Raw genomic sequence first — 72,089 nt, 5'->3', positions numbered from 1 at the left:
CCCAGCCACCGAGCGTTACTCAGATAGCCAATGCTGATGCAGAGTGATCCAGTGCTGCATCATCGGTGTCAGCGCACAGGACTATCCGCATGTACATGCACAGGACCCTGAGAAGCAGGAAGTGCTGCGATGCACGCTGTGATGTCACAAAGCTGTAACCCCAGGGCAGCTGGGAATGTTTTTAGCCATCAGATGCTGTTGACCCAACCCCAGATATATTTCCCTTAATATCAGGGCAGGGTCAGTTTAGCCAAATACATACCCGAGTGTCAGAAACAATTGTTTACCTGAACCCATAACAGCCCAAACAACATCTAGCAGTATTTGTAGCCCAGGGCAATGGAAAGGGGTGTGTGTGTGTGTGTGTGTGGGGGGGGGGGGACGACTCCAAGGTCTAGATACCGTTCTGCCCGTCCTGCGTATTAACCATTGTACTTTCTCTTTTTATTTTTTTGCAACTTTTTATTTGAATGATTGCAATATATTGTTATTTATGTGATCAGGCATGCCTGCGAATGGGGGGCTGGCAGCACGGTTGTCTAGTGGTTAGCACTAAGGGGGCGAATTCGCCCCCTGGTCCCGATGGTTGGGGTTTGCGCATGCATATGTGCTAACCGCCAGAGCAAACGGATGGGTGGCCAGGTGGTGGGCAGTAACCGGTCGCAGGGGAACGCCCAGCGTTTTATGAGCCTGCTTGGGGCGGGTGGCTGACGTCACATGACATCAGGGCCCGCCCCCTCTTCGGCCATCTCTGTCCAGGATAAAAGTAAGTATAGACTTGGTGGACCATCGGATGATTTTTGCCCGGTACGGCCACATGCGAGTGGATATGTAAACGTGCACATCTGAAGGTCGCTCATCATCGAATGATTTTTCCCATGATCAAGGATAAAAGTCTACACTTTTATGGCTGAAAAAGGGGCGGGCACTGACGTCACCTGAGCCCGTCTGCGTTTTTGTAGGGACGCCCATAAAACGCTGGTGCTATATAAGCTTATATTAAGATAGAGGACAACGAACACACTTTTCTGACACATCCCCTCCAGTAGGGCCGGTCTGATCCTAATGACAAAGCTCCTGAGCCACTCACTTAGCACCTTCTAAGCATACACAACATGTGCCAATGGCTACTTCCAGGGCCCCTGTTACCGCCACAGCAGGGTCCTGGAAACAAGATAAAGATTACATCTAATTAGTCCATGACTCAATATAGAACGCTTGTGCCAGGACTCGCATACCCTCACCCAGCATGGCCAGGGGGTCTATCCGCACTGATAACTGGTAGCTGCCTGCCCACTGGTTCTGCCCATCAATCATAAACGGAATTCATTCATTGACACCATAGGGTTTATCTTATATGTATTCAAGCTATATTATTGCAATTGAAACCACTGGGGAAAACAGGAGCAGAACATTACTACACTGTGGATATGGGTGATAATTACTTGTTTTATGGGCGATTCAACATGTTGTGCTTTGTGCTTAGAATGAGTGTGGAAGCGGGGTAATCTTATGGTGCCCACACACAGGCCCTTATTCAGATCTGAGCTCAGTACAAATTTGTTTGGAAAATGGGCAAGACCATGTGCACTGCAAGTGGGGCAGATGTAACATGTGCAGAGAGAGTTAAATTTGGGTGGGGTGTCTTGAAATCTAAATTGCAGTGTAAGAATGAAGCAGACAGTATTTACCCTGCACAGACACAAAATAACTCACCCAAATCTAACTCTCTATACATGTTACATCTGCCCATACTTGCCGACTTTTCGAGAAGCCTCTCTGGGAAAAGCCCGGAGAGGACAGCCGGATCTTCAGGTCAGGGGGCGGGGACGGGTCTGATGACTGAAAGCCCCGCCCCCAATCCAGGCAAATGCCACGATTCGCGGGTCCGCGAGTATGGAGCGATTTGCATCATTTTAGTCTCGCCTCTTGTCGCGGACCCGTGGAAAAACGGTAATTAGTGTGGTAAGAAAGGGGGGTGCGGGGGCTGCTAGGCAAAAGCGAGAGGATTGCTGACCTTCCTGGGGGGCCAGGAGGGGGACCCGATTTTCGGGAGCCTCCTGTCAATTCCGGGAGGGTAGGAAAGCCTGCATCTGCCCCACCTGCAGTGCACATGGTTTGTCCATTTTCCAAAAAATTAGTACTGAGCTCAGATCTGAATAAGGCCCACAGTGCGACTCTCACTCGCGAGCTGAACTTTTTAGTTCAAAACGCACCCGGTGTAGGGAATCGCATGCGGTATGTACCTTACATATTTATATGGCATATTGTAGTCTAGTCCAAATCTTATGTAGCCAGTGAGTGGCAGTCAGCATGCTGATTGGTGGGTGGCTGAAGCTATCCACCAATCATAGTGCAACACTCTTTCCCTGCCTTCCAGCCTTTAGTCAGACAGTGAATGGCTGTCAGCATGCTGATTGGTGGATCAGAGTGCTGGCAGCCAATCATTTTAGAGAAGGAAGCATATGGAGAGCCGGTGAGGGACATGTTATGATTTTTTTAATTGGTTCCTTTAAAGGTATACAGATAATAGGTTAACAGACAATATTTAAAACCCATATTGTTGACATGCATTAGGTAGACAGATGCAAAATGTTGACATGGTCAATAGATCAATGTGTAAAAAGGTAACTGTGCATAAGGTCAAAAGGTTCAAACAGTTGACATGACAATGGCTGACACACATATGTCTGACACAGGATCTTGTTTAAACTAACTAAACATACTGTACCTTCCACGTGGACTATTAACCTTGCCCGAAGGGCGGCGAGCGAAGCGTGCTATGAGGGTACATGACTCCATTCATTTGGCTTTTACATGATTCAACATGTCACCTGTATTATAATACCTTGTACTGTGTACAGGGCTACAAAAACATGGTGTCCTCAGAGTAACATTTAATATTAATATTATGGTACTTGTGTACTTTCACGGCTCCCATCGCATGCCATCGCATGCCATATGTAGTGGCATGCGATGGGATGCGATTTTCCTGTGTTTTTATGCATTTTTTATAAAATCGCATGCGATCGCATGAGATCGCATGCGATCTGATGCAATGTCATTTTTCACAGAAATAATGGACATGAGTTGACATCCTGTAAAATGCACCCCAAATGTCATTTTTCACACTGTACCACCCCCACTATCAACGCCAACCCGAAGCGAGGCGAGCGCAGCGAGCCCCGCGAGGGGACGCGGATACCTTCACAGGTATCCGTGTCCCCTCGCGGGCTTCACAGGTATCCGTGTCCGCTCGCAACGCTTCGGGCTCGGTGGCTCGCTGCGCTCGCCACACTTTCTATTCTCAACTCAACTCCACGCCGACGTGGATAGTGGGGGTATGAAAAGGTCGTAGGACGCGTACCGCAGCCGCTCGCCACACTTCGGGTTGGCGTTGATAGTGGGGGTGGTACAGTGTGAAAAATGACATTTGGGGTGCATTTTACAGGATGTCAACTCATGTCCATTATTTCTGTGAAAAATGACATTGCATCGCATCAGATCGCATGCGATCTGATGCGATGCGATGCAATTTTTCCCTGTACGATGCACATCGTGGGAGCCGTGAAAGTACACAAGTACCAATATTATGACTATGATTATTATTAATAATAATAATGTCAAACTTTTAACTTGTGTGTATTAAGGGCCCTTACACTTGTGAGATTTTGTGAGATTTGATCCAATTCAGGTGGATTGAGTCAATTTATCTGACAAGGTCTGATGCGCCTGTCTGACAGAATCTGATGTGCCTGATGTGTAGGACACAATCCACAATCCTGTGCCATTGGGTATAACCAAGAGATTAAAAGAGATTGATCCTCCTGCACATAGGATAAATCTCGTGTCAATCAGGTTCAATTTGTTGATCAATAAGTTGAACAAGTGTAAGGGGGCCTTTAGTCTATAGCCATGTACAGGGTTCCCGACGGCGCTGCGGGGCCTGGGTAAAGATAAGGGTACGTGACCAATAGGAGGGGGCGTGGCCAAACCCCTGTTAAAAAAAGGGGGGGGGGGAAGCTTAGCGTGGCGTGGGTGACCAGGCGGCGGGTTGGGACACCAGCTCCTCACTCCTATCCCGGCGCAATTTACTATGCCAGAGCTGCCCCCCCCCCACCCCCTTCCCCAGGACCCAGTGCTGCCTAATCAGCCTATTGCTTAATAAGCTGGGCTTCAGTGTGACTGAGTGCGGCTCAAAGGGTCAACATTAAGGTTGGCACAAGCAAAAGGTCGACATGGAAATGGGTTTTTCACGTCTTTTTGGTGTCATTGTCGACACCTGAGACCATGGACCCCCAGTTTGCGTAGTGTGTACCCTCGCATGGCGCGCTTCAGCACGCTTCAGGCCTGGTACTTTACCATTCCCAACCGGAGTCCACGTCCTCAACATCCGGAGTCAATGTCCACCTAGTGCATGTTGACCTTTTGGTGTCGACCTTTTGACTGTCTGCATAGACTCTGTCGACCATCATCTGAATCCCAATGCGGTGTAACCCTTGTGGGACCCTTTTACTGTCCTACTGTCATTAATTGTGTAGGAATCTTGGCCCTCTTACCGTTCTGTGTCTTACTCCTCATTGGGCATAACTCAGACCCAATCGGAAGGGGCTGAATTCAGACGGAGGGCCGATGCATGCTCTGTCTATCCTGCTTAGATTACATTGTTGTGCATGGCGGGTGTGCAGCAGTGTGTGCTGAGCGATCCATGCAAACTTCGCCCCGTGTGTACGGAGCTTAAAGCACAAAGGCGTATGCTGGCACTACATAAATAAATACTGTTATATTAAAATATGCAAAAATATTATTTATTGCATAAAGGTATTCCTTTATTTCATCTGCTCATACAGGGCCTGATTTTCAGTCTGTGTCGGATGCAGTTAAGGAATTTTTAAGTCGCCGATGCAATTGAGAGACACAGACAGTCACAGACAGGTGACAGGCTGTGGTGTAAAGACGCACGAAGCAGTATATCGGCGTCTCAGACAGCCACAGTGGGCGTCTCTGGCCTTGCACATGTAGGCGCGCTGCTGTACGCCAGGGAGGGGCTTGTAGGAGCATTTGCATAAAACTGTAGGAGAAATACCGGCAAAAGATGCCGCGTCCAACTCAGCCCCAAAGACATACTCCAGCTATTGCCACCAGATCTGCCACATAATCAAAATGGAATCTGCCCGTGATGCGGCCGCGGAACTGGGTATCTCACAAACAAGCGTGAGTGCGGTTCCTTGGCTCTGTCTCGCCTGGTGGAAGAGGCGATCTGTGCCGCGGTACCATTGCTTGTCCTATCCTGTCCTATTCATGCTGTAGGTAGGCCTGACTGCTCCCTGCGGAGCCTGGTGTATCCCCCAGGTGTGTGTCTGAATAGGACGCCTCAGCTGTATTCATAGAGGTATTGACACAGATCCCTGCCACACGGGGAGACTCACAGACCCCTATGTACCTTGTAAAGATACCGAGGGGAAAGTTACCTTCTCTATTCCATAATCGTTATGTAGTCCAAGCTCCCCTTCCTTCCTCCCCTAAGTCTCCCAGAAAACACATTAGTATGTACATCTCATTCCCCGCCATGGTCCGAGCTACACAGGAAGGCAAATACGTTTGCTGGAATGCTTAAGGGTCACAATGGAAAGTAGATTTGTGATTCGCTGGTGGAGTCGCTGCTGTAACCTGCAAACGTCAGGAGTTTCATAACTCTCTGGGGTACTCTGCGGAGGTCCGGCTCCCCCTTTTCTATATAGATTTTGTCATTCTTATTTAGTAAGGGGTTCCGCAAACAGGAAGACATCAGGGGAATCATTGAAACACATTGGACCACATGTTCTCAAACTTGGTCCAAAGGGTCCCACACAGGTCATGTTTTCCACATCATCATTTTTAAAGTGATACACGGTGCATGGGACAGTGACCTGGAAAATGTGACCTATGTGGGGTCCTGAGGACTGAGTTTGAGAACATGTGGTCTAATGTGTATCCAGTTTCAATGATTCCCCTGGTTTCTTCCTGTTTGCGGAACCCCGAATGACAAAATCTATATAGAAAAGGGGGAGCCAGACCTCCGTAGAGTACCCCAGAGAGTTATGCAACTCCTGACGTTTGCATCATGGCTCTTGCTAGCGATACCATCCATCACTCTACATGTACAGATGATGGAGGACATAGCTAACATTTAACAGCCTGCGGGGGTGCACATTGTTAATGATATAGGGCATACACACTAGACGATATGCAAGAAAATATCATCAATTGTCCATATCATTTATTACATGGTCTAATGCAGTGATTTTCAACCTTTTTCAGCTCGCAGCACACCGGGCAAGACTTTAAAATTGCCAAGGCACACCAACCATATTTAATCAAATATAATACATATAATATCAAATGCCGCCCTCCCCCCCGCCCCTTAGATATTCCAAGCACCAGCTCCCCCATAGAAATTCCACGCACAAATGCCCCTCATTAGTCATTCCACGCACAAATGCCCCTCATTAGTCATTCCACGCACCTGTCCCATAGATGGTGCTGACATAACCCCGCCGTCTGTGGGGGCCTTTTGTGCATGTGCCGGGACGTGCCTGCAGAGCGCACAGGCTGATCTGACGTGCCTGGCGCCTGCTACGCACAGGCATGTCCCAACGTCGGCTCCAGACGCACGCACACAAGCCCGAGCCGCCTACCCCCTGCATGTCACTATTTACAGCATGGGTCCTCAAACTGCGGCCCTCCAGATGTTGTGAAACTACAAATCCCAGCATGCCTTGCCACCGTTTTGCTATAAGGGAGTGTTAAAACTGTGGCAAGGCATGCTGGGATTTGTAGTTTCACAACATCTGGAGGGCCGCAGTTTGAGGACCCATGATTTACAGTGACAGGCTCCAGCGCTGCCTGGCGGCACACCTGTGAACTGGCCGCGGCACACCGGTTGAAAAAGACTGGTCTAATGTGTACATGATAACTTCACCGGTAACTTTCCCACGAGCACCTACAAATAAATAATAACCGTATGGAGAGACACTGTTCGTTATATCGACACTATGAAGGTCAACATACATTACGTCGACCACTAGCATCTCAGCAGTGTTTAAACCCTTTTTTTGCCAGTTGGTCTAGCCGCGACTCCCGGAAATACCGGAAGTGCGGCTTGTGCGTTCCACCGGCCGGAAGCAGCTTCGGCTTGCGTTCCAAGGCCCGGAACGAGAGGCGCAATGGCGCCAAAGCATTAGTGCTTTTGGGTATAAATAGCCGGACACGGGGGTCTGTGGTTTGTGGCTTCCCTTCATCTGGGTATTGATCCTGTTGGCTTTGGATATCACCACAGCATTGCTGACCCTTGCTTATTCCTTGACAAAGGTCACTGTTGATGACCGAAACGTCGGAGAAAACGGAACTGTGAAACAGGTTATATTATTTAAAAAGTTTTTTTTCATTTAAAAACAACTAGGAGCATTTTCTGTTGTTTTTGTGGCGAGTGTTCTTTACCACCTATTGGTGGTTTTTTTTGGTTTATGTATGGACATAGGTACGCCTGTGGTCCTTAAAGAACACCCCACTGTCGCCTAGTCTATATCTGTGCGAGTGCAGGCTCTTTGTGGATCTATCTATATATATATATATATATATAGAGACTTTGTGGTGCGGCACTCGTAGCTTAATAATTAGCAATAAATACTCCGTACAACGGGATAAGTGATCAACGTTTCAAATAACGTGTATTTGTCATATTTTATCCTGATGACAAATACACGTTATTTGAAACGTTGATCACTTATCCCGTTGTACGGAGTATTTATTGCTAATTATTAAGCTACGAGTGCCGCACCACAAAGTCTCTATCCATTCCCTTGTGAGGGCACCGGCTGCAGCTACTTCAAGGTTACACAGGAGTGCCAGACATATATATATAGGTACTTGTTTCCTAGCACGGCCACAATCGTAAGTAATCCTGTCCCTTAATTAAGGGACACGATTACCCCGATGGACCCGATTTCTTTTGAAATCAGGTCCATTTTGCCGGCTAGGAAACAAAAATCGGGGGCATCGCGTCGGTCGGGACCATTAACATTGGTCCCGACGCGACCGACGCGATGCCCCCGATATTTCCATTGACTTCAATGTTAAAAAAATTTTTAACATTGAAATCTTGTCGGGAAGTTAAAATATCGGGGGCATCGCGTCGGTCGGGACCATTAACATTGGTCCCGACGCGATGCGACGCGATGCACCCGATTTTTGCATAGGATTCAATGTTAAAAAATGTTTTAACATTGAAATGGTGTAAAAATGTCAAAAAATGTGAAATGGGTCAATATGACCCATTTCACATTATAAATGTCCCCGTCGTCGCCCCACGATAGACGGCAACCCGAAGCGTGGCGAGCGCAGCGAGCCCGCGAGGGGCGGCGGTACGCGTCCTCCGACCTTTTCATGCCCTACTATCCACTAGGGCGTGGAGTGAGAATAGAATAGTGTGGCGAGCGCAGCGAGCCACCGAGCCCGAAGCGTGGCGAGCGCAGCGAGCCCCGCGAGGGGACGCGGATATCTTCACAGTTATACGCGTCCCTTCGCGGGCTTCACAGGTGTCCGTGGCGACGCGGACAGCTGTGAAGCCCGCGAAGGGACGCGTTTACCTGTGAAGGTATCCGCGTCCCCTCGCGGGGCTCGCTGCGCTCGCCACGCTTCGGGCTCGGTGGCTCGCTGCGCTCGCCACACTATTCTATTCTCACTCCACGCCCTAGTGGATAGTAGGGCATGAAAAGGTCGGAGGACGCGTACCACGCTTCGGGTTGCCGTCTATCGTGGGGTGGGGTTTACGCGCTTGAATTTGGGGGGGTTGGGAATTTTTTTCATTCAATCCAATGTAAAATTGGGTCCCAGGGACCCAATTTACATTGGCTTTAATGAAAAAATCGGGTGAAAAATCGGTCGGTCGCGTCGATCGCATCGCATGCGACCAAATCGCATGCGATGCGATCGACCCGATTTTTTTCAGCACGATCACCCCGATCTTAATCGGTGTGGCCGTGCTAGGAAACAAGTACCTATATATATACAAACAAATCTGAATAACCCCCTATATACGTATACGATCCAATCTGAATAACCACCTATATATGTATACGATCCGATCTGAATAACTCCCTATATACCTATGCGATACGATCTGAATAACCCCCTATATATGTATACGATCCGATCTGAATAACTCCCTATATACCTATGCGATACGATCTGAATAACCCCCTAGGTACTTGTGAGTTATCCGGGTGCCCGATGTGGTAATTGAATGTCATTACAATAAGCATACGATGCGACGCGATGCGACGCGATTTGCCATCGCGTCGCATCGCGTCGCATCGTATGCTTATTGTATGGTATACAATGGGATGCGATGCGACGCGACGCGATTTTAACTCTTCCCGCCCATTTTTAAACCCGCCCTCTGCCACATCTGGCAGAAAATCAGTGTGAGGTAGTTTTGAGAGGAGAGAACAGGTGATTTCCAGTGTTGGTGTGTTTCAGACTATTTGTGAAGTGAAATTTTGCCCCTTACACCCTATTTCCCAATATGGCTTTGGTGGACGGTATCTTCAGCCTCCCTAAAACTGAAGAAGATACAGTTCAATTCCTGCAGGACAAAGGGCTGCTTCCATCTACAGCCACATGTCCAAATGGCCACCCTATGCGCCTGTCTATAAAAGAGCGCAAATGGCGCTGCTACATCAAAAGTTGTGGGAAAAAGCAGAGTCTGCGGGCCTCGCTATTCTACCCCGGATGCAGGCTGCCGTTTATGACAATACTGCGCTTCATATACTGTTGGTGTGATGAACTCACTTCTATAGAGTTTTGTACAAAGAATTTGAAAATCTGTAATAAAAGTACAATCTTCTATAATGCATTGATGCGGGAGGCATGTCAATGCGACCTGATGTCCCAGCCTCAACGCCAGATTGGTGGACCAGGGAAAATAGTGGATGTGGATGAGACACTCTTTGCGAAAAGACAAGCCAATGTCGGCAGAGTTCTCCCACAGCAGTGGGTGTTTGGAGGAGTGTGCCGGGAAACAGGGGACTGCTTTATGCTACCAGTTGCCAAGCGAGATGCGACAACTCTGATCAATGCAATTGTGGAGCACATCGCGCCTGGAAGCACAATTGTCAGCGATTGCTGGCGGGCATACAAAACTCCAGAACTGGAGCGGGCTGGTTACAGTCACCTGAGAGTCAACCATCGCTACAATTTTGTGGACCCAGACACTGGTGCACACACCCAGAACATCGAAAGACTGTGGGGTTGTGCAAAATGGCGGAACAAACGCCAGCGGGGCACAGCCCGCCATCACCTGGACTCTTACATGCAGGAGTTTGTGTGGCGAAAGTGCCTGGCGGGAGACAGCGCATTTAACCGCATTTTACATGCGCTCACTTTGCTAGATAAATAATTACGGTGATTAATTATTGTGTGCTATGTTTTGATTGTTATTATAATTTATTTCTGAGATATGTTAATTACACAGTTATTCCCTTAAATTCAGTTGTCCTTAATGTGTCAGATATGAATGATATTGATGAATGATATTGGATGTTCACAACCACTCCACTATCAACGTGAACCCGAAGCGTGGCGAGCGCAGCGAGTCCGTAAGGGGCGGCGGTACGCGTCCTCCGACCTTTTCATGCCCTACTATCCACTAGGGCGTGGAGTGAGAATAGAATAGTGTGGCGAGCGCAGCGAGCCACCGAGCCCGAAGCGTGGCGAGCGCAGCGAGCCCCGCGAGGGGACACGGATACCTGTGAAGCCCATGAAAGTATGCGCTCACCTGTGAAGGTATCCGTGTCCCCTCGCGGGGCTCGCTGCGCTCGCCACGCTTCGGGCTCGGTGGCTCGCTTCGCTCGCCACACTATTCTGTTCTCACTCCACGCCCTAGTGGATAGTAGGGCATGAAAAGGTCGGAGGACGCGTACCGCTGCCGCTCACCACGCTTCGGGTTCACATTGATAGTGGAGTGGCGTTAACAATGGGGATGGGATTGGCATTGTGTCACTTTTTGGGGGTTTTGCCCTGCTAAAATCGGGTGCTGTCGCATCGCATCGCATGCCATGTGGTTAACATGCGATGCAACGTGATCAGATTAGATGGTACCCGATGTAAAATCGGGTTCGGGTGGTGATCTCGTCGCGTCGCATCGCATGCCATTTGGTTAACACACGATGCGACGCGATGCGATGCGTATACGATCAAAAATCGGGCGCCCAGATAACTCACAAGTACCACCCCCTATATACGTATCCGATCTGAATAACTCCCTATATACGTATACAATCCTATCTGAAAAACTCCCTATAGTATGTGTACAATCTGATCTGAATAACCCCCTATATAGGTATACGATCAGATCTGAATAACTGCCTATATACGGATCTGATCCGAATAACTCCCTATATACGTATATGATCTGATCTGAATAACCACCTATATATGTATACGATCCAATCTGAATAACTCCCTATATATGTATACAATCCGATCTGAATAACCACCTATATATGTATACGATCAGACCTAAATAATCCCCTATATACGTATATAATCCAATCTGCATAACCCCCTATCTCTTATATATTTGGCTACATCTGTCACTCAAAGTGTGTCTGGAGCTGTATCGCTGGGTTGTGGACTTCCATCTTAATTTATGATTGTCATCACCTGTTTTAAACAGGGTAATTGATAAGAAAGGTGTTTAAGCACAGGTGATGGTAATCCATAAATTAAGAAGAATGTCCAGAAACAGAGCAATGTGTCCCTCCTGGAGAGGGTCATGTTGGGAGGTATGCACCTCCCTCCCTCCCCCCCCCCCCATTCACGGCATCCCCACGATTAAATGGCACATGCAAAACACTGACATGGCTATGGTCGACAATGAAAAAGATTGACAAGATTTATTTTTCACTTTTTCAATGTTTTCATATTCATTCTCATGTGTCGAAATGGACACCAATGAAGTGCCACACTTATGTCAACATTTACATGTGTTGACCTTTCTGTGTTGATTTTTTCTTGTGGCGATTCGCGGCACCCCCCGCGACCCCCCTCCCGCGATTTGCAGCACACCCCCCGCAATTCGCGGCACCCCCGGTGACTCCAGCGATTCGCGGCCCCACCGTGACACACCCCCCCTCCTGCGATTCGCGGCACCCCGTGACCCCCCCTCCCACAATTCGCGCCAACCCCCCGGGCCCCCCTCCCGCGGTTCACGGTGCCCCCCACGACCCCCCCTACCGCGATTTCCCACCCCTGACCCCCCCCTCCTGTCATTGCGGCAACCCCCCGCCCCCGTGACCCACCCTCCCGCGATTCACTGCAACCCCCCGCGCCCCCCCTCCCACAATTCACGGCACCCACACCCCCCCCTGCGACCCCCCCCCTTCCGCAATTCACGGCATCCACCCATGACCCCTCCTCCCGTGATTCGCGGACACCCATCACCTCCTCCCTCCCCCCCCACCCCCGCGCGCGATTCACAGCAACCCCAGGATTAAATGGCACATGCAAAACACTGGCACAGTTATGGTCGACAATAAAAAAAAGGTTGACATGAGTTTTTGAAGATTTATTTTTCTTTTTTTGAATGTTTACATATTCATTCTCATGTGTCGACATGGACACTTATGTCAACATTTACATGTGTTAAACTTTCTGTGTTGATTTTTCTTGTGGCGATTCGCGGCACCCCCCGCGCCCCCCCCTCCCGCGATTTGCAGCACACCCCCCGCAATTCGCGGCACCCCCGGTGACTCCCGCGATTCGCTGCCCCACCCCGTGACACCCCCCCTCCTGCGATTCGCGGCACCCCGCGACCGCCCTCCCACGATTCGCGCCACCCCCCCTCCCGCGGTTCACGGTGCCCCCCACGACCCCCCTACCGCGATTCCCCACCCCTGACCCCCCCTCCTGTCATTGCGGCCACCACCCGCCCCCGCGACCCACCCTCCCGCGATTCACTGCAACCCCCCGCGCCCCCCCTCCCACAATTCGCGGCACCCACACCCCCCCCGTGACCCCCCCCCTCCCGCAATTCACGGCATCCACCCACGACCCCTCCTCCCGTGATTAGCGGACACCCCTCACCCCCTCCCTCCCCCCCAACCCCGCGCATGGTTCACGCCAACCCCAGGATTAAATGGCACATGAAAAACACTGGCACGGCTATGGTCGACAATGAAAAAGGTTGACATGAGTTTTTGAAGATTTATTTTTCTTTTTTGGAATGTTTTCATATTCATTCTCATGTGTCGACATGGACACCGATGAAGTGCCACACTTATGTCAACATTTACATGTGTTGAACTTTCTGTGTTGATTTTTTCTTGTAGCAATTTTTTTCCAGTGACAACTATGAACTATGTGCACGTCAACCTACACATCATCAACCAATTCTTTGTATAATATATAACACCTGTTCTGTTTTACTGTAGGTGTTTTAAGTCAGACCTTTTACTGCTACTATTACTGTTTATGTAAATGCATTCTGAATGAGAGCAACATCCTACCATCCTTCTACAAGAATATATAACCAACTAGGTGATTCATCACGCCCCGTGCCCCCCCCCCCCTCCCGCAATTCACGGACCCCCCGCGCACCCCCCTCCCGCGATTCGCAACCCCCCCTCGCGCAATTCACGCCCCCTCCCACGCTTTTCGGACCCTCTCCCGCGATTCGCCGACACCTGCGCCCCCCCTCCCTTGATTCACGGCACCCCCGCACCCCTCCCGCAATTCACGGCACCCCTAAGCCCCTCTTTAGTCCCCCATATACTCACACACCCCTATCACTACCCAGCTTCCTGCTCTCCTGAACCGTAACTTCCACCACTGGGGAGTCGCTGACGCTGTTTTGCCCACATGCCCCTATCATGCCTCATAGCCCAGCCTCCTGCTCTCATGCACCCGAACTCCCACCCAGTAGGAGGAGACACTGACTAAGGGCCACCATCCTGTACTCCTGTGCTGCCACGCTGGACCCTCACCCACTGGCAGAAGCTGCACAGTATCTCCCACCCTCCTCTTTAGTCCCCCTTATGCCCACACACCCCTATCACTACCCAGCCTCCTGTTTTCCTGTGTCGTGACCTCCGCCAGTGGGGAGCCGCTGACTCAGAAACACCCTACTGTACTATTGCACACACACACCTAAACAACATGCACACACAGCCCCCCACACCCACACCCACACCCACAAATGTCACTGTACCATCCACACTATCAATGTACATCTTACTCTGTAACCGCTTTTTAATTAAACAAAACAATACACACCCCCTTCCACATCATATGCTCTCTATTTAACACATTTCACCTATAACTCAAGTTGCAATACAGGCCATCTTTCATACAATTCTAACCATCTTTCTCATATGCAAATGTTCACAAATTAAGGGGGCGCAGCCCCTTACGACGGTGTGAAGAGCACCCGTAGGGCGCGATGAATCACCTAGTATATGTATACAATCCGATCTGAATAACCCCCTATATACGTATACGATCAGATCTGAATAACTCCCTATATACGGATCCGATCCGAATAACTCCCTATATACTTATATATTCTAATCTGAATAACCACCTATATATGTATACGATCCGATCCGAATAACTCCCTATATACGTATATGATCTGATCTAAATAATCACCCATATACATATACGATCCGATCTGAATAACCCCCTCTATACGTTTATGATTGTTACTGCAGGATAACGCCACCACTTAGCTGGGTCCTCTCCGGGATGCTCAGCCAGCCCCCTGCGGAGTGCGTCGCTAATCCTATGTATTTACAGACAGACGTGACACAGACCCCGGGAATGGGATTTCACGGCTTTCTCCAGGGTCACTAATAAACAGATTATTACACTGGCTGCCTCTAAATGGATTACGATGGACGTCGAATACACATTCCGGCCTCTTTACGACCAAGCAGAACAGCAGTAGTGCAGCGCGGTGGTCAAACCTTCACTTTTGCGCAGTCGCGTCAAGATTTTTCAGCTTCACACGTGGCGGTATCTGCACGAGGCACAAACCTTCGCATGGTCCGTTGGAGGAAATCTATTGGAATGAGTCGCTGGTGGCGGGCGTTCGTCTGCCTAGCGAGCAGGTCTGAATCAGACCCTTATTTTGGGTGTCATATGATATGTCGTCATCGTGAAGGCTGCCACCAAAATGTTGACATGCTCTAAACATTCACATGAACGTTATGTTAACAAGTAACATGGTAACAAGTTGACATGTTCATTATGTCAACATTTAACATGTCTACGGTCAGAATGTTGACTGTTTTTCGAGTATCTAACCCTAACCCTGGATATAACACCACAATGTACTATGGACACCCCGACTGCTGGCATTTTACATGGTGCGTTGTTAAGTGCAACACGCACATCTATACAAGGGCGGCGCTGTCATACCACATCTGCACCTGTAACACTAGCAGGTATTTTATTGTTTCAGTGAAGCATCTTGGGGTCGCGATTCACTAACGAGCCAGTAAATGGCGGCTTTGACCAATTATAAAACAGCACTAGCGATACCTGTCAAAGCCGCACTTGGATCCTTGTTAAGATGTTTTCTAAATGGCCCAAACCATGTTGCCATTTTGGGGGGGGGGGGGGGGCAAATGTGTTTACTGTAATAATATTTTTTCTGTGCAGGATAAATACTGACAGTTTTTTTGCATGTAGCCCATAGATGTAGAGACCCCCATACACTGGGTGATGTACATGCAAGAACATAGGGCCTTATTCTAGTTCACTCTTTCTGACAAAATCCTTCTTCGATGGACAAAACCATGTGCACTGCAGGGGGGCAGATGTAAAATGTGCAGAGAGAATTAGATTTGGGTAAGTTATTTTGTTTCTGTGCAGGGTAAATACGGGCTGCTTTATTTTTACACTGCAATATAGATCTCACTTTGAAGTAAAACCCCACCCAAATCTAATTCTCTCTGCACAAGTAACATCTGCCCCACCTGTAGTGAACATGGTTTTGTCCATCTAAGAAGGAATTTGTCAGAAAGAGTGAACCAAAATAACCCCCATAATTACAGGTGAGTGACAGCGGGTCTGATGCAATGACCAGTCCTGTGTTGCCCCTGCTGCAGAAGAAATCTTCTAGATTGCTTCTGAGCCGGGCAGGCTCGGCTGGGATTGCATGCGATCCTGCTGGGTGGCTCAAGGTAGCGCTAAGTGCGACTTCTCCTCAGGGAGAGAAGTCACCACAGTGTATGGAGGCCTTTAAACAGTGTAAAGCTGTGTACGGGATGCAGTCAAAATCCTGACAGGGTCAAAATCCTGAACGGGTCATAATACCGACAAGGACAAAAACCCGACAAGGACAAAATCCAGACATTTAAAAAACTGTGAAAAAAAACATGTCGACCTCGCAACCTGTCAACGGTAAGTCATGTTGACTGTTTCACCTGTACATTCTATATGTCAGTATTTTGACCCTGTCGGGATTTTAAATGTCGGGATTTTGTCCTTGTCGGTATTATGACCCATTCGGGATTTTGACCGTCGGGATTTCATACCGAATCCTTGTGCACACACGCTTCGATTTTTTGCCTGTTTTCGATTCAATTTTGCTTATAGAAGCAAAATAGAATCCACATCGAATGGTTTTTAGGACACTTTCGATCTGCATTCGATTCGATGCGCGCTCCCGTTTTCTCAAAATCGAAAAGAAAAATAGACCGTGCAGCCAAGGAAATATCGAATTCGATCCAGTAAATTGAATGTGTACAATGTACCATGAATGTAAATCGAAATCGATATCTAATGAAAAAGTACAGATCTAATGCCAAATTGAATGGGAAGATCTAATGTCAGATCTGATAGAAAATCGAATCTAACATAAAATCTAAAGCAAAACGAAGTGTGTGTACATAGCTTTATTTTTACACATCAATTTACATTTCAGTTTGGACACCACACCCAAATCGAACTCTCTCTGCACATGTTACATCTGCCCAGTGCAGTGCAGCATGGTTTTGCCCAGGTGTACAGTTACTGGCTTTATCTTTTCCTGATGTCGCACCGCTCATTCAGCCGGCGGAATCGCCAGCCTCCGCCAGCCCCCGAAAGGGGGCATGCGCGCACCAGACGTGCGCCCCATTCTGACTGGGCTCTTTGCCGCCTCCCAACCGGTCCCATACCCTCCAACATGACCCATTCCATTAGGTACAAAATGCTCTGTTCCTGGACTTCCCTGCCAGTGGCAGTTACAGAGGTTGGACTCCGGCACAGTCCAAAATTTAAGAGGGGTGGGGGGTCTGCCAGTGAGTCCAGGACAGTGATGTTTGGGGTGGCAGTAGGTGTGGCTCCCCTATTTGAATATTGGACAGTGGTGCAGCCCCACCTCTGCAACTGTCACTGGCAGGGAAGTCCAGGAACAGAGCATTTTGTACCTAATGGAAAGGGTCATGTTGGAGAGTATGATACATTATACATTATTTCGTCCACGTTCCAGTCCTCCACCTGTATCTGACATGACCCGACAAGTCAGATGACGCAGGACACGACGCGGGAGGTGCTAAAGGTCCCCCCTGATGTCCGTTTGTCTGCATTGGGAACGTGTCAGGTCCTGTAAAGTGATTTGCAAGGAAAATAAACCCTGTGTCCGACGTTTGCCCAGCATAGATAATGAGGAGCGACAAACATGACACAGATACAATCTATTGTTTCCTGGAGGCTAATCCTAATCACAAGAGATCACGTAATTAGCCGGAGCATCTGCAATATAAACGTACGTTATAGGCCCCCTGTGCAGAGTATACTATCAGGTGCGTCCCGCAGGGGGACCTGTCCAGCTTATAATCAACGGATGACCACAGCTCTTATTGTCCTATACTAAAGGGGCGATTCTAGATCGCTCAGCACACAGCGGCTGACAGGACCAGGGTTCTCCAGTGAGACCATTGGCCCTGACACCGGCGATCTAACTAGATTTTAATCCCCAGACAATAGCACCACGTGGGGGCTGCGCTTCGCTATGGCCCCTACACACGGAGCAATTTAGGGGCATTTTCTAAGCGCTCTAGTCAAGCTAAGTCAGATTGCCTAGAAAATGCCCTGACATTGCACCGTGTGTAGGCCCCATAACCTTCAATTCTAGATTTAACTTACAAAACGTTTTACCTGACTACAAGCAGAACCCCTATGGCAGAACTGCAGCGGGGAACTGATGAACAGGTACCATACGGGGAGGGGACCTAATCTTCTCTGTTGGGGACATGCCAGGTTTCTAATTATGCCACTGGCTCCCACCATCGATGGCTTGGTACCAGTATTAAATTAATGTATATACTATTTCTGGTTCATGCTGCATTCTGATTGTCCAACATCTTGGACAGTGATGTATCAAAAAACTGGACGCCTTCCACCACCCCCCTACCGACTAGTTGTAGCCGGGACCTGCAGATCTACTTGTCTGCGGTCCTGAAGCTCCTCCTGCTACCAAGAATAATGTCCCCGTACTTGTTTCCTTGCACGGCGCCCAGATTTTCTACATACGTAACGTAGTGAAATCTCATCGCATGGTACATTTTTACCGTACGATGTGTGCGATGCGATGCGATTTCACGCCCTCCTGTCAGTCAAAACTCCACAGGCACCAAGACGACATAACCACAGCTACAGGAACCATTTTAGGTGCACAGTGCGGATCGTGTCCCTGTCCCTTATATAAAGTAAGTTACTTTTTTTGCCCCGCGAGGGGTGGCGGAACGCGTCCTCCGACCTTTTCATACCCCCACTATCCACGTCGGTGTGGAGCTGATTTTAGATAGTGTGGCGAGCGCAGCGAGCCCGAAGCGTGGCAAGCAGACGCAGATCACTTTACATGTATGGTCGCCCCTTCACGGCGGCTGCTGGTGACATCATCTCAACTGGAGTGAGCGCATTTTAATGCCCGCCCAGGTGTGATATCAGGCAGACAATTGGTAAGTGTGTATGCACTTACCAAGACGACAGATAAGTTGGCAGATCAGCCAATCGGTCAGCCAGGTGTGCACCCAGCATAACATGAGTTAGCAGCTGATTGGCTGGTACTTTGGGCCCGATTCAGACCTGATTGCACAGCTACGCTGTGCATGGGTACGGTTTGCATTAAGCCTACGCAAGGCTGTCCTGTGATGAAATCCTGCAACTATTTTTGTATGCACTCCGTTCACAAGGTGATTGACAGGAAGCCAGCGTATGGGGGTGGTAACCGGCCATTTAGTGGGAGTGTCCGGTAAAACGCAGGCCTGCCTGAGCCTGTTAGGGGAGGGGGTGTGACCTCAGCTCCAGGCCGGACACGCCTTCATCCATCGCAGCCACCGAGTCTGGCTGCTCTGAGCCTGTGATCACTGGTGCCCAGTGTAATCATCATTAGATGGGGAGCCTGTTGTAATGGGTTTTATACACAATCGCATGGCTGAGAATGGACGTGTAGCAGTGCACATCCATTCACAGAGCGTGCACATTAATTGGCAAGGCAGTCTTAGCTGAACGTCTGTGCGATGAGGTCTGAATCGGGCCCTATATCTCTTTCCAATGCTTAGTACATCTCCCCTTCTGCAACAATGAATATGGACAGACAGTCAGGGGGTAAATAGAACAGCCTGAGAACTGCCAGCATCTGTGGGTTCTAGATGATTCTGCAGTACCAATTATTTCATAGGCAAAAGCAAGTCAAGTCAAGTCAATTTTATTGTCATCAACAGCGGAAGAAGAACTCTCACTGCAGACGAAATTGTGTAGTACATAAATACCAGTACAGTAAAAGCAATATCCGTATAATACATATAAAAAGGGAAGAAAAATACTTAAGGGATACATAAAATCAAACATCACTTCAAACATTCAACATACGCACTGCTGATGGAAGGAAACTGTTGTGCAAGCGGCTAGTACGTGCCCTCATGGTTCTGAACCTTTTTAGCGAAGGTAATTGCTCGAATGAACTAAAAAACGGGTGACTGGAATCGGCTAAAATATTTTTAGTACGCTTTAAAATTCTAGAATTATAGAGCTCCAGTATGGTTGGCAGTTGGACTCCTATAATTTTGCCAGCGGCCTTTACAATGCGTTCTAGTTTTGAGCGCTCCCTAACCGTGCAATTGCCGAACCAGACGATAATGCCGAAGGTCAAAATACTTTCTATCGAGCATCTATAGAAGTTTGTCATGGTGGGCTTGCTCACACCGGCCGCTTTTAAACGCCTCAGAAAAAAGAGACGCTGTTGGGATTTCTTTGTCTGAGTGTGAACATTGCCAGACCATGACAAATTGGCTGAGACCTGAAGTCCCAGAAACTTGACTGACTCCATAATTTCAACATCTGCCTCGTTTATACACACTGGTTTCTTCGGCACCACTAACTTTCTCCTAAAATCAATCACTAATTCTTTAGTTTTTCCCTCATTTAACACTAGGTTGTTTCCCTCACTCCAGGCTACCAGTCTCGCTATTTCTTTTCTGTAGTGGGTTTCATCATCCTCACTAATCAGCCCCACAACTGCTATATCGTCAGCAAATTTCACAATCTTGACAGAGTCAGAGGACGATATGCAGTCGTGGGTAAACAGCGAGTATAGTAGGGGACTGAGGACACATCCCTGCGGCACTCCGGTCTGAATTATGGTCTCCTCAGATACGGTGTTCCCCAATCTGACCACCTGGGGTCTGTTAGTTAGCAAATTCAAGATCCAATTGCAGGTAGATCCGCTCAGGCCCAAGTCAAATAATTTCGACACTAGTGACATTGGGATCACTGTGTTAAATGCGGAACTATAGTCAACCAGAAGAATCCTAACATAGGTTGATTTATGCTCCAAGTGCATTAGGGTGGAGTGCATAACAGAAGCTACAGCATCACCTGACCTGTACGAGCTGTTACTGCCCCCTTCTGGTTACAGGCTCACATTACCCATAATCCCTCCATTTTCAGTGCTGAAATCCCTTTTTCACTGTCAATATTTTAGCCTAACGTATATTAAACTATCACTTTATAGGTATAGTATATCAGACTGGTCATCGCCAGGTCATTAGCTAGTGTGCAGGGATGAATAAAACCATCGTCATCCATAATCGGGATTTTGACACGGTTAATATTCCGGATTCCCTGACCCAATCACCGTTGGATGGGTAATGACTAGGCTCTGCTTAACTTGTATTATCCATGGTCGTTAGGTCAACATGTCCTTAGAACGACACTTGAAAAGGCCAACAGGGTCATTAGGTCAAAAGTCAAAATGTCGACATGGGTTTTTCACATTTTTGAGCCGACTGGCGGTATTTCATGCCCTAGCATCCACTAGTGCAGGGATGGGGAACCTTCGGCCCTCCAGCTGTTGTTGAACTACACATCCTCACATGCCCTTCAACAGCTTTAGAACGGCCAAATAGCAAAACTGTAGCAAGGCATGCTGGGATGTGAAGTTCAACATCTGGAAGGCCAAAGGTTCCCCATCCCTGCACTAGGGTGTGGAGGGAGAATATAATAGAGTGCGGAGCGTAGCGAGGCACCAAGCCTAAAGCATGACGAGCAAAGCGATCAGTGTCCATGTCAACTATGTCAACTGTGTCAACACATTCGGGCCAAACAAAATATGAAAAAAAAAAAAACTTTTGACGGTCGACCTAATGACCCTGTCAACCCTTTCAGGTGTCCACTTAAGCTCATGTTGATAGTCAGTGGTTGACCCAATGACCCATACCCTTATCCCCCCAAACTTCCTTACCTCTATCCCACATTGGGAGAATCCCACACTTTTCTTCTCCCAATGTCCACTCTCAGCTGAAATCATCATATTCGCTCTGACCGCTATAGTTTCCCAGACACAAATTCTGTAGTGTGCAGGCAGCCAGAGAGAAGAGAGGGGGGCCGAAGTCTGCCGCTCACCTGGTGGCTGTGGAGTAGCAGTGTCTTTGCCTGGCAGCATGGGGAGGCAGAGGTTGTCTGGCACTGTGGGCTGGTTATTTGTCACTATGTGAGTTTGTGTGGGCGGAGTCAGAGGCTCTGATAGGCTATTAGCCTATGACTCCACCCAGCGTTAGACACATTCACACATTGAGTGACAGATGTAGCCAAATATATAAGAGATTTTTTTTAGGTCGTTCTTAAGTTTATCCTAAAAAAAATAAACCAGCAGCAGTGTAATAGGACCTTTTCATATGGTTATTGCTCTTAGAAAATAATAGATGTGAATTCAGATTTCATGCTTAACCCTTTGAGTGCAAACATCGATGTGAGAGATGCACAAAGTGTTCGCTTAAAATACCAGCGTCACTCATATTTGTTATATAAATTCAAATAAAAATGTTGCGTAAAAAAGATAAACTTCCTATATAAGGTAACATTATAGGTCATTATGATGAATAAACAGGTTTGCTTGGAAATTTTCAAACCCATTTTGACAAATTCACTTGGCACTCAAAGGGTGAAAGGACGTCATGGCAACTTGGAATAGATTTTTTTTTATTCTGGGTCTCGTGGCACATTTTTATTCAACTCATCAATATTTTAGGAAATAAAGTCGCACATTGTTCCTGTTAGCGGAGTTAGGGGCAAACATAGGAGATAGAAAGGAGAGAATTTGCCGGAAGCAAGTAAGCAGCTTCTACCACTAATAGTGCTAGTTACTGGCAGATGCGCAATTAGTTTAGTGCTCTGCCAGTCCCTCCATTGGTTGCCTGTATTTTACCGTATTCAATATAAAATACTTCTACTCACACACAAGACCATTAACTTGACTACACCGACATATCTCATCGCTTATCTCAGAGTATATCCCCATCCGACCTCTCCTCTCCGCAAAAGATCTGCGTCTCTCATCCACACTCTTTACTAGATCTGGACTTTCTTTGGGCTGCACCCAACCTATGGAATGCCCTTCCATGCACAATAAGACTCTCCTCCATCCTCCAAACTTTAAAGCGTTCCCTGAAAACTCACTACCCACACGTAACCTCCAGTAGCATTCATATCTAATTGCATCCCATCAGAACTGTCTTGTTATCTGGTGGGACTGCCATGCTATGGAATTCTATCCTTATGTAACCACCCATTATCCCTTTGGGGCCTAATTCTCTAACTATTGGATAGGGGGGGGGGGGGGGGGGTCATATGGCGGGGCAGCGTTTCGGTAAGCATTGATATTTGCTGCTTACCGAGAAAACATCTCCATCTGCTGGTAATACCACTGGGCGGCTTTCAGCTCAAAGTCACCCAGTGTGTATGGGCCTCAACTCCCAAGTCTCTGCTAGAACTGGCTGTTTATATGGTCAAGTGTGGTCATCCAAGGTTGGTATACACTGGCTATTAATCAGATCCCGGCCCAATCAAGATGTGATTTGCAGCCTATGCAGTCTGGAAACTCCTTTATTAGAATATATACAGATTTTACTTGTTTGTTGTTGTAGTATTAAGGTTTTCAGAGTCCTCAATTTAAAATGATAAAAAGTTTATTAAAAAAAGAAGATACAGAAAGTGGCTTTGTATTACACCCTGTGTATTGCCCCCTTCTTGCACCGTCCCAGGGTGTAACCCCAAACAGTCCTTATGGTAGCAGCCCTGTAATAGGTCATCTCTTTTTCCCCTTGCTTGGCTTTGGGAAGAGTGCTGGATCCATCTGCTCTCTGGAGAGGCCGCGCACGGAGAATAGCCTGGCCGCGCGTTCCTGCATGGTGCCCCCGCACTTCAGACCCAGGGCCATGAGTTCCAGCTTCAACTTGTCCAGGCCCAGGGCTTCCAGCTCTGCTGCAGACGTGAAGGCGAGGAGGTCAAAGGGAGCAGAGTCCTGCAGACAGAGGAAAGTATCAGTACAAAGCAACGCAAACATCTATAGGAGGGGAAAAAAGTGAAATATAATGAAAATTAATCATTGTGTGACATTAACTCACAGTGTGTGTGGTCTCCTGCTGGGTCTCAGAGGCAACTGCTGATTGCGCCAGCTCTGGGGTAAATGCTGGTTCCTCAGTTGTTGGGGTAGTTACAGGATTATCAGGCTCTGGGGTAACCGCTGGTTCCACAGTTGTTGGGGTAGTAACAGGATTATCAGGCTCTGGGGTAACCGCTGGTTCCTCAGTTGTTGGGGTAGTTACAGGATTATCAGGCTCTGGGGTAACCGCTGGTTCCTCAGTTGTTGGGGTAGTAACAGGATTATCAGGCTCTGGGGTAACCGCTGTTGGGGTAGCGACAGGATTATCAGGCTCTGGGGAAACCGCTAGTTCCTCAGCTGTTGGGGTAGCGACAGGATTATCAGCAGTCTGACCACTATCGTACATTGGCTGCTCCGCACCGGAATTCTCAGTCTCCATCAGTTCCTCACTGGGTTCGGTAACGCAGGAGCCTTGTGCTGCTCCATCAGAGCTGCTCTCGGAGCTGTGAAGCCCCGATACTGTGTTTCCACATGACGCCGATGTACAGGGGTATTCAGAGTCGCTATCGCTGCTGCTTTCAGAACTTGAAGAGTCATCGAAACCTTCCACCCCGGACCTGAAGAAAAAGAACATCCTATTAGTGGCTGCGTGGCAACATAAAAGACGTGGCGGCACACCCATCTGCAGTACTCCTGACCTCCAAACCATGGAGAAGAAGAACATGAAATTTACTTGAGGGTACCGTACTAACCTCTGTTGTACAAGCATGTTCAGGTTCCAGGCGTGCAATAATTTAAACTAGTAAAAACATAACGGCCTACATGATACAGGCATCGACAACTCTCCTTGCTGGTTTAAAGGGGCAATCATTGAAGACAAAACCAGCCTGTGTTTTAAACTATTGCGCCTTTAAACCACCAATGCCTGTACCATGTAGGCTGTTCCCTTTACCCCATAGGCCAGGGCTGGGCAACACCGGCCCTCCAGATGTTGATGAACTACACATCCCAGCATGCCTTGCATCAGTTTCAGCATGGCCACATAGCAAAACTAATGCAAAGCATCCTGGGATGTGTAGTTCACTAACATCTGGAGGGCCAGTGTTGCCCAGCCGCCATAGGCTATACTGATGCATTATGTGACTTTTCCGCTGAATTACATTCATTCCCATAGGCTCTCGCACTCCTGAGCCTATAAACCAAGCTATATGCACTTACAAGTGCCCTTTCTGTCTGGGGGCAGTGAAGGCTAGCAGGCACTCAGGGTGATAACTCATGCCACGTCCGTGCCCAGAGTTGTGCTCCGACAAGCCAGCTCCCTATAGCGTGTGTCTGCTCACAGCATGTTATCGGGTGTCGTGCATAGGGAATGAGAGCACCAGGAAGGGAGGTTGAGGGGACTATGGCGAGTCATTGGCGACATGGGCACATGCTGTGATAACTATGTGGATGGCACAAACCACCATAGCCACTTGAAAGCTTTGCTCAGCACAAATTACTGGTTGTGCGGTTTCCATCAACCTAAATAAATGGAACCAGATTTTCAAGGGTCTCTAAAGAAAGCTACAGGGTCTATGGGTGGGTGGGGCCTTCTAACACCGCCCACTGGGTGAGCGAATGCCCGCCCCTCGCTGCGGTCCGAACATTCCGGACACTTTGCAAATGGATGTTTTGCATAAACATCCCTTTGCAGAGTATCGTACGGGGGCAAAATTATTCGATGCTCGCCGATCATCAAAATGATTTTTTCCCTGTTCGCAAATATAAGTCGGTCTTGAATTACCTATATTCGCGCTGCTCGGGTACGAGAATGGGGTGGTCAGCCGTCACCCCACGAGAATGGGGTGGTCAGCCGTCATCTTGTGACGTCAGTTGCCCAGCCCCGGCAGGCAGCTGCCCACCTGTGTTCACACGGGCACACACAGTTTTTTTGCTGTGCAAGCCGCTGAAGGTATCCGCACAGCAGCCCTGCACCAGCGCAGAGTGCAAACATCAGTCCCCGATGCGAATACGCCGGGGACCAATCAGATTAGAATGAGAGCCTATGTTACGTGGAAGTAAACATAGGCCCTCACTATAGGAATTACTGCTGACTATTGCCAAAATGATCTCTTGTCCAGCGTTGCAAGTAGAGTCACACTGCGCCCTCTTGTGGCCACATGTATTCCACACTGTATGCAACAATCCTATGACAAGCTGTGGTCACAATCTAATTTCAAGGTGATGTTTAACATAATAAAACTCAGTCACTTTCAGCAGTGCTCACCATAAGCATTTCTTTTTGTCATCTTGTCCCTTATTGCTCCCTGGGTCCATCCTGCGTTTACGAGAGTCCCCTGAACCTGCGGAGACCACCCTGCTGGACGCAGCCTGGAGACCTGAGAAGAGAGATGTTTTACAGGTAAAGGTGTGCACCCAACTGTCCCACCAGAGGCCTCGTCATTAGAGGGGCACTCGTTACCAAACTTTTACTGTCCTATGGATGAGACCTATTGATGGATTTTTAGTGACATTGTTCTGATTTACGTCTTCAATTTGGTTTAAACCACATATAGGGACAGATGTACTAAGCTGTGAAAAGTGATAAAGTGGAGAGAGATAAAGTATCAACCGGCTCCTGTCATTTTTCAAACATTCTGTAACATGAGATTTGGGCATGTTCGGCTGGTAATTTACCTCTCTCCAAGGCTTATAAGATCTGCCCCAATGTAAAATGTATCAAAGAAAAAGGATAGAGAAAAAAGGAGAGATACAGTATCAACAAATTCTCTCCAGTCATTTTTCAAACAGCCTGTAACATGGCAGCTAGGATCTGAATGATTCTTACTTTACCTCTCTCCAAAGCTTAGAACAGGACCCACTCATTCATTGCCAGGGATGGTACGAGCCCCCCCCAGTAGTAACCCTCTGACACCCAACAAGAGTTACCTTGAATAACGGCATCCTCCATCCTCTCAGACATATCGCTGCACTGACGGTCGTACTCCGGATCATTGAAGTAGTGTTTCGGCTCGGCCAGTTTACGTTTCAGCCTCTCAATGCGCCTCTGCTCTTTCTCGGCTTCCCGGTCCGCTTGCTTCTTTATCCATTCCGCCATACTGGCAACACCACAACAAAACACATGATCATAAACTACAATCTTACCACATCTAGGATGTCAGCACTCGGGAAACTAAAGTCCCGTACACACGGTGCGATTTTAGCCATTATAGCCAGGTATATGGTTGCTGAGCCACCATATCTCCATGTGTGCAGGGAGACTATCGCCGGGAGTGCGCTCCCACGACCAAAAAGCGATGAAAAAAGGGAAACTGAGCAATATATTGTTCGCCAATATATTGCTCCGTGTGTATGGCGCTTAAGAAATAAAAGTATACAAGTCACAAAAAGATATGCACATTCGGAAAGAGGAAAACAAAAACGGGATTTTTAATTAAACCATTTTTTTCCAGTGACACCAGCGGGGGACACTGGGCCATGATGTATATATCCCCACCATGTAATGTCAGAATGATGGCGGGAAGAACGTGAGGTATATATCCCCACCATGTAATGTCAGAATGATACTAGGAACTCAATTATGTTTATAACCAAGTCCCTGAGGACAGAACCAGACAGGAGCATCAGGGGCAGAAAGAAAATAAAAATATTTTAACAATATTGTAGATGTTCATGCAAACCCAAAAATGTGTGTTTGGTTATAATCTTGCCGCAGGATAAACCAGGCATGTCCAAACTATGGCCCTCCAGCTGTGAACTGCACATCCCAGCATGCATTGCCATAGTTTTAGCATTCTCTAATAGCAAAACTGTGGCAAGGCATGATGAGACATGTAGTTTCACAACAGCTGGAGGGCCATATTTTGGACATGCCTGCCATAAGCAACTAGACGCAGACTAGAGGAAACTGCATGGTGCTGCAAATGCTGTATCAGCCATTTTACTTACTACCACTTATTTATATAGCGCACACAGATTGTGCAGCCCTGCCCAGAGAATATTTGGCAAGTCCCATCAGTCTAAGCTTACAATCTATATTCCCTACCACATGTACACGCACACAGACATTTAAGGGTTAATTTTTTGGGAGCCAATTGAACTACCAGTATATTTTTGAATTGTGGGAGGAAACCGGAGTACCCAGAGGAAAGCCACACAAGCACGGGGAGAATATACAAACTCCACAAAGTTGGGGCCGTGGTGGGAAAGAAACCCATAACCTATCCACTACACCGTCCGTGCCTCATCTTTTGGAGCAGGGTGTCAGTCTCTCTGTGCAAGTCACTGACTCAGAATCCACCATAGATAGTATTTTCCCAAGTAATCTCTTATTTATTTAGCCAAATCTGTCACTCGTCCCCTGTGTGTATAACGCTGGGTGGGGTTACACCCCCCCCACCCCGCCGAGGGCGAGATGAATCGCCTAGTAATCTAGTACACTTTTAATATGTAAAAAACAAATTGAATACTACTATTTGACACTATTTTATTATCTTAATATTATACTATTTTACCGAACTTTATTTCTATGCTAAATGTAGGGCATTATTGAGGCTGCAGGAGGCAATGTTACAATCATTGCGGATATGACTTACCAAAGTTAAAAAATTAAGAAAATAACACTTGTTACGCAGGGATAGTGGTAACATTTCCCATTTCCAATTAGTCCTGATGCATTCTTGTCAACTAAAAATAGAATGATATGGCGATTTATGACCGATGGTCATTATCGAGAGACTATTTTTAATCAGCCTAAAATGGACCTAAGACACTGGCATTGAGGAGACTAAGATAGCCCCTATAGCAACGTACTTCTGTAATAGCATACCCCCCTATACTGGCAACATACTTTGTACCCACAGCAGCAAAACCCCCACCAAATGCAAATCAATGAAATAAACCTGCTCATCATTATTTAGTCAAGAGTTACTTACGCTTTCTCGTGGTTCACGTCCCGGAGCCGCCTCCCACTGAGGTCGCGACAGGCCTCTCTGTTGGTCGTCTTTTCAATTTGAGCCCCAAGTGCCCGGAGCATAGAACCAAACCCTTTAGGGGAAACAGACCGTTATCATTATACTGACAACAGATTATACTGATGAGGGCATTGCGCTAAGCCAAAGCAGAACAAGGGCCTGATTCAGATCTAATCGCTGCTGTACAAATTTGCATTCTGTTCAATTAATGAATGACTGCACACGTGTACGGATTGTAGTGTACCCAAATAGTAAAAGTTACGTAATCAGCATAGAGTCCAAATCAGCGTAGCGTTCCCGCGGCCAGCGTAGTTAGTGTCCCAGTCAGTATCAGCGTCGTGTTCCCGCAGCCAGCGTAGTCAGTACGTTTGCGGCTAGCTGGAGATTACGTAGTTAGCGCAGTTAACGCGTGTCATCATTGTTGTCGTTTCAGATGGACGACAGGACAGGTGTGAATGTGTTCCTGAAACGCCACCACTATCCACACCAGTGCGAAGCGTCGAGAGCGCAGCGAGCCCCGCAGTACGCATCCTCCAGACCTGTTCATACTCCCACTATCCACGTCGGCGTGGAGTTTTTTTTAATAGACTGTGGCGAGTCCAGCGAGCCCCGTGAGGTGAAGCGTATTACTTGACCTGTATTCCGCTGCGCTCATCACTTTATAAAATCAACTCCACGTTGACATGGATAGTGGGAGTATGAACAGGTCGGGAGGACGCATACCCCGTCCCCTCGCAGGGCTCACCACGCTTCAGGCTGAAGTGGATAGTGGGGGTTTTAAATGGAGGCATTTGCCAGTATGTAACATGGAGCACTGGCAAATGCATCCTTTATTGTGCATGAGATGCACGCGCTACCGAACCCCTAACCCTGTCCGTCTCCCTGAAGCGAACATGAGCAGGGTTGGCGTACCCTGCCGCAAGAATTACTGAGACGCACGTGCGTCTCAGGCAGATGTAGCACCTCTCCGCCGGCACCTGCATGATCGCATCTCTGCCAGGGCAGGGGATCTGGCGGTTACTGGCGCTGTTTGAGCTGCTCACTAGGCTTGCCAGGGACAGTGCTGCAGCTCGCGGGGACAGTACGGGGACACTACACTGACTACGCAGGGCCGCTGTGGGGACACTATGCCGACTACGCTAGGCAACCGTTGGGCTACGCTGACCACATAACGTAGCCTGTCACCGTGAAACTACACAAGTACAGAGTATGGTTCTAATCACAATCACCTCGCACTGTTTGCCTGACAGGAAGCCGGCAATTTGGGGGGTGGCAACCGGCCGTTTTCTGAGAGTATCCGGGAAAGCGCAGGCGTGCCCAGGCGTTTTCAGGGAGGGCATGTGACGTCAGCTCCGGCACTGATCCGCCTGATTCTGCAGCACAGCTGTGGAAGGGTCGGAGCTTCTCACATTTGCACAAACTGGAAAAATCATTTGAGAGATCTGGCCCAAAATCTCTTAAGGCCCATACACATTGAGGGATTCTGAGCTGAAAGCAGATCAGTTCTGCCGTTTCAGCTCAGAAGCCACCCAGTGCGAATGGGGCAGCGATGACCGCTGAGGCGCGCTCCCGCATCATTGCCGACCGCTGCCGTTCATCCGCTGGTGTTACAAGCAGATGAGCGTTGGGGGTGGACGTCTTACCATAGCGTCCTGCTATGGAAAGTCATCCACCCGCAGGAAAATAGCTTGGATGGGGGCAACACCGCTCAGTGTGTATGCCGAGAGTCCCGTGATCATGGAGACTGGAGAAACGTACAAGACACTGACTGATCCTAGCACCAATGTATAACTTATTGCCTTGAGCGTGACTACGGGTACAAGTCTGCACCAGGAAATCGCTGTACATTGGCTGCTCACATGACCTGCAGGAAATGCGGCTATGAAAGGTGTAAGGAGGTTCCTTAGTCATATCAGGCAGTATCACATCTATGTAGGCATATGGGAAGACTCACCCCCTTTCCCACCACACAGGCGAGGCTCCACGCTGTATACGGCGCCATGATGCAGCTCCTCTTCTGTTCCAACTCTCCGCCCATTGCACTTCACATAGAAATCACACCACAGCCCTCCCTAAAGACAGATCAGACTGTATGAAGGGACAGGACTGTGCAAAGAACACAGAGGACAGAACTAGAACCAGTTATTCTACCCATGGATGGAGCTGGGCAAGATAATAACTATATTACACCTATGCTGCTCAATGAAGTTCTTTGCAGCTTTGCCAAAGCACCCACCCCAATACCCATCCATATCAAAGCAAAAACATTTACACAGCACATTAGAAAAAGGTCACATTTGAAATAGAGAGATGCAAACGAGATTTATCGGAAACCATTTCCCCTCAGGGAACATAAGGATTCAATCACATGGACTGCCCATTATGGTAGTATAACAAAACCCTTAGAAGCTTGTACCCATCCCAACACCCCTGCCCCATCAAAGCGCCTCTGCCCTGTCCCCCACCTCTTCTCTGACATGCCTCCAAACCATGTATGGCCCCTTATGTATTTGGCACTATTATCATCACCTCTAACCAAACCTGCCCAGTCTCAAAACACGTTCACCTGACCTCGTCCCATCTCCCCTTACCATACCCATCTGCCCTGTTTTGTCGCCTATTCCTCATTATGCTCCCGTCTCATGGCTCCTTACCGCTTTCTCATCTCCTAGACCTGCTCCCATCTCATGGTCCCTTCCCATCAACCCAACTTTCCGTGTCTCATGGCCCCTTACCCATCTGCCCCCATATAATTACCATTACCTTCGCCATCTAATGGGCTCTTACCTAATTACCATATACCCATATCATCACCCTGACCTGCCCCATCTCACGTCCCCTTAGCGATCTGACCCCATCCCGTCCTGCCCCATCTCATAGCCCCTTATCTATCTGACCCCATATCGTCATCCCAACCTTTACGGTCTCATCACCCCAAACTTATCTACCCCATATCAACACCCCATCTGCCCCGTCTCACGGCCCTTCCCCGTCCTGAACTAATAGTATACACCAGGGACGTGCAGTCAGGGGAGGCAGGGGAGGCAGTGCCTCCCCTGTCATTAATGATTAATAAAATAATACAAAGTAAATACTTATGACACATATTATGTCATAAGTATATGCTTTATATTATAATAATCATTTTTCCCCTTTTTTTTGCTTCTAATTGGTTATGGAGGCACCAAGTGCGGTGCCTCCGGGTGTCAATGTTAAAGTTTCTGAACTATGGGGCGGGCACAGGGCGGGCTAAATAGCATGGTGTTAATGCCCATTAGAAAAAGCATTACAGGCGGCACTTATAGCGGTGCCTCAATGAGAGTCAGGGACATGCTTTCTGTTTCTGGCTATATGAAAGCACACCCCTGTCACTGAGGCAGATGTGATTGGGCATAGTGGCGCTGCCTCAGTGACAGGGGCGTGCTTTCATATAGGCAGAAACAGAAAGCGTGTCTCTGACTGTCACTAAGACACTGCAATAGGTGTTGTTGTTATCTGCCCCCCCCCCCCCTCCCTAAAGCCCCAGTCTCGGCTCCAGCGATATAGAGAATGACTTAACAGACCCCCCTCTCCCCCGGCGCTGGCCCCAGCTCCAGCGCTGAATGTAAGACCAGCGGGGGTAATAACTTGTTGCCTAACGCCCAGCGCCGTCCCGAGCGTGACACCAGCGGCTCCCTGTCTCCCCCCGATGCTGGCCCCAGCTCCAGCACTGATCAGCAGCTGAATGTGCTCAGCAGCACTGATCAGCGGCTGAATGTGACACCAGCGGCTCCCCCTCTCCCTCGGTGCGGACCCAGCTCCAGTGGCTTCAGCTGAGACCAGCGGGAGAAGTGTCTTGGTGGCTGCCGCCTGGCCCCAGCCCAGGCTCCATTTCTGACTAAGAGATCAGCGGGACTTGACGGCTCCCCCCTCGCCTGACGCAAGCACTGCTCTGCAGCACAGCCGGAGCTGAGGAACTGCAGTCCCCAGGTCAGTGCTTCCATCCCCCAACCCCTATTCCTAGCCCATTGCTCCCATAACCAGCCACCCCTGTCCCCAGCCTAGTGCCCCCTAACTAACCAGCCATCCCCCTTCCGTAGCCCAGTGCCCCCCTAACCAGCCATCCCGTTCACAGCCCAGTGCCCCCCGATCTAACCAGCCACCCCCCTCCCTAGCCCAGTGCCCCCCTAACTAGCCACCCCTGTCCCCATCCCAGTGCCCCCCTAACTAGCCACCCCTGTCCCCATCCCAGTGCCCCCCTATCTAACCAGCAACCCTCCTTCCGTAGCCCAGTGCCCAGCTAACTAGCCACCCCTGTCCCCAGCCAAGTGCCCCCTATCTAACCAGCCATCCCCCTTCCCTAGCCCAGTGCCCCCCTAAATAGCCAACCCTGTCCCCAGCCCAGTGCCCACCTAACTAGCCACCCTTGTCCCCATCCCAGTGCCCCCCTAACTAGCCACCCCTGTCCCCATCCCAGTGCCCCCCTAACTAGCCACCCCTGTCCCCATCCCAGTGCCCCCCTATCTAACCAGCCACTCTCCTTCCGTAGCCCACTGCCCAGCTAACTAGCCACCCCTGTCCCAAGCCCAGTGCCACCCTATCTAACCAGCCATCCCCCTTCCCTAGCCCAGTGCCCCCCTAAATAGCCACCCCTGTCCCCAGCCCAGTGCCCACCTAACTATCCACCCCTGTCCCCAGCCCAGTGCCCCCTATCTAACCAGCCATCCCCCTTCCCTAGCCCAGTGCCCCCCTAACTAGCCACCCCTGTCCCAAGCCCAGTGCCCCCCTAACTAGCCACCCCTGTCCCCAGCCCAGTGCCCCCTATCTAACCAGCCACCCCCTTCCCTAGCCAAGTGCCCACCTATCTAACCAGCCACCCCCTTCCCTAGCCCAGTGCCCACCTAACCAGCCACCCCCTTCCCTAGCCCAATGCCCACCTAACCAGCCACCTCCAACCCCAGCCCAGTGCCCACCTATCTAAACAGCCACCCCCCTTCCCTAGCCCAGTGCCCACCTAACCAGCCACCCCCTTCCCTAGCCCAATGCCCACCTAACCAGCCATCTCCCGTCCCCAGCCCAGTGCCCCCTAACCAGCCATCTCCCGTCCCCAGCCCAGTGCCCCCCTATCTAACCAGCCACCACCTTCCCTAGCCCAGTGCCCACCTAACCAGCCACCCCCATCCCCAGCCCAGTGACCCCCCTATCTAACCAGCCACCCCCTTCCCCAGCCCAGTGTTCCTCTATCTAACCAGCCATCCCCTTACCTAACCCAGTTCCCACCTATCTAACCAGCCATCCCATTCCCCAGCCCAGTGTCCCTCTATCTAACCAGCCATCCCCTTACCTAACCCAGTTCCCACCTATCTAACCAGCCATCCCATTCCCCAGCCCAGTGTCCCTCTATCTAACCAGCCATCCCCTTACCTAACCCAGTTCCCACCTATCTAACCAGCCATCCCCGTCCCCAGCCCAGTGCCCCCCATTTAACCATCCCCCACCAACAGCCCAGTGCCCCCCATCAGCAGGGGTGGTAGAACAATGGGCAGACTCCGTGACGGCTTTGTGGAGCCAGTACCGACTGGGTCTGTGGGGAGCGCTGGGTCCGGGTAGGAGCTGCTCTGCCAGACTCTGTTGCTTATGCAGGCAGCTGCTCCCGCACTTTCCTGTCAGCACAGAAGCAACGTGGACCCAGCGCTGCCCACAGAGCTTGTCCGCGCTAGCTCCACCAAGCTAGTGCCTCACCATCCCCTAACCTCACCGCACGTCACTGGTATACACATATGTATATATATATATATATATATATATATATATATATATATATATATATATATATATATATATACACACACACACATATACATACATACATACAATGCCTGAGTGACAGCAGTGCACCCGGGCTACAGCGGGGTGTGAGAGAAGGACGGGACCTTACCGAGCAGCTGCCGGGGAGAAGATCCCGCACCAAGGACCCCGGGGGTAGCTGGCACGGAGACAGGCGTCCCGCGGCCGCATCTCTCACCCAGACCAGCTCCGCCATCATTTGCCTCACGTCCCAGTGACGCACGTCGCGCTAGTACACACTGACTCAAAGGCGAGCGCGCATGCGAAGCCGTGGCCGCGTTCTCGTCACTGACCGAGGGCGGGAGGAACAAAAAGCGCGCCATCTTTGATGAGGGAACCGCAGTTGGAGGAGCTCCACCTCCACATGAAATGTAGAGGAAAGTTCTAGAATCACCTCAGGACATGAGGACAACAGAAAACGAGAAAGCCTGACGTTAGAAACAAGGTGCCCTCCCAAGATGTACAGCACTGGTCATGTCTGGATAGCAGACCCAAGAGCATAGAGCAGTGATTTCGACTCACAATCATATGTTATTGTCATTTGCGGTTTTCAGGTGATGACAGATAAACCCAGTGATGTAGGGTTCTGTGTGTATCATGTTGCGTCCTACACTGCAATGCTTTACTAACTGATCGTTATATACCCGACACAAAGATGGCCGCAGGGGTACGGTTGTGGGCGTGGTTCGTTGTGACGTCACTTGTTATGGTTGCTGGCCAACTGGGAGGAGTGGCTGTTAAGTGAGAAAGCACTGGAGGTACTGTAGTACAAAAGGCTTGGTGAAAACTGCAGCACAGAGGAGGTGCAGCAGCAGTGGGCCATATCTCTGCAGGACACTAGCAGGTTACCCCACCATGCAACAGGGGCATTATTGTATTATACACTGTAATAATATATACCAGGGGTAGGCAAGTAATATATATATATATGTATATGTATATATATATGGTACTTGTTTCCTAGAACGGCCACACCGATTTTGATCGGGTCGGAAAACGTAGACATGTATTCGTATATTTATTTATTAAGGGGGCACAAAACTCCATCCCATTCACCTGAGAGACCCCTCCCCATTCCCCTCCCACTGCAAAGCATCCATTTAAAAAAAAAAAAAATACTCCCATCCTATATTAAATCTCTTACTGGGAGTTGGCTGTCACGACCCCCGCTGTTCCCAGCTGCCGCAGCTGCTCCCGACAGGTCCTCATGCCTTCACAGCTCCCGCTGGGCCTTCCTGCCATGCACAGTCTTCTTGTAGAGCTGTGGCACCCATTGTTCTAATCACTATATGTGCACGGGTGCGCGGTGACATCAACCGCGCACCAGCCACAATGCATCACTGGGACCGCTGCAGGCGGATAGAAAAGTGGACCGTCTAAACTCCTGAAACTAGCAGCACCGCACTGCGGTCCGGAGATGATATATACCATGGTCCAGGTCACAAGGGGGAGATGTATTCAAACTTGTACTTGGTATGTACCAGCCGATCAACTCCTGACCATCATTTTTTTAACACAGCCTGTAACATGGTAGCTGGGAGGTGATTGACAGATACTTTATCTTTGTCCACGCTTTGATAAATCTCCCCCAAAGTTAGAGACACCATCATGACAGTTCCTGGTTTTAACTGTAATGTTGCTGCAAATGCACATAAGGGGTCTATGCTGGGGGGCAGCTATGTCAGCCATATCTCCTACACACAGCATGGAGAGGGTGTATGTGCCGATAGTAGGGATGGCACTGCTCTTGTAGGCACATTCTGCTTGCGTTAGACTTCTGACCATTTAGGTCGACAGGTTATTAGGTCGACACAAGCATTAGGTCAACATAGTCTAGGCAAAAGGTCGACATGGGTTTTTTCACTGTTTTTTTACCCGAATGTCGACACAGTCGACATGGACACAGTTTGAAGTGCATCGCATCCCCTCGCAACGCTCGCTGCGCTATTTTATTCTCACACCACGCCCTAGTGAATGGTAGGGCATGAAATACCGCCCGTCGGCTCAAAAAAAAAAAAAACAGTGAAAAACCTCATGTCGACTTTTTGGCTGTCGACCTAGACCACGTCGACCTAATGGTTGTGTCGACCTAAAGTCATGTCGACCTAGAACCGTGTCGACCTTGACCCATGTCGACCTAGAACCATGTCATAGAAACATAGAATTTGACGGCAGATAAGAACCATTTGGCCCATCCAGTCTGCCCCTTTTTTACCCTTCAGGTAATCTCAACCCTTTTTAATCCTTATTTCTTTGTAAGGATATTCATATGCCTATCCCAAGCATGTTTAAATTGTTCTACTGTCTAATGATGGGAGGCTATTCCACTTATCCACTACCCTTTCTGTGAAGTACATTTCTCCTGAACCTACCTCCCTCCAGTTTCAGTGCATGTCCTAGTGTTCTATTACTTCTTTTCCTTTAAAGAAAATTTCCCTCCTGTACTATGTTAAAACCCTTGATAGTACAGATCCCTGGGGTACTCCACTGGTAACATGTCAACCTATATCCATGTCGATCTAATGGTGTCGACCAACATGCTTGTCAACCAACATGCTGTAGACCAAATGACCGTATCCCCACTGGTCCGACATAAAGTCGTACCTGATTTCTTTTGAGCTCCCCCGGCCTCTCCCTGGGAGTCCTTACATCCGATTTGGCATTGAATGTGCCATTTTGACATGCGATTTTGGCCGATTTCACTCGATTTCTCGACTGTCGGAATCGGGCAAAATCGACCAAAATCGCACTAGTGTATGGGAGTTTTTATGCCACGTACGCACAAGCCAACTGAGCATCTGTGCTTAGCATTGCAGTTAAGTACAGATCGCTCAGCACACAGCGATACACCAGCGATGTGTCCTCAGTGATCTGTCACGCCCAGTGTTCTCTGTAGAGAGAACACTGGCGATCACTAGACATATACTGCATCCGATAGCAGTAGCGATGTGCAGTACCATACACGCGAAGCAATCCGTGCTTCATTTCTAAACAAACTAGTCAGATCGCTTAGAAATGGGGCTTTAATCGCCCTTGCTCCACGTGTATGGCCCCGGGTGACAGCAATACGCAGTCTGGACCGTCGCTTTCACCTGCAGGAAAAGACAGTGCTTTTTCCTGCTAGATCGTGGGGTTTTCCTATAAAGAATAGGCAAAACCCTGCTCAGTATACATCGCAAGGGCATCGCTTGTGTTCCGAGCGATCTGTGCTCAGCACGTCGCTCAGCATGCAGGCCAGCGTGTGTACAGGGCTTAATGTTAGTGCCTGTTACTTATTGGAAGCCAGTCTGAATGAACTCTCAGTAAAACCTGTGGTGTGTCATAGATATCCTCCCGGTGCCCAGTAATTATGGAATCCTATGCCCAACGCTGCATTGTGTTCATTGTGTGCAACCAGTCCCGTATCCTGCACAAACCTCATGTCCCATCGGGACCTTTTCCTCCAGGACTTCGCTGGTAAATGTCACCAGCTGCTCTTGCAGTTCCTTTTTATGTGTGCGAGTATTTTCACCTGCGGATCCTCATCCTACACTATGGGCCTGAGACAGACCTTACAGTAACCCGGCGCAGGTGTGTCTGCATTGCCTACACAGAAATACATTTATTTGTCACATGTAAATGTGTCCACATTGGCTCGCTCTCCCTATGTCTGCGGCTAGCTATAAGGCATCAGCCCCTTACATCTGGGCCTTTATAGCTCTGTCACGCGAGAACGCCCCTGTGCAATCCAGCGCCGCCTCTTCAGTTGTAAGCGCAGATATGACGGCTATGCATCGCCTCTAGTTACTCTCATTGCGAAACACATGCAGAGCGAGAACACGCAGATGGGCTCTGCACATGGGCGTACTCTCTGCTCTGCGTCAGCCACACTGCGGCTTACTATTTCTCTCTCCTTGAGTTCATGGCATGATTATGAAGAAGGTATAACACTATAGAGAGGTAGGGTTTGTGTATAAGGAGCATCAGGTGTCACAGGTGCTATTATTATGCTGCTCAATTCCCTCCACAATTACAGATGGTCTCTAAACTACCTGGCAGAATATGAGAATACCCAATGATAACGCAGCCACGCCACCAAGACACAAAGGGGGTTATTCTGGTTGACTCGCAAAGCTGTGAAATTTAAATGCCAGCCGCATGCCACACACACCGTGAATCTCCCCAAACGCATGCGAAGGGATGTTTTGCATAAACACCCATTCGCAGATTGCGTGCGGGGCAGAAATCGTGTGATGGTCGCTGACCATCGAATGACATCTCTAACGCTCGCAGATCTAAGACACCTCTCTGGTGTCTTAGATCTGCGGCACCCTGTACGGGAAGCGGGTGGGCAGCTTATATCCGCTGATGTCAGCTGCCCGCCCCCTGCACCCGCTTCACTGGTGAATTACCATGGGAACACCCAAGAAACGCTGAGCGTTCTAATTACGCTACCACGGCCCGCCGCACCACGCCCCCCACCCGCACTGCTGTGTGCTAGCGGCCGGCAAGTAACCAATTTGCCATGGCCTCTCACACAAAGCGGCTGCATGTGCGAAAGTTTATGCGCACGTGCAGTCGCGAAACATCGCTCCCCTGTGAGATAGCGCGCAGCGGCTAGAATGAGGGCGAGTTTACGGCGTGGCGTCTGAAACAAGCACCGCACGTACAGCTGCAATTAGCTGTTTTCTATTTGATATGATATTAGCACTTACTAATTAATCCCCTAATTTAGAGTAGCATGCAAATGACAACGCTGCTGCAATTTCATGTGTCAACCTATGGACTGCCGACCTATAGTGGTCGACCTAATGACAACTTAAGTTGTGTCGACCGTATGACCCATGCCCTCCCAAATCATTCAAGTGTCTGGAATCTGTGCCCTAGAAGGCGAGGAGGGGGCTCCGGTCAGTAGGGCCCCACATTGACCTTATTGTGGAATTATATTGACCTTGTTATTTAGCATCAATTAACGAGTATGTTTCTTTTGTTTATTGTGACCATAATCTTACCAGAATCGCTGCTTTGATTACAATGTGGTTTTAATTCAATTGTATTCAATACAAGTGCCTATTATGATATGTTTATATTGTTTCATTCCATATGAATAAAATTGAAATAGTTTTAAACCCTAAAGCGCTGTCCTAAATAATATCTATGGTACTTGCGGATTAGGGGTTACAAGCGAATTCATTTGGGAGCTGCTAATCTATACGTTTTTTACATTGTAATAGTGTAGTGTACATTTAGAAAGTAATGCATGTGCCCGATTCATACCATTGTACACTTGTACCGCTATAGGCCACTCAAACTTTGATCATACCCGCATCCTCCGATGCGGATGGTGAAAAATCGTCCCCCATAGTTTACAGCAGCCCTGGCCAACCTGTGTTCCTCCAGCTTTTTTTTTAAACCACAAATCCCAGCATGCATTGCCACTGTTTTTCTAATAGGGAATTCTAAAATTGTGGCAAGGCATGCTGGGTTGTGTAGTTTCACAACAGACAGATAGGGGGTTATTCTAGTTCATTCTTTCTGACAAAATCCTTCTTAGATGGACAAAACCATGTGCACTGCGGGTGGGGCAGATGTAACTTGTGCAGAGAGAATTAGATTTGGGTGGGGTTTTTCTTCAAAGTGAGATCTATATTGCAGTGTAAAATAAAGCAGTCAGTATTTTCCCTGCACAGAAACAAAATAACTCACCCAAATCTAATTCTATCTGCACATGTTACATCTGCCCCCCCTGCAGTGCACATGGTTTTGTCCATCTAAGAAGGATTTTGTCAGAAAGAATGAACTAGAATAAACCCCATAGAGAGCCACAGGTTGGCCCGGCCTGGTGTACAGCATTATACCACCTTGGGCCAGAAGCACCACGCTTTAAAAAGTGATAAAGTGGAGAGTGCTAAACAACCAGCCAATTAGCTCCTAACTGTCATTATTAAAACACCGCCTATAGCTTGGGACGTAGGAGATGATTGGCTGTTTTTTTATTTTTTTATTTTGAGAACATTGTAGGTTCTCCAGTCAGGAATGATTCCCACAGCGGGATACTATTCTCCAGCAAGATCGCCCGTAGCAGGCATTGGGCCCAGCTGTAATAACACATGAAAGGAGTCAAATTATAGTGATAATGCTTGATTTTATTCATTACGTTATTTATATAGCTCACACATATTGCACAGCGTTGTACAGAGAATATTGGTGGCCATTCTCATCAGTCCCTGCCCCAGTGGAGCTTACACCCAATGACCTTACCAGTGTATTTTTGGACTGTGGCAGGAAACCGGAGTACCCGGAGGAAAACCTCCACACAGTTAGTCTGGACCTTGGATGCTTTGGGTAACTTGGAAGCAGGGCCGGCGCCACCACTAGGCAAATCTAGGCATTTGCCTAGGGCGCCGGCGACTGGAGGGCGGCATTTTGCCCCCGTGCCGCGGGGTACCTGTCCTGCAGCGCTGTGTATTTAAAGCTGGCGGCGGAGGCAGCGGGGGGTCCCTGCAGTCAATAAGGAATAACGAGCGCTATCCGCCGGGCTATGCGGAAGCGCTTCTGTTGTGAAAACACTGTCCGCACGCTGATTGGCTGAGATTCAGCTAATCAGCGTGCGCCGTGCGGCCAGTGTTTTCACAACAGAAGCGCTTCCGCATAGCCCGGCGGATAGCGCTCGTTATTCCTTATTGACTGCAGGGACCCCCGCTGCCTCCGCCACCAGCTTTAAATACACAGTGCCGTAGGACAGGTACCCCCCCTCCCCCGGCACCGGGGCGCCCCCACCCCAACTCGCCTGGGGCGCTCCGGTGCCTTGTACCGGCCCTGCTTGGAAGGCGAACATGAAATGATGGAAAAAGAGAACACGGAGACTCGGGGTACCCACAGGATGATTTATAAGTAGTGATGAGCAGTGCGACGTCAGCGGCAAGCCGGATGTGCCTGTCAGGGGAGGGTGTGCGACGTCAGCGGCAGGCCGGATGTTGTCTGTCAGAGGAGGGTGTGCGACGTCAGCGGCAGGCCGGATGTGCCTGTCAGGGGAGGGTGTGCGACGTCAGCGGCAGGCCGGATGTGCCTATCAGGGGAGGGTGTGCGACGTCAGCAGCAGGCCGGATGTGCCTGTCAGTGGAGGGTGTGTGACGTCAGCAGCAGGCCGGATGTGCCTGTCAGGGGAGGGTGTGCGATGTCAGCGGCAGGCCGGATGTGCTGTCAGGGGATGGTGTGCTATGTCAGCGGCAGGCCGGATGTGCCTGTCAGGGGAGGGTGTGCGATGTCAGCAGCAGGCCGGATGTGCCTGTCAGTGGAGGGTGTGTGACGTCAGCAGCAGGCCGGATGTGCCTGTCAGGGGAGGGTGTGCGACGTCAGCAGCAGGCCGGATGTGCCTGTCAGTGGAGGGTGTGTGACGTCAGCAGCAGGCCGGATGTGCCTGTCAGTGGAGGGTGTGTGACGTCAGCAGCAGGCCGGATGTGCCTGTCAGGGGAGGGTGTGCAACGTCAGCGGCAGGCCGGATGTGCCTATCAGGGGAGGGTGTGCGACGTCAGCAGCAGGCCGGATGTGCCTGTCAGGGGAGGGTGTGCAACGTCAGCGGCAGGCCGGATGTGCCTATCAGGGGAGGGTGTGCGACATCAGCAGCAGGCCGGATTTGCCTGTCAGTGGAGGGTGTGTGACGTCAGCAGCAGGCCGGATGTGCCTGTCAGTGGAGGGTGTGCGACGTCAGCCGCAGGCCGGATGTGCCTGTCAGGGGAGGGTGTGCGACGTCAGCAGCAGGCCGGATGTGCCTGTCAGGGGAGGGTGTGTGACGTCAGCAGCAGGCCGGATGTGCCTGTCAGGGGAGGGTGTGCGACGTCAGCAGCAGGCCGGATGTGCCTGTCAGGGGAGGGTGTGCGACGTCAGCCGCAGACCGGATGTGCCTGTCAGGGGAGGGTGTGCGACGTCAGCCGCAGGCCGGATGTGCCTGTCAGGGGAGGGTGTGCGACGTCAGCAGCAGGCCGGATGTGCGACGTCAGCAGCAGGCCGGATGTGTCTGTCAGGGGAGGGTGTGCGACGTCAGCAGCAGGTCTCGCAGCCACTACGTGGACTAGTGGCAACTGCGATCAGATCAATGGGTTGAGGACAGAAACAAATGTGCAGCCGTACACAGCCATTCACACAGCGTACACTTATATTTATACACTTTATACTTAACGTTAGCAATTACTTTACATTTATGTCATTCCCCATATAGTGAATCTGAGAACAGTGGGATAGCAGGGATAAATGTTGGGACTCCCCGTATCACACTAGCAGCGAGGCAGAGGGAAATGTAGAGTCAGCAGCAGGCCGGATGTGCCTGTCAGGGGAGGGTGTGCGACGTCAGCGGCAGGCCGGATGTGCCTGTCAGGGGAGGGTGTGCGACGTCAGCGGCAGGCCGGATGTGCCTGTCAGGGGAGGGTGTGCGACGTCAGCGGCAGGCCGGATGTGCCTGTCAGGGGAGGGTGTGCGACGTCAGCAGCAGGCCGGATGTGCCTGTCAGGGGAGGGTGTGCGATGTCAGCAGCAGGCCAGATGTGCCTGTCAGTGGAGGGTGTGTGACGTCAGCAGCAGGCCGGATGTGCCTGTCAGTGGAGGGTGTGTGACGTCAGCAGCAGGCCGGATGTGCCTGTCAGGGGAGGGTGTGCGATGTCAGCGGCAGGCCGGATGTGCTGTCAGGGGATGGTGTGCTATGTCAGCGGCAGGCCGGATGTGCCTGTCAGGGGAGGGTGTGCGATGTCAGCAGCAGGCCGGATGTGCCTGTCAGTGGAGGGTGTGTGACGTCAGCAGCAGGCCGGATGTGCCTGTCAGGGGAGGGTGTGCGACGTCAGCAGCAGGCCGGATGTGCCTGTCAGTGGAGGGTGTGTGACGTCAGCAGCAGGCCGGATGTGCCTGTCAGTGGAGGGTGTGTGACGTCAGCAGCAGGCCGGATGTGCCTGTCAGGGGAGGGTGTGCAACGTCAGCGGCAGGCCGGATGTGCCTATCAGGGGAGGGTGTGCGACGTCAGCAGCAGGCCGGATGTGCCTGTCAGGGGAGGGTGTGCAACGTCAGCGGCAGGCCGGATGTGCCTATCAGGGGAGGGTGTGCGACGTCAGCAGCAGGCCGGATGTGCCTGTCAGTGGAGGGTGTGTGACGTCAGCAGCAGGCCGGATGTGCCTGTCAGTGGAGGGTGTGCGACGTCAGCCGCAGGCCGGATGTGCCTGTCAGGGGAGGGTGTGCGACGTCAGCAGCAGGCCGGATGTGCCTGTCAGGGGAGGGTGTGTGACGTCAGCAGCAGGCCGGATGTGCCTGTCAGGGGAGGGTGTGCGACGTCAGCAGCAGGCCGGATGTGCCTGTCAGGGGAGGGTGTGCGACGTCAGCCGCAGACCGGATGTGCCTGTCAGGGGAGGGTGTGCGACGTCAGCCGCAGGCCGGATGTGCCTGTCAGGGGAGGGTGTGCGACGTCAGCAGCAGGCCGGATGTGCGACGTCAGCAGCAGGCCGGATGTGTCTGTCAGGGGAGGGTGTGCGACGTCAGCAGCAGGCCTCGCAGCCACTACGTGGACTAGTGGCAACTGCGATCAGATCAATGGGTTGAGGACAGAAACAAATGTGCAGCCGTACACAGCCATTCACACAGCGTACACTTATATTTATACACTTTATACTTAACGTTAGCAATTACTTTACATTTATGTCATTCCCCATATAGTGAATCTGAGAACAGTGGGATAGCAGGGATAAATGTTGGGACTCCCCGTATCACACTAGCAGCGAGGCAGAGGGAAATGTAGAGTAAAACAATACAGATAGTTCCTGTTGAAGGCCATTGCAGGCAGCCAGCTGTTTATCTGTAGTCATACGGATTGTGACACAGCCCAAAAGCCGTCCAGCCAGTAAATGGGCGTTGATCTGTTTGTCCTGGCCACACCCGTACCTCACTGGATCCCTGTGTACTATGAGGTACTGTAATAAGGTGTAGTGGTCGGTGCATGCAGTGCACACAGTCTGTGTCATAGCATAACATATAGATCCAGCATTAGTCATGTAATAACCAATTCAGAACTAATTACCAATGTAGCAGCGTTACCAAGGAGACTGTTAATGTAGAATTTACTTTATTTTAGATAACTTTTTTTTAGTAGTGAGGCTGCTGCTATCTAGTCTCATATAATTATAGATACAGTAGGAGCCACTTCTGGTTCACTGGTGGTGACCCGAAATCATCTCCTACCCCGATTGACGGGGTCTACAATGGCGCATTTGTCCACATGTGCAAACTTCGACTGCGAGATTGCTTTGGCGATTTATATAGTCGCCGGGCTGTTTGCAGCGGGTGGTGTCGCTGGGACATGGGCGTCCCCAAGAAAACGGTGGGCGTCCCCATGCAATATACCCAAGCCCTGCCCCAGCCACCTCCTCTCACAGACATATACCCCAGCCCTGCCCCAGCCACCTCCCCCTCACACACATATACACCAAGTAGGGTTACCACCTAGTCCCTTTAATTCCGGACACATATTAATTACACAGGTTCTGTGGCTGGCTGACTTCAAGACTCTACTTCACCTGATTTTAAACTGCCACAGAACCTGTGTAATTAACATGTGTCCGGAATTAAAGGGACTAGGTGGTAACCCTAACACCAAGCCCTGCCCCAGCCACCTCCCTCTCACACACATATACCCCAGCCCTGCCCCAGCCACCTCCCTCTCACACACATATACCCAGCCCTGCCCAGCCACCTCCCTCTCACACACATATACCCAGCCCTGCCCCAGCCACCGCCCTCTCACACACATATACCCAGCCCTGCTCAAGCCACCTCCCTCTCACACAAATACACCAAGCCCTGCCCCAGCCACCTCCCTCTCACACACATATACCCAGCCCTGCCACAGCTATCTCCCTCTCACACACATATACACCAAGCCCTGCACCAGCCACCTCCCCCTCACACACATATACCCAGCCCTGCCCCAGCCACCTCCCTCTCACACACATATACCCAGCCCTGCCCCAGCCACCTCCCTCTCACACAGTGACACACACACACATATACCCCAGCCACCTCCCCCTCACACACATATACCCCAGCCCTGCCCCACCCACCTCCCTCTCACACACACATATACCCAGTGCTGCCTCAGCCACCTCCCTCTCACACACATATACCCAGTGCTGCCCCAGCCACCTACCCCTCAAACACATATACACCAGCCCTGCCCCAGCCACCTCCCTCTCACACACATATACCCCAGCCCTGCTCCAGCCACCTCCCTCTCACACACATATACCCAGCCCTGCCCTAGCCACCTCCCTCTCACACACATATACCCCAGCCCTGCCCCAGCCACCTCCCACTTACACACATATACACCAAGCCCTGCACCAGCCACTTTCCCCTCATACACATATACCCAGCCCTGCCCCAGCCACCTCCCTCTCACACACATATACCCCAGCCCTGCTCCAGCCACCTCCCCCTCACACACATATACCCAGCCCTGCCCCAGCCACCTCCCTCTCACACACATATACCCCAGCCCTGCCCCAGCCACCTCCCTCTCACACACATATACCCAGCCCTGCACCAGCCACCTCCCTCTCACACACATACACCCCAGCCCTGCCCCAGCTATCTCCCTCTCACACACATATACACCCAGCCCTGCCCCAGCCACCACACTCACAAATACCCAGCTCTGCCCCAGCCACCTCCCTCTCACACACATATACCCCAGCCCTGCCCCAGCCACCTCCCTCTCACACACATATACCCCAGCTCTGCCCCAGCTACCTCCCCCTCACACACATATATACCCCAGCTCTGCCCCAACCACCTCCCTCTCATACACATATACCCCAGCCCTGCCGCAGTCACCACACACACAAATACCCAGCTCTGCCCCAGCCACCTCCCCCTCACACACACATACCCAGCCCTGCCCCAGCCACCTCCCCCCTCACACACATATATACCCCAGCTCTGCCCCAGCTACCTCCCTCTCATACACATACACACAGCCCTGCCCCAGCCACCTCCCTCTCACACACATATACCCAGCCCTGCCCCAGCCACCTCCCTCTCGCACACACATATACCCCAGCCACCTCCCCCTCACACACATATACCCCAGCCCTGCCTCATCCACATCCCTGTCACACACATATACCCAGTGCTGCCCCAGCCACCTCCCTCTTACACACATATACCCATCCCTGCTCCAGCCACCTGCCCCTCAAACACATATACCCAGCCCTGCCCCAGCCACCTCCCACTTACACACATATACAGCAGCCCTGCCCCAGCCACCTCCCACTCACACACATATACCCCAGCCCTGCCCCAGCCACCTCCCTCTCTCACACATATACCCCATCCCTGTCCCATCCACCTCCCTCTCACACACACATATACCCATCCCTGCCCCATCCACCTCCCTTTCTCACACATATACCCCATCCCTGCCCCATCCACCTCCCTCTCTCACTCATATACCCCAGCCCTGCCCCAGCCACCTCCCTCTCACACACATATACCCAGCCCTGCCCAGCCACCTCCCTCTCACACATATATACCCCAGCCCTGCCCCAGCCACCTCCCTCTCACACACATATACCCCAGCCCTGCCCCAGCCACCTCCCTCTCACACACATATACCCAGCCCTGCCCAGCCACCTTCCTCTCACACATATATACCCCAGCCCTGCCCCAGCCACCTCCCTCTCACACACATATACCCCAGCCCTGCCCCAGCCACCTCCCCCTCACACAAATACCAAGCCCTGCCCCAGCCACCTTCCCATCACACACACACATACCCCAACCACCTCCCTCTCACACCCAAATACCCAGCCCTCCCGAGTGACCTCACACAGATATTCCCAGCCCTGCCCCAGCTACCTCCCTCTCACACACATATACCCCAGCCACCTGCCCCTCAAACACATATACCCAGCCCTGCCCCAGCCACCTCCCACTTACACACATATACACCAGCCCTGCCCCAGCCACCTCCCACTTACACACATATACCTCATCCCTGCCCCATCCACCTCCCACTCACACACATATACCCCAGGCCTGCCCCAGCCACCTCCCCCTCTCACACATATACCCCATCCCTGTCCCATCCACCTCCCTCTCTCTCACACACACACACACACACACACACACACACACACACACACACACACACACACACACACACACATACCCCTCCCTGCCCCATCCACCTCCCTTTCTCACACATATACCCCAGCCCTGCCCAGCCACCTCTCTCTCACACACATATACCCAGCCCTGCCCAGCCACCTCCCTCTCACACATATATACCCCAGCCCTGCCCCAGCCACCTCCCTCTCACACACATATACCCCAGCCCTGCCCCAGCCACCTCCCCCTCACACAAATACCAAGCCCTGCCCCAGCCACCTTCCCATCACACACACACATACCCCAACCACCTCCCTCTCACACCCAAATACCCAGCCCTCCCGAGTGACCTCACACTCACACAGATATTCCCAGCCCTGCCCCAGCTACCTCCCTCTCACACACATATACCCCAGCCACCTGCCCCTCAAACACATATACCCAGCCCTGCCCCAGCCACCTCCCACTTACACACATATACACCAGCCCTGCCCCAGCCACCTCCCACTTACACACATATACCTCATCCCTGCCCCATCCACCTCCCACTCACACACATATACCCCAGGCCTGCCCAAGCCACCTCCCCCTCTCACACATATACCCCATCCCTGTCCCATCCACCTCCCTCTCTCTCACACACACACACACACACACACACACACACACACACACACACACACACACACACACATACCCCTCCCTGCCCCATCCACCTCCCTTTCTCACACATATACCCCAGCCCTGCCCAGCCACCTCTCTCTCACACACACATATACCGAGTGCTGCCCCAGCCACCTCCCTCTCACACACATACACTCAGCCATGCCCCAGCCACCTCCCTCTCATACACATATACCCCAGCCACCTGACCCTCAAACACATATACCCAGCCCTGCCCCAGCCACCTCCCACTTACACACATACACACCAGCCCTGCCCCTGCTACCTCCCACTTAAACACATATACCCCAGCCCTGCCCCAGCCACCTCCCTCTCACACACATATACACCAGCCCTGCCCCAGCCACCTCCCTCTCACACACATATACCCAGCCCTGCCCAGCCACCTCCCTCTCACACATATATACCCCAGCCCTGCCCCAGCCACCTCCCTCTCACACACATATACCCCAGCCCTGCCCCAGCCACCTCCCCCTCACACAAATACCCAGCCCTGCCCCAGCCACCTTCCCATCACACACACACATACCCCAACCACCTCCCTCTCACACCCAAATACCCAGCCCTCCCGAGTGACCTCACACTCACACAGATATTCCCAGCCCTGCTCCAGCTACCTCCCTCTCACACACATATACCCCAGCCACCTGCCCCTCAAACACATATACCCAGCACTGCCCCAGCCACCTCCCACTTACACACATATACACCAGCCCTGCCCCAGCCACCTCCCACTTACACACATATACCTCATCCCTGCGCCATCCACCTCCCACTCACACACATATACCCCAGCCCTGCCCCAGCCACCTCCCTCTCACACACATATACAAAGCCCTGCCCAGCCACCTCCCTCTCACACATATATACCCCAGCCCTGCCCCAGCCACCTCCCTCTCACACACATATACCCCAGCCCTGCCCCAGCCACCTCCCCCTAACACAAATACCCAGCCCTGCCCCAGCCACCTTCCCATCACACACACACACATACCCCAACCACCTCCCTCTCACACCCAAATATCCAGCCCTCCCGAGTGACCTCACAATTTACACAGATATTCCCAGCCCTGCCCCAGCTACCTCCCTCTCACACACATATACCCCAGCCACCTGCCCCTCAAACACATATACCCAGCCCTGCCCCAGCCACCTCCCACTTACACACATATACACCAGCCCTGCCCCAGCCACCTCCCACTTACACACATATACCTCATCCCTGCCCCATCCACCTCCCACTCACACACATATACCCCAGGCCTGCCCCAGCCACCTCCCCCTTTCACACATTTACCCCATCCCTGTCCCATCCACCTCCCTCTCTCACACACACACACACACACACACACACACACACACACACACACACACACACATATACCCCTCCCTGCCCCATCCACCTCCCTTTCTCACACATATACCCCAGCCCTGCCCAGCCACCTCTCTCTCACACACATATATTGAGTGCTGCCCCAGCCACCTCCCTCTCACACACATACACTCAGCCATGCCCCAGCCACCTCCCTCTCATACACATATACCCCAGCCACCTGACCCTCAAACACATATACCCAGCCCTGCCCCAGCCACCTCCCACTTACACACATATACACCAGCCCTGCCCCAGCCACCTCCCACTTACACACATATACCCCAGCCCTGCCCCAGCCACCTCCCTCTCACACACATATACACCAGCCCTGCCCCAGCCACCTCCCACTCACACACACATATACCCCAGCCCTGCCCCAGCCACCTCCCTCTCACACACATATACCCAGCCCTGCCCCAGCCACCTCCCTCTCACATACATATACCCATCCCTGCCTCATCCACCTCCCTCTCACACACCTATTCCCCAGCCCTGCCCCAGCCACCCCCCCTCACACAAATACCCAGCCCTGCCCCAGCCACTTTCCCCTCACACACACACATATACCCATCCCTGCCTCATCCACCTCCCTCTCACACACATATACCCAGCCCTGCCCCAGACACCTCCCTGTCACACACATATACCGAGTGCTGCCCCAGTCACCTCCCTCTCACACACATATACACCAGCCACCTCCATCTCACACACATATACACCAGCCACCTCGATCTCACACACATATACACCAGCCAACTCCCTCTCACACCTTTACACCAGCTTCCTATCTTAAAGGGAGGTTTAGGCACTTAGAAGTGGGCGGAATTAAGATTTGGCTGTATGATGGGGGGGGGGGGGGGGAGGGGGGGAGGGTGTGTGTGTGTTGGATTTGGGTGGCAGGGTACAGGGCAGTGTCGGAACTTATGAGTGGTAGGCCCAGGTGCAAAACTACATTTGTGGGCCCTCCACTTCCACTCCAACCCAACTTCAGAATATGCCAGACAGCACGGGGTGGTAGAAGTGGGCCGCTTAGTACTCAGGGGCCCTGGTGCAATGCACCTGCTGCACCAATGGTAGTTCCACTGGTACAGGGGTAAGGATTAGGAACTAGCGGGTAAGATAAGGGTCACACTGTGGGTGGGTCTGGGGGTTATGATTAGGGTAGGGTAAGTATACTAACCTGACCACTGTCAGGTTCTCTCCTTTGGGATGCCGGCATCCCCACCACTGGTCATCTGTATGGAGAAGCCCCCAATCTCTTACACATATATTCTACTCCACTTGCCTCTGTTATCTGTTATGCAACTCCTGGAAAGTTCCACTCTTCTATCCCCCAGTCCAAACTGCAGCCAGTAGTGGGGCGTTGGTCACTTGCAGTCGGCATTTGAAGCGATGCTGTGAAGCCCGCGAAGGGACGCGTTTACCTGTGAAGGTATCCGCGTCCCCTCGCGGGGCTCGCCACGCTTTGGGCTCGGTGGCTCGCTGCGCTCGCCACACTATTCTATTCTCAACTCCACGCCGACGTGGATAGTAGGGGAATGAAAAGGTCGTAGGACGCGAACCGACGCCCCTCGCGGGCTTGCTGCGCTCGCCACGCTTCGGGTTCACGTTGATCGTGGGGTGGCGTTAACAATTGTGGGGCCTCTGTGGGCCATTTAACATTGTTTCCTATGGAAAAATCGGGTCAATTGAGGCATTGAACATGAAAATCGGGTCAATTGAGACATTTAACATGGTTCCCTATGGGAAATCGTGGGCATCGCGTCGGTCGCGTCGCACCCGATTTTTAGTGCATTCAATGGCCGGGATGCCCGCGATTTTTTTACCTGCGATGCCCACGATCAAAATTGTGGGCGCCGTGCTAGGTAAAGAGTACCAGTAGTAGTAGTGTGTGTATAGAGGTGTGTATATGACAGATAGTATTAGTGTGTGTATAGAGGGCAGTTACTAACTGCCCTCTATACACACACTAATACTAACTGCCCTGCACACACTATTACTAACTGCCAGTTAGTAATATAGGCCCTTATTCTGGTTGGTGCGGCCGGAGCCGCACACGGTGCTCCGGCCGCACAAACCAATCCCCGCCCACGAGACGGATCGCCACGGCCGTCCGTACACGGACGGCTGGCGATCCGCATAAAAATGGTGGGGCGTACGCCTCCACCATGGTGGGAGCTGCCCCCTGCATTCGATGGTCGTCGACCATCGAAGGCAGGGCCGCACGCCACAGCAGCTCCCGCAAGCTGAGACCACACGGACAATCGTCCGTGTGATAGCTTGTATGGGGGCTGAGAGCTGACATCCGGCGACGTCAGCTTTCCGCCCCCATCAGTGGCGTCATACCCTGATTAGCATGCATACGCCCCGCGTTTGCATGGGAACGCCCATGAAACGCGGGGCGTATACATAGGGAAATGAGGGTATGAAGCCCCTCACGCCCCTATACGCCCCCTTTGCGGCGGACGAAATACGTCTGCGGCGAATGGGGCTGCACATGCGCAGATTGACCTCTGCGCATGTGCAGACTAAAAACATCGGCGGTACGGCCGCACGCGGGCCGTACCGTCCGATTCAGAATAAGGGCCATAGTGTGTACAGGGCAGTTAGTATTAGTGTGTGTATATAGGGCAGTTAGTAATAGAGTGTGTGCATGGCAGTTAGTATTAGTGTGTGTGTATATAGGGCAGTTAGTAATAGAGTGTATATAGGGCAGTTAGTATTAGTGTGTGTATATAGGCCAGTTAATAGTAGTGTGTATATATAGGCAGTTAGCAGTAGTGTAGTAGTAGTAGTATTAGTGTGTATATACTATATACACACTACTAACTGCATTTTATACACACACTACTAACTGCCTACCACACAAACACTAATACTAACTGGATTCAGTATGAAATCCCGGCGGTCGGGATCCCGGCATTCAAAATCTCGATGCCGGAATCCCGACCGCCGAAATCCCGACCGCCGAAATCCCGACAAGGGGGGGACGTGGATCGCCCCCCCTTGCGGGCTCGCTGCGCTCGCCACGCAGTGGGCCCGGTGCCTCGCTACGCTAATTTATTCTCCCTCCAGGGGTGTCGTGGACACCCACGGAGAGAAAAAGTGTCGGGATTTCGGTGGTCGGGATTTCGGCGTCGGGATTCTGAACGCCGGGATCCCGAGCGCCGGGATTTTAACTGCATCCCTACTAACTATCCTATATACTAATACCCCATTCACACCAGAAATGCAGGGACAAACCCGGGAATTCAGTTCCCGGGACAAGCAGGGACATTCCCTGGTTTGGACCCATTCACACCAGAAATGTCCCTGCATTTTCTGGTGTGAGAAGGGGGCGGGAAGGAGGCCGGCAGGAGGTGGGGAGGAGGCGGACAGTCGGCGGGATGGCGGCGGAGGTGGGGAGAATACTCACCCCGGTTGCTGGTCCTCCGTGCAGGCCAGGGATCCACACAGGCGGCGGCGCATATGACGGGACAGGCGGCGGATGAAGATGACGCAGCTCTCCGGCGTCCTCACTGCCGCCGGAGAGCTGCGTCATCATCATCCACTGGCTGTCCTGTCATTTGCGCCCGCCGCCTGCATTAATTCCCGTCGGACAGGACACGGAGGACACGGCAACCCGGGTAAGTATACCCTGTACCTTTCACACCAGCCAGGTCCCCGGGTTGAACCCGGGAACAACCGGGTTCAACCCGGGAACCTTTCACACCAGCACTAGTACCGGGTTGTTCCCGGACTCAACCCGGGAATTTAGGCTGGTGTGAATGGGGTATAAGGGTTCTCAAACTCGATCCTCGGGACCCCAAACAGTTCACGGTTTTCAGGTCACCCAGCAGGTGCACAGGTGCATTCATTACCCATTAACACATTTTAAAAGATCCACAGGTGGAGCTAATTATTTTACTTGTGATTCTCTGAGGAGACCCGCAAAACATGTGTGGGGGTTCCGAGGACCGAGTTTGAGAACCTGTGCTATATACTATACTAGTGACCCGCCCCTGCTTCGCACAGATACATTTTTTATAGTAATGGTGATGTTTGTAAATAAAGAATAAAGGTGCCCACACACTAGAACGATTTTTGGGCCGATTGGCCGATTTTCGATAAATCGATCGATATATCGGCCGATATTTACCGATAATCGGTCAAAAATCGGTTGAAAATCGGCCGATGCTCGCTCCCGTGGATCTTTTGCTAAATCTTCTGATCTTACGTGCTGCACAAAAGATCAGAAGATTTAACAAAAGATCCATAGGAACGCACAGGGGATCTTAAGAAAAATCTTTGGTAAAGATGTGCGCTTGCCTGAATTCTTTTGTCCAGGTCGGACAAAAGATTTGAAGGCTAATTTATGCGCACATCTTAAGATCGCAGATCTTTCTAGTGTGTGGGCACCTTAAGAAATGAGTGACATCAAATTCTTTGTAGACCACATTTATCATTTTTTTTCCTTTGGATGTGAGTACAACATTTTTGGTTCTTTTAATTTAATACGCAGAAGGGCCACATAAAGTTGACGGTGGGAAAAACATTCCCCACTAAGATCAACTCCAGCTACATTAGGGGGCTGCAAATTGGCAGCCCGAGCGATTATCGAATGTGCACGGTACTGCAGAGGCTGCTGCTGCTGAGTCCGAGATGCCCCTTACAGAGAGACTCCCAGGCTTCATCTGCTCCAAAACTGTTCTAAAGCTCAATTTTTCACTAAGGGTGCATGGCCACGCCTCCCAATATCAGGCCACGCCCCCAAAATGATACCAGGGCTCGGACAGCCTCCCACCAGCACTGCTTGCTGTGTAAATGGATGGGTGTCCCAGCTGTGAGGTTTCCAGCCACTTCATTTGCATAGTGCATGCTGATTGGTTGTTTAAGATAAACTCAGTTTGCTCGGCTCCCAGACGGGATAGGGCGATGGTGAATATACGTAAACCTTCCAGGGGAAAGTAGGACAGTACCAGTGTGTACATAAATCCAGGGGTTAAAGCGGGGGAAACGTGGTGGAACTGAGGGCCCAATTCAGGCACGCTTGCTAGGCTGCAGATATTCGCTGCCTAGTGAGCAGGTTTACTCCCCCGCCAAATGCACGCCTCCTCGCTGGCCGGATCCCCCTCAGTACGCTTACACATGCGCTCGCATGCACCCCAGACAGAGAGAAAATCATTTGATGGTTTCTCACCATGTTTTTAAGATAAACTCTTTCTGACAAATTCGGGGGCGGGCGCTGACGTCATGTGACATTATCCCCCCCGCCCGAGCAGGCAGGGACACGACTGCATTCCGACAGCCTGCCGAGCAGTTCTATGGGCAAGCCCACGAAACGCTGAGTGCCCACCCTGTTAATCAGGCAGTGAGTGCCCCTGGGAATGAAAAATTCACCAATGGCGCTTGTTGCAGGGTTTTGCAAATGCGCTTTATTGCGCATGTGCAAGCGAAGACCTCCACCATCGGGGGGGGGGGCACGGACAATTTTGGATCCGTGCGAACCGTCTGAATTGGGCCCTGAGTTCCACCACTTTGGCTCAGCACAGCAATTGCAGCAGAAAAGCAAACATCCCTGAAAACAGCACTGGCCCTGACTCCGCCTAATAGGGGAGGGGCCAGGGAGGGAACTGTATACGGTCTGCGCTCTACAGCCACAATCACCTGGGTGACCAGTAATGGTTGGACGCGTCTAGTTAACGCCTAAAAATGGTCGGCAGTGGCTAGATCGTAGTAGTCTGTATATATTTGTGTAGTGTGTCTAGACATACACAATAGTAACAACACAGGGGCGTAACTATAGCACCGCAGCCCCCGCGACCGCGGGGGGGGGGGGGGGGGGGCGCTGTGCATGTGCGGGCGCTGGGGGCTGCAGTGCTATAGTTACACCCCTCCGCCATCCCCCACAGTCTTTACCTGTCAGTCTTCAGTACGCGCTGGTCCCGGCTCCCTTCTTCTGCTATGAGGACCACAACAAAATGTCCGTCCCCATGTAGCAGAAAGTTCTCTGAAACTGTCTGCTGCATGGGGGCAGACATTTTGTGGTGGTCCTCAGCAGAAGAAGGGAGCCGGGACCAGCGCGTACTGAGCGTAGGTAAGACTGCGGGGGATGGGGGGGATTGAATGGGCGGCGAGGTGGGGGTTGGTGCGGCGGGGCAGGCGAGGGTTGGTGCGGCGGGGCGGGCGGGGGTTGGTGCGGCGGGGTGCGTGGGTGGGCGCGCCCTCCCTTTAACGGCGGGGGGGCGCCCAAAAGCTAGTTACGCCACTGTAACAACAGTGTGTATTGCTGCATGTGTGTAGCATGTATATATTGTGTAGTGTGTATACATACGCACAGTAGTAAGAGCAGTGTGCTGCTGCATGTGTGTAGTGTGTATATATTGTGTAGTGTGTGTATTCATACACAGTAGTATCAGTAGTATGCTGCTGCATGTGTGTAGTGTGTATGTATTGTGTAGTGTGTATACGTACACACAGTAGTAAGAGCAGTGTGCTTTTGCATGTGTGTAGTGTGTATATATTTGTGTAGTGTGTGTAGACATACACAATAGTAACAGTAGTGTGCTGCTGCATGTGTGTAGTGTGTATATATTGTGTAGTGTGTGTAGACATACATTATAGTAACAACAGTAGTAAGAGCAGTGTGCTGTTGCATGTGTGTAGTGTGTATATATTTGTGTAGTGTGTGTAGACATGCACAATAGTAACAGTAGTGTGCTGCTGCATTTGTGTAGTGTGTATATATTGTGTAGTGTGTGTCTACATACACAGTAGTAGTGTGCTGCTGCATGTGTGTAGTGTGTGTATATATTGTGTAGAGTGTGTGTACACACAGTAGTAAGAGCAGTGTGCTGTTGCATGTGTGTAGTGTGTATATATTTGTGTAGTGTGTGTAGACATACACAATAGGGTACTTGTGTACTAGCACGGTGCCCACGATATTTGGTTGCACGACATATAATCGCATTGCATTGCATGCCATACACCCGATGCACTGCGATTTAAAATTGTATAAGCCCCCTATGCGATGTTTAATTGTATAAGCACCCTAATGGGGGCTTTCAATGTTAAATGGACACCCACGCCACCCCCACTATGAACGTGAACCCGAAGCATGGCGAGTGCAGCGGTATGCGTCCTACGACCTTTTCATACCCCCACTATCCACGTCGGCGTGGAGTTGATTTTATATAGTGTAGCAAGCCACCGAGCCCGAAGCGTGGCGAGCGCAGCGAGCCCCGCAAGGGGATGCGTATTACTTTACATGTATTCCGCGTCCGCTCGCCACGCTTCGGGCACGGTGGCTCGCCACACTATATAATCGGGTTGGGATCATTTGGTCTATTGCATTATGGTAGAAAGTCATTAGGTCGAATCCATTAGGTCGACATGCTAAAAGGTCGACATGACTCTAGGTCGACATGGAAAAAAGGTCGACATGATTCTAGGTCGAAAGGTCATTAGTTCGACAGGTCATTAGTTCGACAAGGTCATTAGTTCGACATTGTCTATGTCGACATTCACAAGGTCGACATGGGGTTTTTCACTGTTTTTTACCTGAATGTCAACACAGTCGGCATGGACACAGTTTAAAGTGCACTGCATCCCCTCGCATCGCTCGCTGCGCTCGCTATGCGTCGGGCACGGTGCCTCGCTACGCTCGGCACACTATTTTATTCTCCCACCACGCCCTGGTGGATGGTAGGGCATGAAATACCGCCTGTTGGCACATGTTGGCTCAGAAAACAGTGAAAAACTCCATGTCGACCTTGTGAATGTCGACATAGACAATGTCGAACTAATGACCTTGTCGAACTAATGACCTGTCGAACTAATGACCTTTCGAATTAGAATCATGTCGACCTTTTCCCATGTCGACCTAGAGTCATGTCGACCTTTTAGCATGTCGACCTAATGGATTCGACCTAATGACTGTCGACCATAATGCAGTAGACCAAATGACCGCATCCCATATAATCAACTCCACGCTGACGTGGATAGTGGGGGTATGAAAAGGTCGTAGGACGCGTACCGCCACGCTTCGGGTTCACGTTCATAGTGGGGGTGGCGTGGGGGTGCATTTAACATTGTAAGCCCCCATTAGGGTGCTTATACAATTTTAATTCGCATACCATTGTATATGCGATACAATGGCATACAATGCCATACAATTCGATGTTATACTATTTTAAATTGTATACCAACGGCTGCCATCGCATCGCATGCCTTATGGTCGGCGATGCGATGGGCGCCGTGCTAGTACACAAGTACCCACAATAGTAACAGTAGTGTGCTGCTGCATGTGTGTACATATTGTGTAGACATACATAATAGTAACAACAGTGTTCTGCTGCATGTGTGTAGTGTGTATATATTGTGTAGTGTGTGTCTACATACACAGTAGTAGTGTGCTACTGCATGTGTGTAGTTTGTGTACACACAGTAGTAATAGTAGTGTGTTGCTGCATGTGTGTAGTGTGTGTGTGTGTATATATATATATTGTGTAGAGTGTGTGTACAATACACACACAGTAGTAATAGTAGTGTGCTGCTGCATGTGTATATATTGTGTAGAGTGTGTGTACACACACAGTAGTAATAGTAGTGTGCTGCTGCTGCTGCCTTTGTGTTTGCAACCAGAGCCCGCCCCGGGCACGCCCCCCATTGTCTCGGATTGGCTGCCCGGGCTGGGTGAGGGTTTGGCCTGGGACTCGGCCATCTTCCCCCCTCCGTTGTGTGCAGCAGCAGCAGCAGTGTGTGTGTCTCAGCCGCTAGCGGGGAAGGTAAGTCTCTCTCCCCGCCGCCCCGGCCGTGCCCCCCCCGGGGTACCCCCACTCTCTCTCCCGGACACCCATGGACCCTCCGCCGCCCGCCGGACCCATCCAGCCTCCTCAGCCAAACTTTCTGTGTGTGCGGAGCGGCTCCGGACCCTTCCTCCCCCTCACCCCGGCGCTCAGACAACGGCTCCCGCTCCCTGCTCACTACCCGGGGCGGCTTCACTCGATAATATTCCCGGAGCCCCCCGCCCACTGCCCCCGGGAGCCTCACTGTGCTGCCCCTCACACCCCCGGCTACCGGCCTGCGGCTGCCCCGGGCCCCCTGGCGGGGGGGAAAGTGCCCAAAATCGTCCGCAAAGCGCCCCCTGATGCCCCTGTGCTCCCCGGTTGTGTCTGAGCTCTCACCATCTTGTCTCCCTCTCTCTGGTCACCATGTTTATCCCCTTGCCTGACACTCACACTGGGGAGGGAGGAGGGGGGACCCTGCTGGGGCTCTGGGTGCACCACTGTTGTTGGGGGACCCTCTGATACCCCCCCTCTCTCCCCCCCTGCCCCCTCCCTGGGGCAGCTGGCTCCCACCGGGGGCACTTTGCTGCAGTGTATCCGGGGGGCGGTTACATCTTGTTACATTGTATCACTTCATGGAACGTTCAGGCAGTGAGAAGTCTAAGCTCAGCCTGAGCCCTCTCCACACCCCCCTGTCCCCCTCACCCCCCTCCCTGTCACCCCCTGCCCCTCTGAGGGTATATTGGGGTGTCTGCCCCCCCCCTCCCCAGGATTATTTACTAACAGCTGGCACCTGGTGGGTGGGGGAGGGGTGGCTGGAGCTTAACATTACCCTGTTAGTGCCCACTGTGCCTACATTGGGGCTATAGGTAAGGGCAGCTCCCAGGACCCCCCGCCCTGTCCCTCTCCCCCCGTCTTTGTCCCAGTCATTTGCAGCCCCTGGCTGGTTATTGGGGTGAGTTTGAGCTGGAGTTGCCCCCCCCCCCCCTTAATCACTCCTATCCTACAGCAGCATGGCAAGCAGTCACTTCAGAGGGAAATGGTCCTGGGGCACCACCCCACCCTCACTACCCCCAGCCTGCACCCAGGATGGGCAGATAAGGATCCTGGGGTGAGCTGAGACCTGTGGGTGCCCCCCCACGAGGTGTCTGGGTCCAAGCAGATGAGTAACAGGGGAGGAGATCACAGGATGGAGCAGCCAGATAGCGCCACAGTTTGAAAACCGGTCATGTTAGGTGAATGGGAGAGAGGAGACCCAGCTGCTGAGTGCAATGGTGGAAATGCACATTTATTACCATTTATTTACACTTTTGTTTTTATTTTATCTTATTATCCCCCCCTCCTCCTCCTGCACCTCCTCTGTGCTGCTGATCCCAATGGGGCTGGAGCAGGTTTAGGAACCATCCGTTGTCTATAAGATGGCTCGTACCAAGCAGACAGCCCGTAAATCCACTGGTGGAAAAGCCCCCAGGAAGCAGCTGGCCACTAAGGCGGCCAGGAAGAGTGCGCCCTCCACCGGTGGGGTCAAGAAACCTCATCGCTACAGGTAAGGCTGAGATGATCAAACCAGGGGGGGCTGCTGCGCATGCGCACATGGTCATTTTCAGTATATGTTTGTTTATTTTGCCTCCTTGAGAATTGAAAATATTTTGTTTGCAACGGATACATCTTATCGATCCCCCTGCAGGCGAGCCTGGGATCTGCACTTTGCTTGTTATTAATAAATGTATGCTCCGATTATTTATTTTATTTTTTTTGCATTTTTATATTTTTTTTTTTATTTTTGTATGTATTTTCCATTGGTTGCTGGTAGTGTGCCCTGCACCGTGTATTGATTACCTGGATTTATAGGTCTATTGACTCCCCCCAAAAAGTGCAAAGGATGAAATTTAAAATGCATGTTAGATTTTACCCGCCAATGTGCACTGCTAGTTTAAATGCATGACGTCACTGACATCTGTATACCGATGTTAATTTTTTTTTTTTTTGTCAATTTTTAAAAATACATTTTTATTTAAGTTTAATGTGGTGGGATTTGATGTGTTATGATGCATTATTTTTTTTATTTTGTTTAGCTAATAATACGAGTTGTCACATTTTGTAGTTGGGTATCATTAGGGGGGTGTTCGCGCGCGCGTTCATCGCCGGCGCTGGTCTCCTTATTAGTCCGCTGGATTTGGCACTGATCCCACTTCCGAAGACACTGACAGTGCGCCGCTGCAGCGTGGACGCTAGAGGGCGCGGCAGCGGCTGACACCGTTCTGGCTTTAACCCCTTATGTGCTCCTGCAAAATGAACAGCACATACCCCTTTGCTTTTTTTTTTTACAGACTTCTGGTGGTTTTCATTGAGGTGCCGTTTGCTTTATTCCGGATGTGTTGTCTGGACAGTGCTGATTTAATGTTTAAGTGGCTCATTTTGGTTATTTAAAGCCTCTTTTGTGGGGCCTTTAAAAAAAAAAAAAAAAAATTATTTATTGTGGGTTATTTCCCGAATTTACTTACAGCTATACTTCTGCATGGTATCCGGATGTCAGTGTCTAGGTTGGCCATGATTGGTTGACAGACAAAAGGTCTACACTAGCAATTGTTTACATGAGCTCGCATTGTGTTTTTTTGGGGGGTGGGGGGGGGGCTTCATGCTCTACACAAGCCACGTGGACTAAAATTAGGAACAGTAAAGTGAAGCATGGCAGGTGCATCGCTACATTAATTTGGGGTCCATGTCGGCATTAATACCAAAAAGTGAAAGGCTTGTGTCAACTTTTTTTGTGTTTCGACCTATGCCATGTCAATCATTTTCCCATGTGGCCCCTATGATCCACACCCTTGCTATAAGTTCCGTCTTCCATGGGTATAGAGCACAGGTTCTCAAAGTCGGTCCTCAGGACCCCACACAGTGCTGGTTTTGCAGGTCTCCTCTCGGAATCAATTGAAATAATTAGCTCCACCTGTGGATCTTTTAAAATGTGTCAGTCACGCATGGGTGCACCTGTCAGGTGACATAAAAAAACATGAACTGTGTGGGCTCCTGAGAACAGAGTTTGAGAACCACTTTTATAGAGTGTAAACTTGTGAGCAGGGCCCTCTTACCGCCTTTGAGGCTTTGTTACAGTTTGTTACAATTTTTTCTGGTTTTAATACTTTATTCGTAACTGTAAAGGCTGATAGAACTTGCTGAAGCTGTATAAGTAGTTATAACAGCCACGCTGTACCCAGACTAACATTCCAAAGCTGATTCCGCAGCAAGAAATAATGATTCATTAATAGGAGCCTCCTTTGTCCAGTCTTAATTCTGACACCTGTTCTCCCTGAAGCAACAGATGGGTTGAGTCAACTGGGGCCCGTATAATTAGCAAGTACCAAAGCATGTATAGCGAGTTGTGTAAGATTATATACAGTTGAACGCTTGTATACCCTGGAAACATTCATTTTACTTACCAGTTTCTCTTTAATACGGGAAGTTGTAATCCTTTTTCCTACTCCTCTGGTTGCTGCTATTTCTAAGAACTCTTGTCATTGATTTATTGTTCTCCACAGTAACTAAAGAGTAGGATACAAATGCATCAGTTGTCATATAATTATATAGTACATCTGAATAGTGAGCCTTTTTTATGAATTATTCATGATGCAGCTAACCTTTCTGGTTACCTAAATGGCTGAATAAAAAGTGGGTTACGTAGGCTAATTGCAAGCTGGTAACAGCTGTTCAACGCTCTCATAAATGCCTGTTGCTTTGTATACATGAATCACTGGTGGAGGCAGCAGTTTCTGAGACCATTCAGATACCATGGGACAGGGAGCTGGCAGAGGGGTGATGTCACAGGAGGCCTCAGGATTGCACTGAGCATGCTCCCGCCAGTACATGGGCTGGGCTCTCTCGTGAACACTGATGAATATTCATAGCTGCCTCGAGGGCGGCTCACTACACAGTACAAGAGTGGAAGTAGCGTAAACTACGTTACGTGGCTGTAATTGTGACCTGTCTAGTTACTGGGTTTGCCTTCATCGCTGAACCTTAAGGAGTGCGTTGTGTGATTGTTACACAGAATGACACTTCCATATTGAGCGGACATCTGCTCTGTATGTGATTATCTGTAATGAAAGCACAGTGTGGAAACCCTTTCGGGCCCATCTGTCATCAAACGTTTGCAGCATAGTTCCAGTAGCCTGTACATATTCAGGGGATAGATCCCTGCAAACGTGTGATGTCCAGACCGCAGCGGATGTTCCCATTATTTGCTGCTGTCCCTCCTTTATGTACAGCAGGTTAGGTTTCATTGCGGGATGCAATGTTGTCTGATGGGGTGTACACACACGGGCCGACCTGGAGGCCCCCTATCGATTTCAATATCAGCTGCCGGTGGGAGAGAGGGTGCCATGATGCATTAAGTTCGAAGCCAAAATAGTGTTGCCTGCAGTCTATTTCTGCTTTGGATCCCCACATCGGGATTGCATCGAATGTGGCTAACACTGTGATTCGGGGCCAATTTCGATTCAATTTGGACGATATATTCTAAATCAGGGTTGCCTACTCTCCCGGTAATAGGGTCCCCCCGCCACGCCTCCCGGAATGTGGCCACTCTCCCGTGACACGAGCCCTCCCGTGACACGAGCCCTCCCTAATAGCAAAACTGTGGCAAGGCATGATGAGACTTGTATTTTCACAACAGCCGGAGGATCGCAGGTTGGACATGCCTGATCTAAATTGAATCGGTAGTGACATTAAATCACAACATGTATGTAGGGGACATTAGAGGCGTTTTACCCCACAGCTAATGCCATCTGGGGATGGTGTTATGCTCTAGGTTCAGCTGTCTCTGACTTTCTGTATATGCAGCAGTGGGCATATAGCCTGCTGTACACCTCGCTCTGCAGTATTTTGTACTTAGTATTTGGGCATATAGCCTGTACACCACGCTCTGCAGTATTTTGTACTTAGTATTTGGGCATATAGCCTGTACACCACGCTCCGCAGTATTTTGTACTTAGTATTTGGGTGTATAGCCTGTATTCCACGCTCCGCAGTATTTTGTACTTAGTATTTGGGCATATAGCCTGTACACCACGCTCCGCAGTATTTTGTACTTAGTATTTGGGCGTATAGCCTGTATGCCACGCTCTGCAGTATTTTGTACTTAGTATTTGGGCGTATAGCCTGTATGCCACGCTCTGCAGTATTTTGTACTTAGTATTTGGGCGTATAGCCTGTATTCCACGCTCCGCAGTATTTTGTACTTAGTATTTGGGCGTATAGCCTGTATTCCACGCTCCGCAGTATTTTGTACTTAGTATTTGGGCGTATAGCCTGTACACCACGCTCCGCAGTATTTTGTACTTAGTATTTGGGCGTATAGCCTGTATGCCACGCTCTGCAGTATTTTGTACTTAGTATTTGGGCGTATAGCCTGTATGCCACGCTCTGCAGTATTTTGTACTTAGTATTTGGGCGTATAGCCTGTATTCCACGCTCCGCAGTATTTTGTACTTAGTATTTGGGTGTATAGCTCCGCAGTATTTTGTACTTAGTATTATTCTTGTTTTGTTTGCGCTGTTTATGTAGCATGTAAGGTGCTGTGGATGCTTTGTGACACCAAATACATAGATAATACATTGATTTCCTAGGCTGAATCTTCTTTAATTACTAATACCCACACATGTGGGTGTCTAGCTGTTGTGTAACTATACATCCCAGCATGCCTTGCTACGGTTTTACTATTAGAGCATGCTAAAACTGGGGCAAGGCATAATGGGAAATGTAGTTCTGCATCTGGAGGGCAGCCTGCTTCATCTGATGCATAAGGAAATAGCGACCCCTAGTGGATACTGTCATTTTTTATTTTTGCATCTTAAATAATTTCTTAAATGTATGCAGTCTAAAGTGACTAGGTCGATCAATTGAAATTGTTGGTGTCGACAGAAGGTTGACACTAGCTTACAGGTGACATGGCCGACGTGTTACACATTTTTGGTGTAGACCGACTTGGTTCATTCTTTACTATCCAAGTGGGCATATAATAGTGTGCTGAGCGCAGTGAGGTACCGCGTCCGAAGCATGGTGAGCACGGCGGTACACTTGTATGGTGGTCATATCAAGACACCCAAAAATCTGTTGACCATGTCAATATTCTGTCAATGTCAACCTATGTTATGTTGACCATTAGTGGTGGACTTAGGGACTGTTGACCTGAATATTGTTATCAGTTTTACCGTAACCTTTAGGTGCCCATACACTAGTAAGATTTATCTTCAGATCTGGCTGGTTGGAACAAAAGTATGGCTATGGATGAGTGACAGTTTGTCAGTTTTCCAGCATTTCCAAGCAAATGGTCAACTGTCATTTGCTCTCATCCATAACCATGTTTTTGTTCCAACCAGCTAAATCTGAAGATTTATTTATTAACCGTTTCTTATATAGCGCATATATATTCCGCAGCGCTTTACAGAGAAAATTTGTACATTCACATCAGTCCCTGCTCCATTGGAGCTTACAATCTATATTCCCTACCACATATACACGCACACATTCTAGGGTTAATTTTGTTGGGAGCCAATTAACCTACCTATATATTTTTAAATTGTGGGAGTAAACCGGAGTACCCAGAGTAAACCCACGCATGTACGGGAAGAATGTACAAACTCTGCAGTTAGAGCCATGGTGGGGATCGAGCCCATGACCTCAGTGCTGTGAGGCAGTAATGCTAAACATTACACCAGGCATGTCCAACGTTGGCCCTCCAGATGTTTTGAAACTACACATCCCAGCATGCTTTGCCACAGTTTTGCTATTAGAGAATGCTAAAACTATTGCAAAGCATGCTGGGATGTGTAGTTTCAAAACATATGGAGGGCCAACGTTGGACATGCCTGCATTACACCATCCATACTGCATGTGTATGGCCACCTTGAGTGTCGGTAACTTTCACTGCACCCCCTACGGCAAAAGTTTCTTATTGAACATTTATATAATATGTACAGCAGCTGAATGGATCAGTCTATCGTGACTGTGGTATCCGAGGCTGACTATGTCTAGGGTGTCTGGGGTTTTTGCAATGTGGTGTTTTTTTTAATTTTTTTTATTGTGCCAATGTTGAAAGCTGAGCGCGTGTACCCTCAATTAGTCTAGCGTCCCTATGCGTGGCTTGCTTCACTCCCCATGCTTCCAGCTAGGTTACGGTACCCACTCATCTTTTACTATCCATTTGGAAGCATGGACTAAAACCCAACTTTATCAAATAATTCCTCTTCCTGGGGAGATGCTCAATGGAACGAAGGGGTAGATTTATTAAGCTCGGTGAAGTGATAGTGTCTGTTTTTTATCAACGGCCAATCAGCTCCTACCTGTCATGTTTCAAACCAAGCCTGTAACTTCACAGGTAGGAGCTGATTGGCCGGTGCTAAAAAAACAGTTTATCACTTCACCGAGCTTAATAAATCTACCCCTAAGTTAGAACCATACATAGAAGGTATAATGAGCGCACTCACCAAGGCTTCTCTTCATACGGCCTGTTGCAGATCTGGACAATCGATGCTTAGAAGTAAAAATAATTTGTTTGCAGAGCATATTGATCTGACCGGAGCACTCTTATTGTCTTTCAGGCCGGGAACTGTGGCTCTCCGTGAGATCAGACGTTACCAGAAGTCCACTGAGCTGCTGATCCGCAAGCTCCCCTTCCAGCGTCTGGTCCGTGAAATCGCTCAGGACTTCAAAACAGATCTGCGCTTTCAGAGCGCTGCTATTGGTGCTTTACAGGTGTGTAGAAGTTTTCTTTTTTCCTTTTTCCCTCAGTTCCTTGTTTCAGTACACACACAATTATACTAGCTAAGCCCGCTTGAAACAAAAGCTTTGAAAGATAGTCTGCTACCTTGTGGTTGCCTCTGTTTCTGTATGTGAGAAAGATGTAGTTTCACTCTCTGCCAGCAGATGGCAGTGTTTCGGCTACACACGGACAATAGATAGATATATTATAATGGGTGTGTTGTGTCTAAGTTTGCCCTTACTGTTTCTTGTGTATATTAATCCACTTCCTCACGTGGTTTATACATATTTTGGGGTACTTTAAGAACAGCCTCCCGTACATTTCTGGAGTTTTAAACGGTGTTCCTTAAGAGCATAAGTTTTTTTTTTTTTTAACGTATATCCATCTGCGCTGCACCATAGATGTACCTAAAACCTGGACTGTCTGATGTGGCTCGAGGACAGAGTTTAGCCACCTTTGCACTGTGGTGAACAATATATAAATGTTCCCAACATTTCAGCAGAGCTTTCTGGGTGGGCCTGTTGCGCGCCTTGTAGGTCCGATCCAGTGCGGAGGGATGAAGTGTTTGCTACAGTGGTTTTGTCGGTCGCGCTCCTCTGATTGGCTGACGCTGTTCTCACTTCTGAGTAAGCGCAGAGCAAAACCACTTTCAAACTTTATTTAGCAAATCTTCCAGGTCAGGTGTACAGTGTCCTGCTAAATATGGGGAAGTTGTGGGGGAAAAGGGGGATTAACATGCTTTTATTGTGTTTAATGTAGACATCACTGCATGCATTCTATAATTCTGTGTCCTGGCAGACGGTAACCTATAAGGCGGTAATATGGTACAATGTGTCATATTGAGGTGCTGCTGGATTGCATTGTGCAGGTTTTTCTTTTTATCCAGTTCTTTTAATTTGGCTTTTATTAAAATGCCTTGCAGCCTTTTCCTTAATGTGTATTCCCACTCTGCAGCACCCGGCTGATAGATATTCAGGGAGCTCTGTTATTTCTGCTGTGGCTCGTGGGCACGTATTCAGGACAGAGCTTATAGTTCTAACTAAATCATGGTTTTGGTACAAAAGCTGCTGGAATAACTGGTATTAACAATATGGTTTGAGTCTGAAATCAGCTACTTAAACCCTGAAACACACTGTTGTTGCTGGATCGCTAGTGAAAGACCAACTGTATCCATTGTTTCCATGGTCACAGGTGTTGCATACATAAACAAGTGTGTTGCTGCATGTCAGACTGGTGATTTCATGGCAAATACCCCCCCCCCCCCCCCAATATGTCTTATAAAGCTTATGATAAAAATTACGTAGAAGCTTATTTTTCCAAAGCTGAAAATGGAAAATTTGTATTTATTTTAAGGTGCCCATACACATTACAATCATTGCATACAATATCGCATCTCGGTTTTGTGATGAGATCTAGTACAAAAACTATGTGCAGCACACACTGTTTTTACTAGAGCTCATCTCATCGCAAAACCGAGGTGTGATGAGATGCCATATTGTGTATATAATGTAACGTGTATGGGCACCTTTATTTAAATAATATACAATATTTTCTGCTCAATGAGCTGAAATTATTTTAAACCACAACAAAAATGCTTCCTATGTCCACAAGAGGGCAGACTAGAGGCTATTAATAGAATCTTAGCTCACCTTAAGCACTAGCACTGACACACCTATGGGGGGGGGGGGGGGGGGCACTAATAAGACCTCAATAACTTAAACAAACAAGGTTTTGCAGACTAGACTGAGCATAACTTTCACTATATACACACGCAAAGGGTAACCTCCTATATACTTCCAGGGGCACATGTTGCCCTTATGCCTACAGTAGGGCAGCTCATTGCCTTAATGCCAAGAATGAAAGAACACCATGAAATACCTCCTAGTCACATCCCTTAGCCCCCACTTCCAAAACTCTCCCACATGCCACAGTATGTCACAGATGTCCAATCTGCTTCTCACAAGCCGCAGCTAGACTTATGCTCTTATTGCATATGATTTATTTATTTTCTGCTCTATAGATATATAGATAGATAGAGATATATATATATATATAATATAGTTCCCAGCAAAGGCTGCTGTGGAACTACAAGTCAAAACACAGACTTAATTGTGAATGCAGATAATGTAGTCTGTTTTACCAGGAGACTAGTAAGTACTTGGTAAATGATTGCCACTTAAAAAATCTGGCCAGACTCCTGGACCCTTTTTTTTTTTTTTTTTTTTTTTTTTTTGAAGCCCATTACATTTACCCCAAAGGCTACTGCTCTGTGGCTTAAATTACACATGATTCCAATCTCTTCATCATTATAGTGCTTTGGAAGGGTGGTGTAAGTGGAATTTCTGTAACCTCTTCTGGAACTATTTTAGAAACTTCCAATTGTCCTCTGCTGCATTATTTACCATTTTTTTATTGTTTTTTGAAAAATTTATTTAATATCCTTATGTTATTTGATTGTTAACGTCCGCGGTGTGTTTTCTGTCATTGCAGGAGGCGAGCGAGGCCTACCTGGTCGGACTGTTTGAAGATACCAACTTGTGCGCTATCCACGCCAAACGTGTCACAATTATGCCAAAAGACATCCAGCTAGCACGTCGCATACGCGGGGAACGCGCTTAAAATTCCCATCTTGAGAAAACATTGTCATCTTCAAACCCGTAAAAAAATAAATCTCTTCTTCCTTGTTATTGGTAGTTTGAGCGTTAGTTATATATTTTTTATTTTTATTTTTTTCCTCCATGGGGTTAAAAGGTACCTAAAATATATGGTTGTAAATGGACACGTAGGGGACAGGTTCAGATGTGGGCAAATTTTTTCTTCCATTCTTGCATTTGTGTGTGACTTTTCATTAGGTGCGGTGACATTGTGCGTTTTTGGTTTACCCGTCGCCCACTACCTCCAGAGGCGGCCGGACCAATATTTGGCCTAACCACTCACTAGGTACTGTTGACGTTGCTGTGGCTTGAGGTCACATGGTGACGTTGCACGTTCTTAGCGACCGGAGCAGGCTGTGATTTCAATTTTTGTCCGTGTTGGTTCGGTGGCGCTAGGCCGCCTCCCCGGTGCGCGTGGGACGGGTACATCGTAGATGCAGAGTAAAGTACTACAACAAAAGTTTGTTCAGCACGTACAAAAAAAAAAACTTCAACTTTATAACAAAATAAAAACAAAAAAAGATAGATAAACCTGATACAGCATTTTCTGGAGAATGCCAGCATTTGGATTTTTTTTAAAAACCCGGTAAATTTCTTATTGATGGCAACTAAATGTTTGTAGCAATTGTACCATATAGTTAATTCCATCCGTTCACTATACTTTTTTTCTAACTGAGTTGTCCTACATTCAAATACATGTTTTTAATGTTGTCCGTCTTCTGTGCTGTCCTGTAAGTTTGCTATTAAAATACATTAAACGACTGTTGTTTTGGGGGTTTTCTTTAAAACGTCATGACCTTATTTCGGCACAGAGGAGGAGCACAATGCCAACGTCACACAGGCCTGCATTTCAGTTACATTTGTGTATTTTTTTTTTTTCTTTTTAATTCTGCTCGCATTGCCGCCTGCCCCCTTCGCATGGTGTATTCGACCGCACAGCTGCGAATGGGTGTTTTGCCTAAAATCCATTCGCAGCCTAGGGGTGAGGACCACATCATTGGATGGTCGCTGACCGTCCAATGATGTGGAGTGTACAACTAAGACACTCTTGGGTCCTGTACGAGGACAGGGCGGGCAGCTGACATCTGGTTTTACATGCATCGCCTGTCGATGATGGCTAATTTTTTCAGCCATCATCGCTCTGTCTGTACTGCTGACCGCTCTCCGTCCCTGCTCCACACAAACCATGCTCACCGCCACGTTCCCCTGCCGTGCTCCAAACAGAGCGCACACCAATGTTTAATTAACCCCTTGAGTGGTGGGTTTGGCTGGGGCAGGACAAACCTACCAGGGCAGGTTTGTCCTACCACAGACCATTAGGAGCCCTCACCTTCACTCCAGCGTTAATATGCTGGAGCTCCCCAGCTGCCGCTGCCCCAGCCACCTGTCAATCATCACACAGACGGCAGGCTCGGATGTTTTGCAATGGCTCGGGAGTACTCGGGCACCTGAGTGCTCCCGAGCCGCCCTGAACATCCCCGAGCCTGCCGCCTACGTCACTGCTGCAAAATGACAGGCGGTTAGAGGCTGGGGGAGCAGCAGGGGTTAGAAGAGCTCTGGCGTACCAGGTGATTGGGGATGCGACGGGGGGGGGCTCAAGAGGTGGTGCACACCTGGACACCACTGGCGCGCACCTATTTCATATTTGTGGTATGCCCGGAAATTTTCCGGGACAGCCTGCTGCGGCAGTGCAGCTGAGCCCGGAACCTTTCCGGGCATACCACCCAAGGGGTTAATAAGCCAGTAACATATATTACTGGCACCACTACCCATCAATGTATGTTTTGTTTTGGCGGGATTTCGCCCGGGTGGGGTGGAGTTTAACTGATCACATGGCTCTGAATATACGAAGCCCAGTGATCAGTTCTGAATCGGGACCCAAGAATAGAAATGCACTGTATAAAATGGCCCCTGCTCCCACCCTTGGAATTTAGACTCAGCCCATTGTGTAATACCCTATTCACACCAGAAGCAAATTACCAGGTTAAAACTTTTCAACCTGGGAATTTGCTGAATAGCCCTGGTTTTTCTTTACCAGGGTCAGCGACCAGGATTGACCCTTCCACACAAGAAAAACTGGGGTCATTTAGCAAATTACTGGGTTAAAAACTTTAACCTGTTAGTTGCTTCTGGTTTGAATTCGGGTCAGACCCAGATAACGCCGGTCTGTGTGAAAGGGGTATAAATAGCCTTTTTCTAATGAGTCTTTCGCCTCCTGAACATGTCTTGCTCTTTGGGGAAAAAAGCTCAGTGTGTACGCACTGCACTGGTGACAGATATATCTATCATTGGTTTTTGGCAGTCTTTTGAAATTAAAATCTAGTGTATGGGCCTAGCGCTATGCAAAACCATCCTCAAAGCCGCTCATCTGCTGGTAATACCAGCAGATGAGCGGCTTTTCCGGAGATGATGCGGGAGTGCGCAGCAGCGCTCACTGCTCATCGCTGGGGCATAAACTCTGGGTGACTATGAGCTAAAAGCAGCTCAGTCGCCCAGTGTATGGGCCGACAGGTGGTATTTCATGCCCTACCATCCACTAGGGCAGTGGTTCCCAACCCTGGTTCTCAAGTACCCCCAACAGTGCGCGTTTTCCAGGTCTCCACACAGAATCACAAGTGCTATAATTAGCTCCACCTGTGGATCTTTTAAAATGTGTCTGAGTGCACCTGCTGGGTGACCTGAAAAATGTGCACTGTTGGGGGTACTTGAGGACCAGGGTTGGGAACCACTGCACTAGGGCATGGTAGGAGAATAAAATAGTGTGCCAAGCACAGCAAGCCATGCAAGGGGATGCGGGGGTACGTTTCAGTGTCCATGTTGACTGTCGATATTTGGGACCAAAAAGTGAAAAAACAACACATGTCGACCTAGTTCATGTCTATCCAATGATCTATACTCTGCTTAAAAATTCTTGAGTAATTTTGCAAAAAAATATTCCTTAGGTTCAGTTATGTGGTGAGGGTCAGGATCCCGTTCTATTTGTACACATATTTTATAATTGGAAGCCACCAGCAGTGGTTTTGC

General features: G+C 49.9%; 3 protein-coding genes across 5 annotated transcripts in view; 1 reads left to right on the top strand and 2 right to left on the bottom strand.

Annotated features, from left to right (window-relative positions):
* LOC146063291 (left-right determination factor 1-like) overlaps positions 1 to 2,754 on the bottom strand; it is a 13,831-nt gene extending 11,077 nt beyond the window's left edge. Inside the window, exon 1 of the mRNA XM_083175547.1 lies at positions 1 to 2,754. This exon is cut by the window's left edge and continues 988 nt beyond it. The gene's annotated coding sequence lies outside the window, so the exon portion shown is untranslated.
* A 20,723-nt stretch (positions 2,755 to 23,477) lies between these two features.
* On the bottom strand, positions 23,478 to 35,253 carry SDE2 (spliceosome associated SDE2). Of its 2 annotated transcripts, none has more exons than XM_083175544.1 (7): positions 35,233 to 35,253; positions 30,839 to 30,956; positions 28,846 to 28,957; positions 26,840 to 27,009; positions 26,178 to 26,289; positions 23,934 to 24,528; positions 23,478 to 23,830 (listed from the first exon to the last, which is right to left on the bottom strand). In XM_083175544.1, the coding sequence occupies exons 1-7, from the start codon at positions 35,236 to 35,238 to the stop codon at positions 23,615 to 23,617; spliced, it is 1,329 nt and encodes a 442-aa protein (XP_083031670.1). In that variant the 5' UTR covers positions 35,239 to 35,253; the 3' UTR covers positions 23,478 to 23,614. The 2 variants fall into 2 exon arrangements, with proteins under 2 accessions (XP_083031670.1, XP_083031669.1); XM_083175543.1 differs by lacking the exon at positions 35,233 to 35,253 and adding an exon at positions 34,802 to 34,972.
* H3-3A (H3.3 histone A) lies at positions 35,015 to 69,827 on the top strand. 2 transcript variants are annotated; one of them, XM_083175546.1, is made up of 4 exons: positions 35,015 to 35,155; positions 60,044 to 60,198; positions 66,251 to 66,404; positions 68,902 to 69,827. In XM_083175546.1, exons 2-4 carry the CDS (start codon positions 60,071 to 60,073, stop codon positions 69,028 to 69,030), a joined length of 411 nt encoding a protein of 136 aa, XP_083031672.1. In that variant the 5' UTR covers positions 35,015 to 35,155; positions 60,044 to 60,070; the 3' UTR covers positions 69,031 to 69,827. The 2 variants fall into 2 exon arrangements, with proteins under 2 accessions (XP_083031672.1, XP_083031671.1); XM_083175545.1 differs by lacking the exon at positions 35,015 to 35,155 and adding an exon at positions 58,512 to 58,652.
* Positions 69,828 to 72,089: the final 2,262 nt, after the last annotated feature.

The sequence above is a fragment of the Crinia signifera genome, chromosome 3 (genome assembly GCF_055691185.1).
Source record: "Crinia signifera chromosome 3, ASM5569118v1, whole genome shotgun sequence".
NCBI classification, from domain to species: domain Eukaryota; kingdom Metazoa; phylum Chordata; class Amphibia; order Anura; family Myobatrachidae; genus Crinia; species Crinia signifera.
Note: the sequence above shows the minus strand (reverse complement) of the source record. Positions and strands in the feature narration are given on the sequence as shown.

Excerpts from the sequence above, each read along its gene's own strand:
- SDE2 (XM_083175543.1), bottom strand. The coding sequence starts at position 34,909 with ATGATGGCGGAGCTGGTCTGGGTGAGAGATGCGGCCGCGGGACGCCTG. Across the intron at positions 27,010-28,845 it reads GACGTGAACCACGAGAAAGC|TATGGCGGAATGGATAAAGA; the intron begins GTAAGTAACTCT and ends TGGTGTTGCCAG. Across the intron at positions 26,290-26,839 it reads GGAGGATGCCGTTATTCAAG|GTCTCCAGGCTGCGTCCAGC; the intron begins GTAACTCTTGTT and ends CTCTCTTCTCAG.
- H3-3A (XM_083175546.1), top strand. The coding sequence starts at position 60,071 with ATGGCTCGTACCAAGCAGACAGCCCGTAAATCCACTGGTGGAAAAGCC. Across the intron at positions 60,199-66,250 it reads AAGAAACCTCATCGCTACAG|GCCGGGAACTGTGGCTCTCC; the intron begins GTAAGGCTGAGA and ends ATTGTCTTTCAG. Across the intron at positions 66,405-68,901 it reads CTGCTATTGGTGCTTTACAG|GAGGCGAGCGAGGCCTACCT; the intron begins GTGTGTAGAAGT and ends CTGTCATTGCAG.